The sequence below is a fragment of the Melopsittacus undulatus genome, unplaced genomic scaffold (genome assembly GCF_012275295.1).
Source record: "Melopsittacus undulatus isolate bMelUnd1 unplaced genomic scaffold, bMelUnd1.mat.Z mat_scaffold_169_arrow_ctg1, whole genome shotgun sequence".
NCBI classification, from domain to species: domain Eukaryota; kingdom Metazoa; phylum Chordata; class Aves; order Psittaciformes; family Psittaculidae; genus Melopsittacus; species Melopsittacus undulatus.
Window position 1 is genome coordinate 36,400 of NW_022994131.1, and position 71,372 is coordinate 107,771.

The following is a 71,372-nucleotide window of genomic DNA, read 5'->3' on the forward strand; positions in this document are numbered from 1 at the left end:
AGAAAGAGTGCAGCCTAACCCCTGACGTGGGGAAAAGTGGGTACCCTGGCCCTCATGGGGGGGGAGAAATAAAGAAAGAAAGAGTGCAGCCTAACCCCTGACGTGGGGAAAAGTGGGTACCCTGGCCCTCATGGGGGGGGAGAAAGAAAGAAAGAAAGAGTGCAGCCTAACCCCTGACGTGGGGAAAAGTGGGTACCCTGGCCCTCATGGGGGGGAGAAAGAAAGAAAGAAAGAGTGCAGCCTAACCCCTGACGTGGGGAAAAGTGGGTACCCTGGCCCTCATGATGGGGGGAGAAAGAAAGAAAGAAAGAGTGCAGCCTAACCCCTGACGTGGGGAAAAGTGGGTACCCTGGCCCTCATGATGGGGGGAGAAAGAAAGAAAGAAAGAGTGCAGCCTAACCCCTGACGTGGGGAAAAGTGGGTACCCTGGCCCTCATGGGGGGGGAGAAAGAAAGAAAGAAAGAGAGCAGCCTAACCCCTGACGTGGGGAAAAGTGGGTACCCTGGCCCTCATGATGGGGGGAGAAAGAAAGAAAGAAAGAGTGCAGCCTAACCCCTGACGTGGGGAAAAGTGGGTACCCTGGCCCTCATGGGGGGGGAGAAAGAAAGAAAGAAAGAGTGCAGCCTAACCCCTGACGTGGGGAAAAGTGGGTACCCTGGCCCTCATGATGGGGGGAGAAAGAAAGAAAGAAAGAGTGCAGCCTAACCCCTGACGTGGGGAAAAGTGGGTACCCTGGCCCTCATGATGGGGGGAGAAAGAAAGAAAGAAAGAGTGCAGCCTAACCCCTGACGTGGGGAAAAGTGGGTACCCTGGCCCTCATGATGGGGGGAGAAAGAAAGAAAGAAAGAGTGCAGCCTAACCCCTGACGTGGGGAAAAGTGGGTACCCTGGCCCTCATGGGGGGGGAGAAAGAAAGAAAGAAAGAGTGCAGCCTAACCCCTGACGTGGGGAAAAGTGGGTACCCTGGCCCTCATGGGGGGGGAGAAAGAAAGAAAGAAAGAGTGCAGCCTAACCCCTGACGTGGGGAAAAGTGGGTACCCTGGCCCTCATGGGGGGGGAGAAAGAAAGAAAGAAAGAGTGCAGCCTAACCCCTGACGTGGGGAAAAGTGGGTACCCTGGCCCTCATGATGGGGAGAGAAAGAAAGAAAGAAAGAGTGCAGCCTAACCCCTGACGTGGGGAAAAGTGGGTACCCTGGCCCTCATGGGGGGGGAGAAAGAAAGAAAGAAAGAGTGCAGCCTAACCCCTGACGTGGGGAAAAGTGGGTACCCTGGCCCTCATGGGGGGGGAGAAAGAAAGAAAGAAAGAGTGCAGCCTAACCCCTGACGTGGGGAAAAGTGGGTACCCTGGCCCTCATGGGGGGGGAGAAAGAAAGAAAGAAAGAGTGCAGCCTAACCCCTGACGTGGGGAAAAGTGGGTACCCTGGCCCTCATGATGGGGGGAGAAAGAAAGAAAGAAAGAGTGCAGCCTAACCCCTGACGTGGGGAAAAGTGGGTACCCTGGCCCTCATGGGGGGTAAAAAAAGAGTGCAGCCTAACCCCTGACGTGGGGAAAAGTGGGTACCCTAGCCCTCATGGGGGTTCAAAAAAGAGTGCAGCCTAACCCCTGACGTGGGGAAAAGTGGGTACCCTAGCCCTCATGGGGAGGAAAAAGAGAGTGCACCCTAACCCCTGACGCTGGGAAAAGTGGGTACCCTAGCCCTCATGGGGGGGAAAAAGAGAGTGCAGCCTAACCCCTGACGTGGGGAAAAGTGGGTACCCTAGCCCTCATGGGGGGGAAAAAGAGAGTGCAGCCTAACCCCTGATGTGGGGAAAAGTGGGTACCCTAGCCCTCACGGGGGTTAAAAAGAGAGTGCAGCTTAACCCCTGACGTGGGGAAAAGTTGGTACCCTAGCCCTCACGGGGGTTAAAAAGAGAGTGCAGCCTAACCCCTGACGTGGGGAAAAGTGGGTACCCTAGCCCTCACGGGGGTTAAAAAGAGAGTGCAGCCTAACCCCTGACGTGGGGAAAAGTGGGTACCCTAGCCCTCACGGGGGTTAAAAAGAGAGTGCAGCCTAACCCCTGACGTGGGGAAAAGTGGGTACCCTAGCCCTCACGGGGGTTAAAAAGAGAGTGCAGCCTAACCCCTGACGTGGGGAAAAGTGGGTACCCTAGCCCTCACGGGGGTTAAAAAAAGAGTGCAGCCTAACCCCTGACGTGGGGAAAAGTGGGTACCCTGGCCCTCATGGGGGGGGAAAAAAAGAGTGCAGCCTAACCCCTGACGTGGGGAAAAGTGGGTACCCTGGCCCTCATGGGGGGGGAAAAAAAGAGTGCAGCCTAACCCCTGACGTGGGGAAAAGTGGGTACCCTGGCCCTCATGGGGGGGGAAAAAAAGAGTGCAGCCTAACCCGTGACCTGGGGAAATGTGGGTACCCTAGCCCTCATGGGGGGGGAAAAAAGAGTGCAGCCTAACCCCTGACGTGGGGAAAAGTGGGTACCCTAGCCCTCATGGGGGGGAAAAAAAGAGTGCAGCCTAACCCCTGACGTGGGGAAAAGTGGGTACCCTAGCCCTCATGGGGGGGAAAAAAAGAGTGCAGCCTAACCCTAATGTCAGGAAGAGTGCGGCCTAACCCGAATGTCAGGAAGAGTGCGGCCTAACCCGAATGTCAGGAAGAGTGCCGCATAATCCTAATGTCAGGAAGAGTGCGGCCTAACCCTAATGTCATGAAGAGTGCACCCTAACCCTAATGTCAGGAAGTCTGTACCCTAACACTAATTTCAGAAAGAGTGCACCATAACCCTAATGTCAGGAAGAGTGTACCCTAACCCTAATGTCAGGAAGAGTGCACCCAAACCCTAATGTCAGGAAGAGTGTACCCTAACCCTAATGTCAGGAAGAGTGTACCCTAACCCTAGTGACGACCCTAGCCCTAGCGGCGACCCGGGACGGATCTACCTAGCGCCTAATTTGCCTTGCCTTGCCGTCATCTATCATCTCTCATCTGCCATCTATCATCTGCCATGTATCATGTATACATCTGTCATCATCTATCATCTACCATCGATCATGTACTCATCTAACATCATCTATCATCTATCATCTAGCATTGACTTACCTGCAAAATTGACTTACCTGCAAAATTGACTTACCTGCCAAAACATCATAGGGGTACAGAAACAACCCATACAAGTACAAGATCAATAGCCCCTCCCATCCACCCCCACCCTCTGCTTTTTCAGTTAAGGCAACAATTACAACAAGTTACAGTCAGGGAGGAAAAAATCATAGGGGTACAGGAACAACCAATACAAGTACAAGATCAATACTCCATCCCATCCACCCTCACCCTCTCCTTTTTCAATTAACACAACAATTACAACAAGTTACAGTCAGGGAGGAAAACATCATAGGGGTACAGAAACAACCCATACAAGATCAATAGTCCATCCAATCCACCCCCACCCTCTCCTTTTTCAGTTAAGGCAACAATTATAACAAGTTACAGTCAGGGAGGAAAACATCATAGGGGTAGAGAAACAACCCATACAAGATCAATAGTCCATCCCATCCACCCTCACCCTCTCTTTTTTCAATTAACACAGCAATTACAACAAGTTACAGTCAGGGAGGAAAAAATCATAGGGGTACAGAAACAATCAATACAAGTACAAGATCAATAGTCCATCCCATCCACCCTCACCCTCTCCTTTTTCAATTAACACAACAATCATAACAAGTTACAGTCAGGGAGGAAAACATCATAGTGGTACAGAAACAATCCATACAAGATTAATAGCCCATCCCATCCACCCTCACCCTCTCCTTTTTCAATTAACACAACAATCATAACAAGTTACAGTCAGGGAGGAAAACATCATAGGGGTACAGAAACAACCCATACAAGTACAAGATCAATAGCCCCTCCCATCCACCCCCACCCTCTGCTTTTTCAGTTAAGGCAACAATTACAACAAGTTACAGTCAGGGAGGAAAAAATCATAGGGGTACAGGAACAACCCATACAAGATCAATAGTCCATCCCATCCACCCTCACCCTCTCCTTTTTCAATTAACACAACAATCATAACAAGTTACAGTCAGGGAGGGAAACATCTTATAGGTACAGAAACAACCCATACAAGTACAAGATCAATAGTCCCTCCCATCCACCCCCACCCTCTGCTTTTTCAGTTAAGGCAACAATTACAACAAGTTACAGTCAGGGAGGAAAAAATCATAGGGGTACAGGAACAACCAATACAAGTACAAGATCAATAGTCCCTCCCATCCACCCTCACCCTCTCCTTTTTCAATTAACACAACAATTATAACAAGTTATATTCAGGGAGAAAAACATCATAGTGGTACAGAAACAATCCATACAAGATTAATAGTCCATCCCATCCACCCTCACCCTCTTTTTCAATTAACACAACAATCATAACAAGTTACAGTCAGGGAGGAAAACATCATAGGGGTACAGAAACAACCCATACAAGATCAATAGTCCATCCCATCCACACTCACCCTCTCCCTTTTTAAGGCAACAATTATAACAAGTTATAATCAGGCAGGAAAAAATCATAGGGGTACAGAAACAACCCATACAAGTACAACATCAATGGCCAGTCCCATCCACCCTCAGCCTCTCCCTTTTCAGTTCAGACAGTAAGTACAACAAGTTAAAGTCTGGGAGAAAAACATTATAGTGGTACAGAAACAACTCATACAAGATCAATAGTCCCTCCCATCCACCCCCGCCCTCTTCGTTTTCAGTTAAGGCAACAATTATAACAAGTTATAGTCAGGGAGGGAAACATCATAGGGGTACAGAATCAACCCATACAAGATCAATAGTCCATCCCATCCACCCTCACCCTCTCCTTTTTCAATTAACACAACAATTACAACAAGTTACAGTCAGGGAGGAAAAAATCATAGGGGTACAGAAGCAACCAATACAAGTACAAGATCAATAGTCCCTCCCATCCACCCTCACCCTCTGCTTTTTCAATTAACACAACAATTATAACAAGTTATATTCAGGGAGAAAAACATCATAGTGGTACAGAAACAATCCATACAAGATTAATAGTCCATCCCATCCACCCTCACCCTCTTTTTCAATTAACACAACAATCATAACAAGTTACAGTCAGGGAGGAAAACATCATAGGGGTACAGAAACAACCCATACAAGATGAATAGTCCATCCCATCCACACTCACCCTCTCCCTTTTTAAGGCAACAATTATAACAAGTTATAATCAGGCAGGAAAACATCATAGGGGTACAGAAACAACCCATAAAAGTACAACATCGATGGCCAGTCCCATCCACCCTCACCCTCTCCTTTTTCAGTTCAGACAACAAGTACAACAAGTTACAGTCTGGGAGAAAAACATCATAGTGGTACAGAAACAACCCATACTGTTGGGGGTCGAGCATGGGCGCTTGAACAGGCCTACAGCAAGCTGTGAGAAAGTGAACTTATGACCCCAGGTTAAAAGAAGAAGAAGTGTCAAGATCAGCAAAACAGGAATCCAATAACAGGATGCCGGTAATTGCAGAAGCATGATGTAATGCTAAGCTGATGCGAAGGTGTGAAACCAATCAGGAGAGGTAAAGGGGAGCGTGTATCCCTCATGGGCAAAGTGAAGCAGCCAATCAAGTAATGCGTGATCGCGTGTAAGACAGTATATTAAGAGCAGCCTTGTAATCAATAAACGGAGCATTTTGTGAACCTATATCGTATCGGTGTTTTCTCCCCTCCACCTGGCCGCAGCATTCTGGTGACCCTACGTGATACCAGGAGAGAGAGAGACCGTGGACGAGAGAAGGTGGAGATCCCGGCTGCCCGAGAGAGGCAGGCTGCCCGAGAGAGGCAGGAAAAGAGCTCCAATTACGTGGCCACGGCTGACCGGTGAGTCAGGCAGACTGCGGTCTGGTTCGGGATGGGTTTCGCTGTATCAGCGATAGAAAAGGCTACGACAGAAGGAGTGCTATGCGTAGCGAAGAAAACAGGGTACTCAATACCCCGACAGGAACTTGTGGACTTTTTATTTTGGTGCTGACGAAGGGGGTTGTTAGAAAATACGGGACAGTTATTCTCCAAAGATCAATGGCGTAAGACAGGGGAAGAATTGTGGGAGTCGGTGAAGCTTTTAATCTCGAGACTTGGGAGAAAATTACTAAGGAAGAAGCCCCTGATTTATGGATGTTTTCAGTCCTTCCTAAGGTAAAGGGAGCAACCCTTAAAGAGACAGACCTAAAGTTAATGTTGAAATGGTCGAAGACACGTTACCCAGAGATTTATGAGTCTACCGGATTTGAGATATCCTTGTGGAATGGGGCAGGAGTTAAGCTGTGGAATGCAGCTACAAAAGGCAATGATGCTGTGAAAAGTTTGTCAGTCATTTGGAGAACTGTTTTAGAGATGTTAAAGTAAAAAAAAAAATGAGATCATGGAGATCAGCGTGCCCCCCCCCCCCCCCCAAACCTCCACTGGTTGCCGCTGCAGCAGCGAAGACTGAGGACGGGGATGAAGACGATCCTTTCGACCTGAGCCCTATTGACCCCGAGATGGAGCCTGTGCACGTTCATCAGTTTGCTGTTGCTGCTCCTGAGATTCTGATGCCTGATAATGCTGATGCTGACCTGGATGGTGCTTTTGACCTGGAGCCTATTCATCCGGAAAAGAAGCCTGATTTATATCCCCCATATCCTCATGATAAATGGGTAGCTGTAAAGGGAGAAGTGAGATGGGTGGGGGATGTGGATGTATTGCACAGTTTCCCATGGTGTGTGTGCTTCCCACCCGAGATGGGAAGGTCTCTTGTATGCTCTTATCAGGGGTATCGGGCAGAATGTGTAAGACCGTGGAGTTGGGACCCCGTATACTACTCCTTTGATACAGTCGCTCTGTGATACTCAAGTACTAGAAGTTGGTAAATATAAGTATGTCCATGTTTCTATCTGCCCTTGGAAACCTTTATAGATATTGCTGGCAACTTCCTCCAACATAGGCTGGCCACCTGTGTCGGAACGAGTGTGCATTTTGGTCAGTATAAAAGCCCAAGCCTCATGCGATGTAAGGGAGGCAGAGCCTCTGCGGGGACGCCCGCTAAGGTTGAGCCTGCCACCTTGCACTGCGATGATGCTTCTCGGAGCTGGTTTCCTGATAGTCTTTACAGGGTCCTTGTGCCACGTCCTGTATGTGGGACTGTGTAGTGGGAACAATGATTGTCTGGATTTTGTGTTTCAAATATTGTAGTTGTGTGGAGTGTGCTTGTGGGATCCCATATGTGTGTGTGTGTGTGTCTGTGTGTGTGTGTGATGAGGGCAGACAGTGTTCTGTATATTTTTTGTTGTCAGGTTCATGTAAAAGTTTTAACAGGTAGCAGTTTAACCTTTCGGGCAAGAAAAGGTTAATGCAAAAGCGCAGTTGCCGATAGGCCGGTGGTTTTAGCTGTGCAAAGCAGGGTGAGCAACTTTGAAAAAAAAAAAACAACAACAACAAAAAAAAAAACAAAAAAAAAAATCACTTTAGGGCAACTGAAAATTAACAGCTTGAATATGCATGCTTGTAAAGTAGCTATTATTAGAGGTTGTGATTTTGTGTATAAAACCACCTGTATTTACTAGCCAGTTGCTAATAAGAAACTATACATTGTATTGTATGGATTTGTCACTTGTAAAAGAGATGTTAAAGAAAGCAAATTTGCAGTAGCTGCTAGAAAATACTAAGGCAAAAGCTAGAAAGATTCTAAGATGATGGTACTGTTATAAAGCAAGTAATGGAACAAATTAAGAGGGTGGGAGAACTCCACTGGTAAGAAGTTTCTTTGGTTAGTCCCTCGCTGCCATTAGCATCTTCAACATGCTGATGCACTCTGTGATAGTTACTCTGCTAATGTAAATCTGTGTGTGCTTTGCTGTAGTAGTGACTTGTTACTGGGTTAAGCAGGTGAAACTCTGCATTGACAACAAGGTGCAAGGACAGAGATTGACCAAATGCCTGCTACCACAGTCAAGGGCAAGACTGGGTTGGCCTCTGTGTTTGCCACCAAGAAGAACCTTTAGCTTCGCTGCTGGCTGCAACCCAGCAGGCGTAGAGCAGTGGAGACACATGTCATGCCAGACCTTGATGTGAGGGATGGCCTCCGCTGTTATCAGAGAGCCATCCAGGAGAAAAAGGGTAGGCCCAGCTGTGTACAGCTATCAACAGGACCATACTGGCTGCCAGCAAAACATACCAAGCCGCAGAACTCAACCACATAAAGAAACAGCAATGGTAGAAATCTTTGTAAAATCTTTGTAATATCTGTGCTATTATGTGTGACCATGGGTAATGGAAAAGTATACTGAGCATATCTGTTAAATCCCAACTATTCCAACCTGTTACATGGTGTGTAGGATTCACTGATATGCCACATGTTATAAAGGTTCAAGTGACTTCAAATCAGACTAATCTTACTGAAATAATGCTACCTAGAGTAGTGGGTTGTTATATTACACAAGTCAAGCAGTGATAGAGCAGACACAATAAATTGTCAAAAACTTTTCGTAAAACTAAAAAGGGGGAGATGTGGAGACAGTTCTCACAGGAAAATGAATATTTGGTACATGAGCTCTGAATAACTCTGAGGGATACAGCAAGGCCATGGGAGGCCCGAGGAAGCCTAAGCAAGCAAGATAAGAAGAAGCTGTAATTCACTGAGTTATGAGAACTGTGGACTGTTGGCAAGCATTCGAGGTCAAGTTCTCACACCTGTGTTTAACCAATTATATGTTAGTCACTAAGGGTCTTCACGACAAGTATCCAATCATGATATGCCAAATTGCTGTAGGTGTGTGTAAGCAATAGTATATAAGGAGTTAAAGCTTTGCAATAAATGGCTTTTTGTCTGATCAAAAAAAAAAAAAAAAGGGGGGGGAGTGTAACTCCTTGACTGTTAACACTGTACAGTTTACTTCTGCAGCTGCTTCACATCCCCTTTGCATTAGAATGCTTCTGGGCATGTGTTGTATGAATCTTTCTGATCATTCTGAATCTATTCACAAGAATTTGTTTGAACTTAAAGAAAATATGAAAGAACTTACTGTAGAAACAAATCCTATAGACTCTTGGTTAAAATCGTTAGGAATAAGTAGTTGGTTAAGGAGTTTAATCATGATGTTTAGCGGACCAATAATGATTATGTTGTTAATTTTGTTTTTTGGACCTTGTCTGTTACAATGTATTATGCAACGCATGCAGCAGATGACAAACGCCTTATTTGAAAAAAGAGGGGGAGATGTTGGGGGTCGAGCATGGGCGCTTGAAGAGGCCTACAGCAAGCTGTGAGAAAGTGAACTTATGACCCCAGGTTAAAAGAAGAAGAAGTGTCAAGATCAGCAAAACAGGAATGCAATAACAGGATGCCAGTAATTGCAGAAGCATGATGTAACGCTAAGCTGAAGCGAAGGCGTGAAACCAATCAGGAGAGGTAAAGGGGAGCGTGTATCCCTCGTGGGCAAAGTGAAGCAGCCAATCAAGTAATGCGTGATCACGTGTAAGACAGTATATTAAGAGCAGCTTTGTAATCAATAAACGGAGCATTTTGTGAACCTACATCGTATCGGTGTTTTCTCCCCTCCACCTGGCCGCGGCACCATACAAGATCAATAGTCCCTCCCATCCAGCCTCACCCTCTCCTTTTTCAGTTAAGGCAACTATTCTAACAAGTTACAGTCAGGGAGGAAAACATCATAGGGGTACAGAAACAACCCATACAAGTACAAAATCAATAGTCCCTCTCATCCACCCTCACCCTCTCCATTTTTTTATTAACACAACAAAAAGCATTTCTACAAGTCCGCACTCGTGCAATTCTTGCAGAGCCAAGGCCACGCAGTGAGCGATCCCAATACCCTGAGCCTTGTTGCTGGACAAGAAGATTCTTGGCAGGCATAAGCAAGGTCAATTGTCTTGTTATGCTTCTGTAATTTCCCATGTTTTCGTGCAGAGAATGATCTCTGCCAAGGCTGTAGTTTCCCACGGTGTTTTTACAAATACAGTATTACAAAATACACAAATGCAATTTTACAAATACAAGAACAAACAAGTTATAAACATTAGCTTTGTAAACAGTAGTAACCTCTAGACTCACCAATTAGAGCTCCGTATCCAAGGTTGCTCAGCTTTCCCCTTGAGTCAGCTACATCCACCTGCTAAACATGCACAGAGTTACCCACATGAATTCAAGCTAAATAGATTAGCCTAAAGAGAAAGATGTTCAGTATCGCAGCAAAAACCTGGACATTTCTCAGCTTTGCAGAGCCTAACATTTACTCCCAACACAACCCTTTCTTCTACCCATTCCCCAAGAGCTATTCACACACCAAACCCGACGTTCATTTTCTCCTGCTCCACAGCTCCCTGCTGTGCTAAAAGACTTGCTAGTGTAGCTGAAAAAGGGACCTGTTCTTTCTGTGTGCTGACCGGCAGCACAACCAGACTATCGCAAGGAAATCGCAGAACAATTTACAGCTTAGCTGACTTTTAAAGATTCAAGAGCTTGGCCCAACAGGAGCTAAGCTTGTCTGACTGTTCCAAAGCAAACACCATTACATTTATAAGGAAGCAACCTATCCAAGGACCCTGTGCTACCAAAGAAAGGCAGTGCAAAAAAGCAGACAATGCTTCAGATGGAGCAAACCTCTGAAGAGTCAATGACTTCAAAAGAAGTGATTATGCTGCTGGACAAGGTAGTGCCTTTGCCCTGAGCTTTAAAAGCAGATCAGCAAGATACATGCTTGCCTCAGTGCTGAAGTTCCAGCTGAATGCACTGTTATTCTCTCTACTTCCACCTACTTACCAGAAGCAGCTTCCTCAGTATGCTCGTGCGCAGTGCCACATCTTCTTTTGCTGCGTCAAACACAAGGCCAGGAAGTGCATCCAGTAAGTAAACTCCCCAAGAGGTGAAGGACAGGAACTAATAAGAAAAAAAATAATTACTAAAATAGTTGCACTGAAGTAAAACAGAAAACTGATGTCAAAGCTGGAAACACAGTGCTCCAATCCCAAATCTGCTTCATGCCTTTAGCCCTTCCATTACCACTCTGCAGCCCCACGCAGTAGCTCACTCTAAACTGTACATGCATTCTCACTAGCTCCCGGTCAGTGGTACAGAGGGAAGGGACTGGGGCTTGACAAGGTCTGGTTTGTTCTCATTATGGTGACGGCGTATTGAAGCTCTCCTGCTTCCAGGCACAAAGGGGAAAATACTGTGACACGCCCTGACAACAGGGGGTCACGCTGCCAGGCCACCAGCAGCACAGGCAGCCATGCAGGCAGAGACCCAGATCCTGACTACAGGCAGGTCGCATTGCCTGCACCACGACTAAGTGGCTTGGCGCCGTCTTTGGAAAGAAGGGGCGAGTCCAGACCATCCCTCCGCTCGTGGACTTAGGGAAGACGCCCCTGTTACTGCACAGAGACCTGCTCTCCTTCCAGGGAGGCTTAAGCTAAGCTGCAGCAATTTTAACAGGTGCCTAAAGGACAAGCTCACTCACTCCCTCACATTGATAGACAAGGACAAGACAAACACAAACCAAAACGTCCCACCCGGCTCCCTGGCAAGAGGCCCCTCTGGTGCCGCAGCACAGGCTCACCCTCAGAGCCGTATCCTCCACACTGCCCACAAACCTTGCAGGGATCTCCACAGCCCTCAGGAAACAAGAGCAGACCAGGCCACCTCTGGGCTCCCACAGCAGGAGAAGAGACCTCTGCCAGCCTAGGCCCAATTTCAAGGTACCCAAGAAGAGAAGGTCCAGCAGCAGCCAAGTCCAGCCAGGAGTCTATCAGGCTTGTGAACAAGCAGCAATCCAGTCCACAAATCACCATCAGGTCCAGCAATTGCCAAGCTGCTCTATAATCATATAGAAGATCAAGCCGGGCAGTCAGTCTGAAGTCCAGACTAACAATCTTCACAGGCAGGGACAGAGCTGAAGAGCAGCATTCCTCCAACAGAGTTCTAAAGAAAACTGAGGTACAGAGCTCGGTTTAAATAGGGCTCCTGGGTGTGGTCTGGTGCACAGGTGAGGCTGTTTAGGGTCATTAAGGCTTACTAATGCCCTCAGTGCCTTAACGAGGCACCTGAGAGCAATGGAAAATTCTAGTTCTATCCACAGGGCCTACAGAGTGAGGTGTGATTGCAGTGTTGTGATGGGGTTTTGTTCCATCTGTTAGCTGGTTGGTCTTCTTCCTCACCTAGCCCCAGAGACATTCTATCAAATGAATGTTCTGTGCATGAGAAGACGCAACCACTTCATTTGTGTGTGATTCAGTAAATCCTCTTGGAGACTTTATGATTCTGTTCAGTTCTGGGAGACTTTGGAAGAGTGGGTACATAAACACAACCCTCAGGAAGGCACACACCATTCTGAATGGGCAGTTCCTAATAGCCCCTGTACTGTTTATTTCACATTAATTTCACCCTACAATGAAGTAAGGTGTTCACTTTCCATTCAGATCTGAATAGAAATTTAAGACAGAATTTTTATTCTACCCATTCCTTACTAGTTTTAAACTGTTTTTGGTTACCTCTTAGATATTTATGGTCTTTTCTGTCCTGTTTTAAGCTGCTCTTGCCTATTTCTAATCTGCTTCAGGCTACCCATTTCTAACCTGGTTTTGCCGTTTCCTAGCTTGGTTTAACTCCTGTATGGTCATTTTTATTTTACTCTTCTCCGTTTCTAAACCTTTTTTAGATTCTTTTGGCACATTGTAAACAATGGAGAGGCTTTTCCATCTTATTCTGCCCAATCCTTACTAGTTTTAAGCTGGTTTTGGCTCCTTCTTCAATATTTGTGGTCATTTCTGGCCTGTTTTAAGCTGCTCTTGCCTTTTTCTAATGTGCTTCAGGCTATTTCTAACCTCTTGATGCCCATTTCTAATTCTTCTGAAGCCATTCTGGCAGTTTCCAAACCATTTTGGTTCATTTCCTACCCATTTCTAGCCTGGTCTTGCCCTTTCCTAACTTGGTTTAACTCCTGTATGGTCATTTTTATCTTATTTGTGTTTGTGTTTGGAATGATTTGGTTTTGTCAGACCTGGTTCTCAGGCTCCTCAGGAGCCCGGTTGCTTTGCTCTTGGGTCTGTGCATGTGATCCGGGCAGATGTGCTGCTCCGTCTGGGAGGTACTGTGCCTGTGTAGGTTATTCTCTGTTTGTTGGTGTCACAGCATGTGTAGTGTTTTGTGTGTGTGTGTTTGCCTTGGAGCTGCTCTACTCATGGTGTGTATTTGGGCCAGGTGCAGCATCTGTAGTGCAAGTCTGTGTGTATTATGATCAGAGGCAGATCTTGAGCATTTCCTTGGGATGGAGGTTACAGGTTCTGGGCTCAGCAATGGTCTCTAGACATAAAAGCTGTGTGGGTATTAACATAGTAGTTGTTTAGCAACTCGGTGATAATTTGGCCAGTGTTTTTGTTCAGATCTCTGCTCTGAAGCAGTTGTCAACGTGATGAAAGCAGGCTTGAAGCAAGGCTCTGTGGCAGAGATGCAGAGCAGCCGGCAGACACTCTTGCAGCCCCGACAGTGATCCCATAAGGATGACATGACAATGATCGGCAGGGCTGGAAGGGGGGGGGGGGTGGCGGGCGTTTCGGCGGCGGGCGCCGCTCGCTGTTGCCATCTTGTGTCCAGGTTAGGTACTGCAGCCCTGCCTCCGCGCATGAGCCGTGGTGCTCCCTGTCCCCGGAAGTGGCTGGTGTCACGTGGTGCCCGCCGGTTTCCGGCGGGCTGTAGCAAGCGCGGCTCCATGCGGCCGCAGTCTGGTGGCCGCCCGCCGGCTCCGGTCCCTCCGCGCCGTTTCGGTGTGGCAGGCGCAGCCCCCGGGAGCAGCATGGCGGCGGGCAGGGTCCGGGTCCAGGTCCGGGTCCCGGCAGCAGCAGGTGAGAGCCGAGCCCACCGCGGGGCCGGGCTTACCGGGGAGGGGAGCGGGCCCGGCCGCCCGGCCGTGCCTTGGACGTGCGCAGAGGGGCCTCTCCTGCCTGCTGGCCGCTCGGCACGGGAAGCCTCTCGGTGCTCGGTACTGAGGGGAGTGAAGGCACGGGGGGGGGGGGGGGGGGGGTTACCTGGAGGTCCGTAATTCACACTGTACCTGCACTGGGAGGGAAAGGGGCCAGGGTTGAAATAGCTGTTTCTAAAGCAGCCAAGGCGTTCCCTGCTTGTTTTCTCTGATCTAATCTTGTGCTTAGTTGGGAAATTAGACTGTTGACTGTAGCTTTAAGGTGCTGAAGGATCTGGAGACTGGGATTCTCGGAGAAATGAGAAGGGGGAAGGGTGCATTGCCCTCCTTTTGTTCTGCACACAGACCTTGCTGGGCTGAGCCCTGGGGGAGGCCAGCTCATCCCAGCCTTTCTGTTAAGGACTTCAGTTGCTGCTGTTGCTCTCCTGCTTTCGCCCGTCTTTGGACAACTGCTTAGCTCCAGTAAAGCCATCAGGCTTCTTCATAAATGCTTCTTATTCCAGATGCAGAGGCAGCTCAAGCACAGGCCCTCGCTAATGGCTGCAGTGGCTGCGGCTGTTGGGTTTCATAGGTAAGAATTTTTGTAGGGGATTGTCTCTCCTGTGAAATGCTTGCATGGGATTTGTCCATAAAAAAATCCCTCACTGTTCTCTTTTCTCCACTGCTTGGCTGTGAGAGCAGGAAGCAGCAGAATCCGTGGCAGAGATAGATAAAGAAGAGCACGGGGAAGAAGCAAGCCCAGATGGTAGGGAGAAAGAGAACCAGCAGTATCCCGGTCAGGCAGAAACTGCCCCTCCCAGAGCAGAGTCCCAACAGCTGAGAAGCTGGAGCATCATGCCCAGGGAATGGATCTTGCATGTTGGCTGTCTGAGAAGCTGCACAGTGAGAAACGGTCGCTAGGTTCAGGTAAGCCTCAGTAAGACTAATTCTAAACAATTAACACGCATTTCCATTTTACTTCATCCCATTCCTGACTAGTTCTAAGCTATTTTTGGTTACTTAAGTATTTATGGTCATTTCTGGCCTGTTTTAAGCTGCTCTTGCCTATTTCTAATGTGCTTCAGGCTATTTCTAACCTCTTGATGCCCATTTCTAATTCTTCTGAAGCCATTCTGGCAGTTTCCAAACCATTTTGGTCCATTTCCTACCCATTTCTAGCCTGGTCTTCCTCTTCATAGCTTGGTTTAACTCCTGTATGGTCATTTTTATCTTACTCTTCTGCATTTCTAAACCTTTTTTAGATTCTTTTGGCACATTGTAAACAATGGAGAGGCTTTTCCATCTTATTCTGCCCAATCCTTACTAGATTTAAGCTGGTTTTGGCTACTTCTTTAGTATTTGTGGTCATTTCTGGCCTGTTTTAAGCTGCTCTTGCCTATTTCTAATGTGCTTCAGGCTATTTCTAACCTCTTGATGCCCATTTCTAATTCTTCTGAAGCCATTCTGGCAGTTTCCAAACCATTTTGGTCCATTTCCTACCCATTTCTAGCCTGGTTTTGCCGTTTCCTAGCTTGGTTTAACTCCTGTATGGTCATTTTTATCTTACTCTTCTCCGTTTCTAAACCTTTTTTAGATTCTTTTGGCACATTGTAAACAATGGAGAGGCTTTTCCATCTTATTCTGCCCAATCCTTACTAGTTTTAAGCTGGTTTTGGCTCCTTCTTCAATATTTGTGGTCATTTCTGGGCTGTTTTAAGCTGCTCTTGCCTTTTTCTAATGTGCTTCAGGCTATTTCTAACCTCTTGATGCCCATTTCTAATTCTTCTGAAGCCATTCTGGCAGTTTCCAAACCATTTTGGTTCATTTCCTACCCATTTCTAGCCTGGTTTTGCCGTTTCCTAGCTTGGTTTAACTCCTGTATGGTCATTTTTATCTTACTGTTCTGCATTTCTAAACCTTTTTTAGATTCTTTTGGCACATTGTAAACAATGGAGAGGCTTTTCCATCTTATTCTGCCCATTCCTTACTAGTTTTAAGCTGGTTTTGGCTACTTCTTTAGTATTTGTGGTCATTTTTGGCCTGTTTTAAGCTGCTCTTGCCTATTTCTAATGTGCTTCAGGCTATTTCTAACCTCTTGATGCCCATTTCTAATTCTTCTGAAGCCATTCTGGCAGTTTCCAAACCATTTTGGTCCATTTCCTACCCATTTCTAGCCTGGTCTTCCTCTTCATAGCTTGGTTTAACTCCTGTATGGTCATTTTTATCTTACTCTTCTGCATTTCTAAACCTTTTTTAGATTCTTTTGGCACATTGTAAACAATGGAGAGGCTTTTCCATCTTATTCTGCCCAATCCTTACTAGATTTAAGCTGGTTTTGGCTACTTCTTTAGTATTTGTGGTCATTTTTGGCCTGTTTTAAGCTGCTCTTGCCTATTTCTAATGTGCTTCAGGCTATTTCTAACCTCTTGATGCCCATTTCTAATTCTTCTGAAGCCATTCTGGCAGTTTCCAAACCATTTTGGTCCATTTCCTACCCATTTCTAGCCTGGTTTTGCCGTTTCCTAGCTTGGTTTAACTCCTGTATGGTCATTTTTATCTTACTGTTCTGCATTTCTAAACCTTTTTTAGATTCTTTTGGCACATTGTAAACAATGGAGAGGCTTTTCCATCTTATTCTGCCCAATCCTTACTAGATTTAAGCTGGTTTTGGCTACTTCTTTAGTATTTGTGGTCATTTTTGGCCTGTTTTAAGCTGCTCTTGCCTATTTCTAATGTGCTTCAGGCTATTTCTAACCTCTTGATGCCCATTTCTAATTCTTCTGAAGCCATTCTGGCAGTTTCCAAACCATTTTGGTCCATTTCCTACCCATTTCTAGCCTGGTCTTCCTCTTCATAGCTTGGTTTAACTCCTGTATGGTCATTTTTATCTTACTCTTCTGCATTTCTAAACCTTTTTTAGATTCTTTTGGCACATTGTAAACAATGGAGAGGCTTTTCCATCTTATTCTGCCCAATCCTTACTAGATTTAAGCTGGTTTTGGCTACTTCTTTAGTATTTGTGGTCATTTCTGGCCTGTTTTAAGCTGCTCTTGCCTATTTCTAATGTGCTTCAGGCTATTTCTAACCTCTTGATGCCCATTTCTAATTCTTCTGAAGCCATTCTGGCAGTTTCCAAACCATTTTGGTCCATTTCCTACCCATTTCTAGCCTGGTTTTGCCGTTTCCTAGCTTGGTTTAACTCCTGTATGGTCATTTTTATCTTACTCTTCTCCGTTTCTAAACCTTTTTTAGATTCTTTTGGCACATTGTAAACAATGGAGAGGCTTTTCCATCTTATTCTGCCCATTCCTTACTAGTTTTAAGCTGGTTTTGGCTACTTCTTTAGTATTTGTGGTCATTTTTGGCCTGTTTTAAGCTGCTCTTGCCTATTTCTAATGTGCTTCAGGCTATTTCTAACCTCTTGATGCCCATTTCTAATTCTTCTGAAGCCATTCTGGCAGTTTCCAAACCATTTTGGTCCATTTCCTACCCATTTCTAGCCTGGTTTTGCCGTTTCCTAGCTTGGTTTAACTCCTGTATGGTCATTTTTATCTTACTCTTCTCCGTTTCTAAACCTTTTTTAGATTCTTTTGGCACATTGTAAACAATGGAGAGGCTTTTCCATCTTATTCTGCCCAATCCTTACTAGTTTTAAGCTGGTTTTGGCTCCTTCTTCAATATTTGTGGTCATTTCTGGGCTGTTTTAAGCTGCTCTTGCCTTTTTCTAATGTGCTTCAGGCTATTTCTAACCTCTTGATGCCCATTTCTAATTCTTCTGAAGCCATTCTGGCAGTTTCCAAACCATTTTGGTTCATTTCCTACCCATTTCTAGCCTGGTCTTCCCCTTCCTAGCTTGGTTTAACTCCTGTATGGTCATTTTTATCTTACTGTTCTGCATTTCTAAACCTTTTTTAGATTCTTTTGGCACATTGTAAACAATGGAGAGGCTTTTCCATCTTATTCTGCCCATTCCTTACTAGTTTTAAGCTGGTTTTGGCTACTTCTTTAGTATTTGTGGTCATTTTTGGCCTGTTTTAAGCTGCTCTTGCCTATTTCTAATGTGCTTCAGGCTATTTCTAACCTCTTGATGCCCATTTCTAATTCTTCTGAAGCCATTCTGGCAGTTTCCAAACCATTTTGGTCCATTTCCTACCCATTTCTAGCCTGGTTTTGCCGTTTCCTAGCTTGGTTTAACTCCTGTATGGTCATTTTTATTTTACTCTTCTCCGTTTCTAAACCTTTTTTAGATTCTTTTGGCACATTGTAAACAATGGAGAGGCTTTTCCATCTTATTCTGCCCAATCCTTACTAGTTTTAAGCTGGTTTTGGCTCCTTCTTCAATATTTGTGGTCATTTCTGGGCTGTTTTAAGCTGCTCTTGCCTTTTTCTAATGTGCTTCAGGCTATTTCTAACCTCTTGATGCCCATTTCTAATTCTTCTGAAGCCATTCTGGCAGTTTCCAAACCATTTTGGTCCATTTCCTACCCATTTCTAGCCTGGTCTTCCTCTTCATAGCTTGGTTTAACTCCTGTATGGTCATTTTTATCTTACTCTTCTGCATTTCTAAACCTTTTTTAGATTCTTTTGGCACATTGTAAACAATGGAGAGGCTTTTCCATCTTATTCTGCCCAGTCCTTACTAGTTTTAAGCTGGTTTTGGCTACTTCTTTAGTATTTGTGGTCATTTCTGGCCTGTTTTAAGCTGCTCTTGCCTATTTCTAATGTGCTTCAGGCTATTTCTAACCTCTTGATGCCCATTTCTAATTCTTCTGAAGCCATTCTGGCAGTTTCCAAACCATTTTGGTCCATTTCCTACCAATTTCTAGCCTGGTTTTGCCGTTTCCTAGCTTGGTTTAACTCCTGTATGGTCATTTTTATCTTACTCTTCTCCGTTTCTAAACCTTTTTTAGATTCTTTTGGCACATTGTAAACAATGGAGAGGCTTTTCCATCTTATTCTGCCCAATCCTTACTAGATTTAAGCTGGTTTTGGCTCCTTCTTTAGTATTTGTGGTCATTTTTGGCCTGTTTTAAGCTGCTCTTGCCTATTTCTAATGTGCTTCAGGCTATTTCTAACCTCTTGATGCCCATTTCTAATTCTTCTGAAGCCATTCTGGCAGTTTCCAAACCATTTTGGTTCATTTCCTACCCATTTCTAGCCTGGTCTTCCCCTTCCTAGCTTGGTTTAACTCCTGTATGGTCATTTTTATCTTACTCTTCTGCATTTCTAAACCTTTTTTAGATTCTTTTGGCACATTGTAAACAATGGAGAGGCTTTTCCATCTTATTCTGCCCAATCCTTACTAGATTTAAGCTGGTTTTGGCTCCTTCTTTAGTATTTGTGGTCATTTTTGGCCTGTTTTAAGCTGCTCTTGCCTATTTCTAATGTGCTTCAGGCTATTTCTAACCTCTTGATGCCCATTTCTAATTCTTCTGAAGCCATTCTGGCAGTTTCCAAACCATTTTGGTCCATTTCCTACCCATTTCTAGCCTGGTTTTGCCGTTTCCTAGCTTGGTTTAACTCCTGTATGGTCATTTTTATCTTACTCTTCTCCGTTTCTAAACCTTTTTTAGATTCTTTTGGCACATTGTAAACAATGGAGAGGCTTTTCCATCTTATTCTGCCCAATCCTTACTAGTTTTAAGCTGGTTTTGGCTCCTTCTTCAATATTTGTGGTCATTTCTGGGCTGTTTTAAGCTGCTCTTGCCTTTTTCTAATGTGCTTCAGGCTATTTCTAACCTCTTGATGCCCATTTCTAATTCTTCTGAAGCCATTCTGGCAGTTTCCAAACCATTTTGGTCCATTTCCTACCCATTTCTAGCCTGGTCTTGCCGTTTCCTAGCTTGGTTTAACTCCTGTATGGTCATTTTTATCTTACTCTTCTCCATTTCTAAACCTTTTTTAGATTCTTTTGTCACATTGTAAACAATGGAGAGGCTTTTCCATCTTGTTCTGCCCATTCCTTACTAGTTTTAAACTGTTTCTTTGTTACTTCTATTTGTGGTAATTTCTGTCCTGTTTTAAGCTGCTCTTGGTTATTTGTAATCTTCTTTAGGCTATTTCTAACCTATTGATGCCCACTTGTTTCTCTTTTGAAGCCATTCTGGCTGTTTCCAAGCCCTTTTGGTCCATTTCTTGTCATGTGTTGTCCCCCCCAATACGGCATCTGCTTTTCCCCACCACGCCAATTTGTCTTCACCCCCGCCACTCCCCCCTGTTCTTCTATCCCGTATCCCACTCTTCACCCCTTTCTCATCATCTATCCCTTTTAACCGCCATTATTCCCACACCCCCACCCCCCTTCTCTACCATCTGTCCCCCCTAACAGCCATTCTCCCCCCCTTCCCCACTATCTCTCCCATTTAAACTCCTTTCCTTCGTCATCACAACAGTCTTCCCGCCCACCAAAGCCCGAACTAACCTTCGTCCAGCAAGTCTCGATCTTTACCGTGCCGAGCTAAACCCTGCTGAGCTCCGTAACCGTGCACGTACAGAAAACAAAGCTGCGTTCCAGCCCTCACTGCTGTCTGCTCCTTCCCGGGCACTGCCATCGCTCCCTCACACAAAAGGACACCGCTGATTGGCCACCGGTCTCTAGGCGGGAAAACGGTCCCTCAGCCGTGCGGCCCGGGATTGGACGGCGCTGACCCTCCGCCCCGCCCCCCCGGGTGGCTTCAGCTCTGCTCGGCTCACTTCGGGTTAGCATAGCCTGCGTTAGTTTACCACAGCTGTGTGGTTTGGCCTAGCCTGGGGAAGCATAGCATAGCCTCCATCCAGCGTGAGATTAAGATGAGTGAGATTAGACCTGGGTGAGATTGACTGGGGGGAGACTGACCCTAGTCAGATTTGTCCTGTGTCAGATTTGTCCCTGGTCAGATTACCCCAGGGGTCAGATTAGCTCGAGTCAGGTTAGTCCGGGTCAGATTAGTCCGGGTCAGATTAGCCCGGTCAGATTAGCCCAGGTCGGATTATCCCGGGTCAGATTAGCTTGGGTGACCCGGTTTGGATCATCCCGGGTCATTTAGCTCAGATAAGAGACAGGTTAGATTAGACGGGTGAGATTATCCTAGCCTCCTTAACTTAGTTTAGTCTGAGTTACCTTGAGTTAGTCTTGGTTAACCTGGATTAGCCTATCCTCAGTTAGCCTGGGTTAGATGAGCCTGGATTAGATGGGGTTAGCCTACCCTATCATAGGGCGGGGTATATGGGAGGACAATACTGGGGTTTTGGGGATATGGAGTCCCTACATGGGGGTCTGTGGGGGGATTTGGGGGTCTGGAGTCCCTGCATGGGGGTCTATGGGTGTATTTGGGGGTCTGGAGTCCCTACATGGGGGTCTGGGGGGATTTGGGGGTCTGAAGTCCCAGTATGGGGGTCTGTGGGGGGATTTGGAGTCCCTGTATGGGGGTCTATGGAGGGATTTGGGGGTCTGGAGTCTCTCCGTGGTGTTCTGTAGGGGTGTGGAGACCCCTTATGGGGTGTATGGGGGAATACGGGGGGATATGGGGTTCTGGAGTCCCTAGATGACGTGTGGGGCAATAGGGGGGGGATACGGGGTTCTGTGGGGCTTTATGAGGGGTATCTGGAGTTCTGCATTCCCATTATGGGGTTCTGTGGGGGCCCTGCGAGCCCCGAGAGGAGGGAACGGGACGGGAACGGAGCTTCCGGCCGCGCCGCGCTCGTCAGGGCCATCTTGGAACAAAAAATGGCGGCAGCGCAGGCGCGGTGCGGCCGTTACCACGGCAACGCGGACGCCATGAGGGGTGAGGTGCCGTACTCAGGCTAGCACCTCACCAAGATGGCCGCCCCGTAGTGCCGTACGTCAAAATGGCGTCTCACTAATTTGGCCTGTCCCGGCGCCCGTACTCAAGATGGCGCCTATCAAGTGGCATCAGTGCACCCCCCCCCCGTGCCCGCCCCTGTCTCCCCTCTCCCCATGGCGGCGCAGAGCCGCGCTCCCCCCCAGCCGCCTCCCTCCCCTCTCCTCACGGCTCCTGCTCCCGCACCTCTCTCTGCACCTCCTCCATGGCCGCCCTATGGCGGCGGGCGGGGCGGGGAGGGGCGGGAGGGGGCAGGAGGAGGAAGGGAACCGAGTGGTTCCGGGAGGAGCCGACACCTCCCATTGCCCCCCCCGCCGGGCACGGCTCAGCCCGGATCGGCACGGCACGGCTCGGCTCGGCCCAGGGTAGAACCGGGGCACCGAGGGGGTCTGGGGCAGGCCGGCAGCCGGAGGGGAGCAGTCGCGGGGGGGCGGCGCTGCTGTCCCGGCCTGCAGCGGGGACCGTGTCCCCCTTCCCATCCCTCCTGCCGGAGGCACTCGTGTTCCCCGCGGCCGCTCCGGGTCACGGTCTCCACGGCAACAGCTGCTGCCGCTGCTCCGGGTCACGGTCTCCACGGCAACAGCTGCTGCCGCCGCTCCGGGTCACGGTCTCCACGGCAACAGCTGCTGCCGCCGCTGCTGCACGGACTCGGCATCCACCTCCTGCACGGCGCCACCACCGTGGTCTTTGGGGTACGGACAAACGGGGGGGGGGGGGAGAGACACTGGGGGTGCTGCGACCCATGGAGAGCCGCAGAAACAGTTTGCCAGGGCTTCCCCAAGGTGCTCGATTGTTTTGTTCTGTGTGCAGGATGTTTCTCATCACACCCCAAAGCTTTTCCAGGAGTCAAACGCATCGGTTTCCCTCTCTTCCCCCAAGAAAGGGGAAGTTTGTGGCCGGTTGCAATGATAGCACCTGGAGTGGTGCTGCCCTGAAACAGGATGAAATGGCTGCATCCTTCCGGGAGGCTGCCTCCGAAAGCAGAATTGCCCTGTGAGCTGGAGAGGTGCCCCTGCAGTGAGGGCCCGTGCCCAGGGAGGCATGGGGAGCTGGGGACTTGGCACTTTCCTGCCTATCATAGAGGACTGTGATGTACGATGGTAATGAATGCATCTTTATTTATAGATATGATACTATGAAATAGCTTTATTATCCCTTGCTAAAAATGCTTCCTTTTTTGCTTTCTTAGCAGTCAGTGCAAAAATTCAAGTTAATATCATAATATCATGGTAAAAGCTGCAAGCTCTGAAGTGGTACAGGCTGGCAGGAAGCTCCCAGTGTATGGTTTGGTGTGAGCAGCACCGATGTATTAGGTTTGGCATAGTAGTACATGGGTTTTTTTTCTTGTTTTTAGTGGCCATCTATGCCATCTATGCATCTATGCTTAACTTGTTAACAATTTATGTTCATATGTACGAGGAGGAGGAACATAAAGATGATGTAAGGATAGACAGGTTTGTAAAACCAGCCATTTCTTCAAGGGACGGCTGCTGCAGCAATACCCTGCTTGCACGATGCCCTATATGAGTGTCTGTTTTGAGCGAGTTTTACACGTGACCTGCACCCTGATCATGCGTTCTTTTTAGGCTGCACACCCGCCTATCAGCCTCATCAGCGTTGATGCTGTGGACCCACATCAGTGGTTTCTTGAGCTTTGAGAAAAACCCAGTTCTTGTTCTTAGATAAATACAAGAACCCTTCTGTTTCAGAGCAGCGTGCAGCCATGTGCACACTGTGTGTGCCAGAACAGACCCTTTCAAGAGCTCCAGAAGACTTTTTTAGCCTCTTTCTTTCATCTGCAAGACCAAAAAGGAAAGAGAGGTTTCTGCAACTGGGAAGCAGGAGAAGAGAGCGGAGGTATGTCTGGTAATCGTAGCACATGCTTCTCTGACCTTGCCGAGAGAGGAAATCCATTTACTCTCTGCTTTCATCGATTGGTCTGTAATTTGCCTGTAGTTATCCTCCCCATTTCTACATTTTACAGAATCATGGAATGGTTCATGTTGGAAGGGACCTTAAAGCTCATCCAGCTCCAACCCCTGCCACAGGCAGGCAGGGACACCTCACACTAGAGCAGGTTGCTCCAAGCCCCTGTGTCCAACCTGGACTTGAACACTGCCAGGGATGGGGCAGCCACAGCTTCTCTGTGCACCCTGTGCCAGCGCCTCAGCACCCTCACGGGGAACAGCTTCTGCCTAAGAGCTCAGCTCAGTTTCCCCTCGGGCAGGTTCAAGCCATTCCCCTTGGCCTGTCCCTACAGGCCCTTGTCCCAAGCCCCTCTCCAGGTTTTTAATTTCAGCAGCAAAATGGAAACTTCCATCATTGTGATATTTCTGTAGGTACAATTGCAGCATGGCTGAGAGGAACAACAGTGAAGACACGAGGGTTGTCCTTGTTTCTCCCCAAATTCCATCACATATTTTCTTGTTTAATGTCTGACCTTCTTTTTTGGTGCATTTAAGAAATAAGTTTTATGACAGCAAGGAAAACGCATCATCTTTTCAGAGAGGTATGCCAGGCCCTGCACAATGTGGTTCGGCACTGTTTAAGAATGGGAAGTATTCCAATATACTGTGGTTCTCAGATGCCCAAGGGAAAGAGACTTTTATTATCATTGGTCACAGGGCTGCCAAATGTTATCTCATAAATTTGTGTCTTTCACAATGGATGAGGTGAGAAATAACCTTGTTTATTTATTCTGGTTGGTTTAGGTGGTAATGTCCACGGCAATGAGATATAGCTACATTGCTGTTGTGGTTATTTGAATACCTAAAAGAGTCTTACACTACAGAAGTTGTTCACTGAATACAAAATACAGTCCCCAAAGCTCTTCCATAAAAACACATTGTGGGAAAACACAACAACACAAGTAATACTTGTTTTCTCTCTCAAAAATTGCTCAAAAACACTTGGTTTTCAGATGTGCAATGCTGGGAAAGTAGTATGTAACTGATGGGGTGATAGCTTCAAAAAGGGAATGCTGCTTTTCAAGCAATTCCCTTTTAAGCGGGCATTACTTTGTGGATTGATCACTGGAGAAACAAAAGTGAGCTTGCACTTTTGAAATCTACTGCAAAACTGGCACAGGCTTAATAAGAAAGCAAGATGCAAGTCAGTGGGTTTGAGGTGAGGTTAATGTCCCATTTTTCTGTGTTGTGAACAGTGGGGTGGTTTCTTTTTCCATACAATAACTTACAGGATTGGGAAGATTCTGCAAAATCATGTTCATTTTGAGAAGAACTAAAGCAAATGCAAATGGGTCCCTGAGTTTTGAAGAGTACCATGTGCTGTGTACAGTGTAATAAATCAAAACCTTTCTGTTCCTGTCGCGATCTGCTTTTCTTCCTTCCAAAGGAAAAGGCTTCACTAAATCTGTCCCTGAACTTCAAAACCCTGAACTCAACCAGTAAATTTCAAGCTCCTCAGAGTCCATTTATTTGATTTTTTTTTCTGCAAGAGAGTATAACCTTGTGGCTGCTTTTTGTGCAATTAATAAACAGCTTTGCAAACTCCAGTGTAGAGTGCTACCTGCCATAACTCAGAACCCATCTGTGTCCTTGTCTTCAGGTGCAGAAGCGAAACCCACTCACCTTATTTACAGGCTCTGCAGGGCTGCCACCAGGTTCATTCCCAACCAGCCCAGCCAGTTTCAGTGTTTTCTTGCCAGTGAGACATATGAAGACTATTTTGTTTTCCTTCTTTTTTTAATGTAAGCAGACGTGACTCACTAGGTGAATTTGCACATAGCATCAGCTCCAGCATGGGATGAGCTGAAATTACTGTGCTCGCACCCTGTTGACTTGCTCCTGCATGGCAACTCCAATACCTGCTGGGTTTGTAGGGCATGTGGTGCATCTCCAGACTGAGTCACGCCTGCTCAGTCCATCCAATGTATGCAGCACCCCTTTCAGCTGCTGGGCAGGTGTAGCAGATCTTTGCATGCTAAGGATTGCCTTGCCAAAACAAGTTGCATTGCGGCAACTGGGTGATGTCCTGAACTCCCACTCCTGTAAACAACTGAGCTCCTGCAAGGCAGGAGGCTGAGAACGCTCAGCAGTGAATAACAAAACACGCTACCCTCCTTCAACCCATCCTGACACCTCAGATCTGCAATAACACCAGCACCATGACCACTGCTTGTCATGCTGGGCAAGTGTCTCCTGTCCTTGTGCTTTGTTGCCTCTTTCACATCTGCTGCCCTTTACATTGGATGATCTTTTTGGAAATGCTGCTGTTTTGCTTCATTTGCCAGCACAAGAAACAGCCTAACACAATGGTAATACAAATGCTAACAGTAGTATGAGGCATCTGATGTCACATCTAATTGGGCCCTGATGTCCATCATCCCTTCCCTATTCTGAGACACAGAGAGTCAGTAGGGCAACACAGAGGTTTCCAGGATCAGCCCTATATTTGTGGCCCTTTTTTGCTTTCAGAGGAGGGCTGTCATGAGCCAGAAAGCCCTTGCAAACTCATGAGCAGCACAGTAACCAACCCCCCTGTCACTGTTGCTGCCATCACAACTGTTGTCTTTGGCTGCCACCTTCAACATCATTCTATGAATATGCAAATGCACCAACATAAAACATACACCTCTTGGGCCCCTTTAAGTCTCACCATTTGCTGTTTATATAAAGGCTCTGCAGCAGTAAGAAAGAGCTATATTCATCAGTAAGTGCTTAGAAAATGCTGTAAAAGTTATGGACACAGGCTTCAATTGAACAATTGCTAAGGGGAAAATACAGCATCTCTTGTTTTGTAGTGTGTTTACTGTATCGTCCTGTTATACATCCATTACTTCAATTATCTAAAGAAAGGGGCTTTGATAGATTACAACCCAATGATGTGATCCTTGTGAGAGGCACACACATGCACTTATTGTTGAAGGTAGAAAATGGTTCCTTTGTGCAGTTACAGTTGTGTAGCAGGGAGTATAGATCAGTAGAAGCAGGAAGGCAGCCTCACCCTTTGACATGATCTCCTACCAGTAACCATTACTTCCTAGAGTGAGAAGAGATCCGGCCTTCATGGGAGCTTCCTTCATCCTTGTGAAAGACTTGCAGCTTGGGGAGCGCAGAAGAGTCCAAGAATGTTGCACTATTTGAAATGTTAATTTCAGATTAGAATGTTAAACTCTTTGAGGGTGCTGACTGACCGTGCTGGCTGAGCATGACCACCTTGTGCCTATGTACCCAAGAAACCACCAGCATCCTGGCCTGGCTCAGCACCAGTGCGGCAGCAGGGCCAGGCAGTGATTGTGCCCCTGCGCTGGGCACTGGTGAGGCCACACCTCAAATGCTGTGCTCACCTCTGGGCCCCTCACTACAACAGAGACATTGAGGTGCTGGAGGGGGCAGAGAAGAGCAAAGGAGCTGGTGCAGGGCCTGGAGCCCAAGTGTGATGGGAACGGCTGAGGAACCTGGGGGGTTCAGATGGAGAAGAGAAGGCTCAGGGGGGACCTGATGGCTCCCTCCAAGTGCCTGACAGGAGGATGGAGACAGGAGGGGCTGGGCTCTGCTCCCAAGGAACAAGGGATGGGACAAGAGGAAACGGCCTCAAGCTGCACCAGGGCAGGTTTAGATGGAGCTGAGGAACAATTCCTGCCCCACAGGCTGCTCAGGCATTGGAACAGGCTGCCCAGGGCAGGGCTGCAGGCACCGGCCCTGCAAGGGTTCACACAGCGTGGAGATGAGGCCTCAGTGCCATGGGTTAGGGGTGGCCATGGCAGTGCTGGGAATGGCTGGACTGGATGGGCTTAAAGGAATTTTCCAGCCTCACTCATTCTGTGATTCTATGAACAATACACTGCCTAATGGGTTATTTGTACAGCATTCCTGATGTGAGCTGGGGAGCTGAGATTGAAAGATATCCATCCTACAGCAGGGAGCTGAAGCCTTGAGCAAAAAGCTCCCTCTCACCCTTCCACTGCTCCATTCACAGGCAGCAACAGCCTGTCTCAATGACCAGGAGCAAGGTGATGGTGTGCAGCACGCATCCTGTCATTCCAGTTCTCCGTTGCTTATTTGTTAATGAGTAAACTCCAGTGGGGTTGGGCAGGTCCCAGTACATCCTCAGGAGGCTTTCTGTATGCCCAGAGGTGTAATCATTAATGCCCAGTGCTGCAGCCGAATGTGGCCTGATGAACCATTGTGTCTGAGCAGAGTCCGAGGGGCAGAAAGGGGCTGCTCAGAGCAAGGCCTTCAGAGAGTCAGCCTTGTTTACATTAGCTAGTACTTCCTGGCGTAGCATAAGGTACTGCCGTCATACTTTGCATATGGTATGGTTCATTTCCTACCCATTTCTAGCCTGGTCTTCCCCTTCCTAGCTTGGTTTAACTCCTGTATGGTCATTTTTATCTTACTGTTCTGCATTTCTAAACCTTTTTTAGATTCTTTTGGCACATTGTAAACAATGGAGAGGCTTTTCCATCTTATTCTGCCCATTCCTTACTAGTTTTAAGCTGGTTTTGGCTACTTCTTTAGTATTTGTGGTCATTTTTGGCCTGTTTTAAGCTGCTCTTGCCTATTTCTAATGTGCTTCAGGCTATTTCTAACCTCTTGATGCCCATTTCTAATTCTTCTGAAGCCATTCTGGCAGTTTCCAAACCATTTTGGTCCATTTCCTACCCATTTCTAGCCTGGTTTTGCCGTTTCCTAGCTTGGTTTAACTCCTGTATGGTCATTTTTATTTTACTCTTCTCCGTTTCTAAACCTTTTTTAGATTCTTTTGGCACATTGTAAACAATGGAGAGGCTTTTCCATCTTATTCTGCCCATTCCTTACTAGTTTTAAGCTGGTTTTGGCTACTTCTTTAGTATTTGTGGTCATTTTTGGCCTGTTTTAAGCTGCTCTTGCCTACTTCTAATGTGCTTCAGGCTATTTCTAACCTCTTGATGCCCATTTCTAATTCTTCTGAAGCCATTCTGGCAGTTTCCAAACCATTTTGGTCCATTTCCTACCCATTTCTAGCCTGGTTTTGCCCGTTCCTAGCTTGGTTTAACTCCTGTATGGTCATTTTTATTTTACTCTTCTCCGTTTCTAAACCTTTTTTAGATTCTTTTGGCACATTGTAAACAATGGAGAGGCTTTTCCATCTTATTCTGCCCAATCCTTACTAGTTTTAAGCTGGTTTTGGCTCCTTCTTCAATATTTGTGGTCATTTCTGGGCTGTTTTAAGCTGCTCTTGCCTTTTTCTAATGTGCTTCAGGCTATTTCTAACCTCTTGATGCCCATTTCTAATTCTTCTGAAGCCATTCTGGCAGTTTCCAAACCATTTTGGTTCATTTCCTACCCATTTCTAGCCTGGTCTTCCCCTTCCTAGCTTGGTTTAACTCCTGTATGGTCATTTTTATCTTACTCTTCTGCATTTCTAAACCTTTTTTAGATTCTTTTGGCACATTGTAAACAATGGAGAGGCTTTTCCATCTTATTCTGCCCATTCCTTACTAGTTTTAAGCTGGTTTTGGCTACTTCTTTAGTATTTGTGGTCATTTTTGGCCTGTTTTAAGCTGCTCTTGCCTATTTCTAATGTGCTTCAGGCTATTTCTAACCTCTTGATGCCCATTTCTAATTCTTCTGAAGCCATTCTGGCAGTTTCCAAACCATTTTGGTCCATTTCCTACCCATTTCTAGCCTGGTTTTGCCGTTTCCTAGCTTGGTTTAACTCCTGTATGGTCATTTTTATTTTACTCTTCTCCGTTTCTAAACCTTTTTTAGATTCTTTTGGCACATTGTAAACAATGGAGAGGCTTTTCCATCTTATTCTGCCCATTCCTTACTAGTTTTAAGCTGGTTTTGGCTACTTCTTTAGTATTTGTGGTCATTTTTGGCCTGTTTTAAGCTGCTCTTGCCTACTTCTAATGTGCTTCAGGCTATTTCTAACCTCTTGATGCCCATTTCTAATTCTTCTGAAGCCATTCTGGCAGTTTCCAAACCATTTTGGTCCATTTCCTACCCATTTCTAGCCTGGTCTTGCCCTTTCCTAACTTGGTTTAACTCCTGTATGGTCATTTTTATCTTATTTGTGTTTGTGTTTGGAATGATTTGGTTTTGTCAGACCTGGTTCTCAGGCTCCTCAGGAGCCCGGTTGCTTTGCTCTTGGGTCTGTGCATGTGATCCGGGCAGATGTGCTGCTCCGTCTGGGAGGTACTGTGCCTGTGTAGGTTATTCTCTGTTTGTTGGTGTCACAGCATGTGTAGTGTTTTGTGTGTGTGTGTTTGCCTTGGAGCTGCTCTACTCATGGTGTGTATTTGGGCCAGGTGCAGCATCTGTAGTGCAAGTCTGTGTGTATTATGATCAGAGGCAGATCTTGAGCATTTCCTTGGGATGGAGGTTACAGGTTCTGGGCTCAGCAATGGTCTCTAGACATAAAAGCTGTGTGGGTATTAACATAGTAGTTGTTTAGCAACTCGGTGATAATTTGGCCAGTGTTTTTGTTCAGATCTCTGCTCTGAAGCAGTTGTCAACGTGATGAAAGCAGGCTTGAAGCAAGGCTCTGTGGCAGAGATGCAGAGCAGCCGGCAGACACTCTTGCAGCCCCGACAGTGATCCCATAAGGATGACATGACAATGATCGGCAGGGCTGGAAGGGGGGGGGGGGTGGCGGGCGTTTCGGCGGCTGGCGCCGCTCGCTGTTGCCATCTTGTGTCCAGGTTAGGTACTGCAGCCCTGCCTCCGCGCATGAGCCGTGGTGCTCCCTGTCCCCGGAAGTGGCTGGTGTCACGTGGTGCCCGCCGGTTTCCGGCGGGCTGTAGCAAGCGCGGCTCCATGCGGCCGCAGTCTGGTGGCCGCCCGCCGGCTCCGGTCCCTCCGCGCCGTTTCGGTGTGGCAGGCGCAGCCCCCGGGAGCAGCATGGCGGCGGGCAGGGTCCGGGTCCAGGTCCGGGTCCCGGCAGCAGCAGGTGAGAGCCGAGCCCACCGCGGGGCCGGGCTTACCGGGGAGGGGAGCGGGCCCGGCCGCCCGGCCGTGCCTTGGACGTGCGCAGAGGGGCCTCTCCTGCCTGCTGGCCGCTCGGCACGGGAAGCCTCTCGGTGCTCGGTACTGAGGGGAGTGAAGGTACGGGGGGGGGGGGGGGGGGGGGTTACCTGGAGGTCCGTAATTCACACTGTACCTGCACTGGGAGGGAAAGGGGCCAGGGTTGAAATAGCTGTTTCTAAAGCAGCCAAGGCGTTCCCTGCTTGTTTTCTCTGATCTAATCTTGTGCTTAGTTGGGAAATTAGACTGTTGACTGTAGCTTTAAGGTGCTGAAGGATCTGGAGACTGGGATTCTCGGAGAAATGAGAAGGGGGAAGGGTGCATTGCCCTCCTTTTGTTCTGCACACAGACCTTGCTGGGCTGAGCCCTGGGGGAGGCCAGCTCATCCCAGCCTTTCTGTTAAGGACTTCAGTTGCTGCTGTTGCTCTCCTGCTTTCGCCCGTCTTTGGACAACTGCTTAGCTCCAGTAAAGCCATCAGGCTTCTTCATAAATGCTTCTTATTCCAGATGCAGAGGCAGCTCAAGCACAGGCCCTCGCTAATGGCTGCAGTGGCTGCGGCTGTTGGGTTTCATAGGTAAGAATTTTTGTAGGGGATTGTCTCTCCTGTGAAATGCTTGCATGGGATTTGTCCATAAAAAAATCCCTCACTGTTCTCTTTTCTCCACTGCTTGGCTGTGAGAGCAGGAAGCAGCAGAATCCGTGGCAGAGATAGATAAAGAAGAGCACGGGGAAGAAGCAAGCCCAGATGGCAGGGAGAAAGAGAACCAGCAGTATCCAGGTCAGGCAGAAACTGCCCCTCCCAGAGCAGAGTCCCAACAGCTGAGAAGCTGGAGCATCATGCCCAGGGAATGGATCTTGCATGTTGGCTGTCTGAGAAGCTGCACAGTGAGAAACGGTCGCTAGGTTCAGGTAAGCCTCAGTAAGACTAATTCTAAACAATTAACAGGCATTTCCATTTTACTTCATCCCATTCCTGACTAGTTCTAAGCTATTTTTGGTTACTTAAGTATTTATGGTCATTTCTGGCCTGTTTTAAGCTGCTCTTGCCTATTTCTAATGTGCTTCAGGCTATTTCTAACCTCTTGATGCCCATTTCTAATTCTTCTGAAGCCATTCTGGCAGTTTCCAAACCATTTTGGTCCATTTCCTACCCATTTCTAGCCTGGTCTTGCCCTTCCTAGCTTGGTTTAACTCCTGTATGGTCATTTTTATCTTACTCTTCTGCATTTCTAAACCTTTTTTAGATTCTTTTGGCACATTGTAAACAATGGAGAGGCTTTTCCATCTTATTCTGCCCAGTCCTTACTAGTTTTAAGCTGGTTTTGGCTACTTCTTTAGTATTTGTGGTCATTTCTGGCCTGTTTTAAGCTGCTCTTGCCTATTTCTAATGTGCTTCAGGCTATTTCTAACCTCTTGATGCCCATTTCTAATTCTTCTGAAGCCATTCTGGCAGTTTCCAAACCATTTTGGTTCCATTTCCTACCCATTTCTAGCCTGGTCTTGCCCGTTTCCTAGCTTGGTTTAACTCCTGTATGGTCATTTTTATCTTACTCTTCTCCGTTTCTAAACCTTTTTTAGATTCTTTTGGCACATTGTAAACAATGGAGAGGCTTTTCCATCTTATTCTGCCCAATCCTTACTAGTTTTAAGCTGGTTTTGGCTCCTTCTTTAGTATTTGTGGTCATTTTTGGCCTGTTTTAAGCTGCTCTTGCCTATTTCTAATGTGCTTCAGGCTATTTCTAACCTCTTGATGCCCATTTCTAATTCTTCTGAAGCCATTCTGGCAGTTTCCAAACCATTTTGGTCCATTTCCTACCCATTTCTAGCCTGGTTTTGCCGTTTCCTAGCTTGGTTTAACTCCTGTATGGTCATTTTTATTTTACTCTTCTCCGTTTCTAAACCTTTTTTAGATTCTTTTGGCACATTGTAAACAATGGAGAGGCTTTTCCATCTTATTCTGCCCATTACTTACTAGTTTTAAGCTGGTTTTGGCTCCTTCTTCAAGTATTTGTGGTCATTTTCTGGGCCTGTTTTAAGCTGCTCTTGCCTTTTTCTAATGTGCTTCAGGCTATTTCTAACCTCTTGATGCCCATTTCTAATTCTTCTGAAGCCATTCTGGCAGTTTCCAAACCATTTTGGTCATTTCCTACCCATTTCTAGCCTGGTCTTCCCCTTCCTAGCTTGGTTTAACTCCTGTATGGTCATTTTTATCTTACTCTTCTGCATTTCTAAACCTTTTTTAGATTCTTTTGGCACATTGTAAACAATGGAGAGGCTTTTCCATCTTATTCTGCCCATTCCTTACTAGTTTTAAGCTGGTTTTGGCTACTTCTTTAGTATTTGTGGTCATTTTTGGCCTGTTTTAAGCTGCTCTTGCCTATTTCTAATGTGCTTCAGGCTATTTATATTTATTTATAGATATGATACTATGAAATAGCTTTATTATCCCTTGCTAAAAATGCTTCCTTTTTTGCTTTCTTAGCAGTCAGTGCAAAAATTCAAGTTAATATCATAATATCATGGTAAAAGCTGCAAGCTCTGAAGTGGTACAGGCTGGCAGGAAGCTCCCAGTGTATGGTTTGGTGTGAGCAGCACCGATGTATTAGGTTTGGCATAGTAGTACATGGGTTTTTTTTCTTGTTTTTAGTGGCCATCTATGCCATCTATGCATCTATGCTTAACTTGTTAACAATTTATGTTCATATGTACGAGGAGGAGGAACATAAAGATGATGTAAGGATAGACAGGTTTGTAAAACCAGCCATTTCTTCAAGGGACGGCTGCTGCAGCAATACCCTGCTTGCACGATGCCCTATATGAGTGTCTGTTTTGAGCGAGTTTTACACGTGACCTGCACCCTGATCATGCGTTCTTTTTAGGCTGCACACCCGCCTATCAGCCTCATCAGCGTTGATGCTGTGGACCCACATCAGTGGTTTCTTGAGCTTTGAGAAAAACCCAGTTCTTGTTCTTAGATAAATACAAGAACCCTTCTGTTTCAGAGCAGCGTGCAGCCATGTGCACACTGTGTGTGCCAGAACAGACCCTTTCAAGAGCTCCAGAAGACTTTTTTAGCCTCTTTCTTTCATCTGCAAGACCAAAAAGGAAAGAGAGGTTTCTGCAACTGGGAAGCAGGAGAAGAGAGCGGAGGTATGTCTGGTAATCGTAGCACATGCTTCTCTGACCTTGCCGAGAGAGGAAATCCATTTACTCTCTGCTTTCATCGATTGGTCTGTAATTTGCCTGTAGTTATCCTCCCCATTTCTACATTTTACAGAATCATGGAATGGTTCATGTTGGAAGGGACCTTAAAGCTCATCCAGCTCCAACCCCTGCCACAGGCAGGCAGGGACACCTCACACTAGAGCAGGTTGCTCCAAGCCCCTGTGTCCAACCTGGACTTGAACACTGCCAGGGATGGGGCAGCCACAGCTTCTCTGTGCACCCTGTGCCAGCGCCTCAGCACCCTCACGGGGAACAGCTTCTGCCTAAGAGCTCAGCTCAGTTTCCCCTCGGGCAGGTTCAAGCCATTCCCCTTGGCCTGTCCCTACAGGCCCTTGTCCCAAGCCCCTCTCCAGGTTTCCTGCAGCCCCTTTAGGCACTGGAGCTGCTCTCAGGTCTCCCCTTCAGGAGCCTTCTCTTGTCCAGGCTGCCCCAGCCCAGCTCTCTCAGCCTGGCTCCAGAGCATAGCTGCTCCAGCCCTCGCAGCAGCTCCATGGTTTCCTCTGGCTCGCTTGAGCAGCTCCACGTCCCTCTTGAGCTGGGGCTGAAGATGTGGATGCAGGACTTTGTTTCCTCTTACATTGGCATAATGCAGAGTGACACTTTAACAGCTGGACAGATGTAGATTCTCCTACCTGGGGCCAGTAAATGAGAGCAAAACCACATCCTCTGCTTGAACAAGGAAGAAATTATTTTGTTCACCTTGTTTACGTGCTTAATTCAAGAAGTTTTTTCCCTTCCAGTCAATTACATTCACGTAATTGAAAACATTGTCCCAGGAAATCTCAGCTTGGTTTGCTTTCCTGCTCGGAGACCATTGCGCTGCTTTTTGCTTAAACAGCAATTGCTTTGCTTGCAGGCTGTTTTGCAGCAGCTCTATGGCTATGGGGAGTTACCAGTGTTTTTCTAATCATCCTGTTGGATGTTGTGACAATGCAGGTCCCCGGTTTCCTCTTGACATTTGGGTACTGCCAGCAGAGTTTGCAGCCCTTGGTGTTGTCTTTGTTGAATTAGGACCTGCACTGCTGAGGAGAAGGCAAGGCCTGGAGGGAGGGAGGGAGAACCAGGAACAGGTCAGCCCCAGTATTTTTCTGTAATGAGGGTGGTAAAGCACTGGCAGAGGTTGGCCAGAGAGGTGGTGGATGCCCCATCCCTGGGGACATTCAAGGCCAGGCTGGATGTGGTTCTGAGCACCCTGATGGAGTTGAAGATGTCCCTGCTCATGGCAGGGGAGGTTAGACCAGATGACCTTTAAAGGTTCCTTCCAACCAAAACCATCCTGTGCTCATATGATTAGAACCCCAGGGAATGCAGGCATTTCCCTACAGCTGCTGAGGGTCTCTTTAGAAGCCCAAGGCCACAGTTACCCTTCTTTCTTAGGGAAGGGCTTCCCGTCCTCACGCTCTTTGGTGTGTCTGGTGGCATTGTGCCCATGCCGAAGCTTGTCTTTGGCACCTTGAGCTAAAGTGCTTCACTGACATGAGGTTAAATTCATCTGGAGGAGCCTGTTTTAATGCAGCCAGGGAGGGGAAACTGGCTTATTATTTGCAGTACTGAGCTCTGTTCAGCAGGTGGGTCACGGTAAATGTTTGCTGCCACAAGTACCAGTACCAGTGCGAGTAACACCCAGCTCTGGGCAAATGCACCTTGATTTCAACCTATTTGAACTGGTCACTTACCAGCATAGCAAGTATCACATCCTGCAGGCAAAGCTGCTCAGGTGCAGCTGATGGATCCCTGAGCCCAGCAGGAGGCCTGAGGCTGCTTTTCCATTTACCTCTAAGAGCAATGACATTGGAACCACGGCAGGACGTAGAGCTTTCGTGTGCATAACCCCAAATGTATCTGCCTTTCCTAGCCTGCCAGGCAGGCAGCGTTAGTGCCGCTTTCTAGCTCACTAAAGGGTATTATCTGCTCAACATTTTCCAGTGACAAGACTTCACCTGTACCGTAGCTGATGGTGGGCTTACAGACCAGAACACACACAGCCTATTGCACAGATCGGCTTTCCTGGCAGCCCCGGGCAGCACTTGCAGGGACAGAGGTGTGTACTTAGCCCCTGATTCCAAGAAGATGCCGTAACATGGCTGTTTCTAACTCATTTATGCCCACTTCTAAACTGTTTTATTTGCTATTTCTAAATTCTTTCTGCCATTTCTAACCCGTGTTTGGTCACTTCTAACCCTTTTAAAGCCATTTCTTAAAATTTCCCTCTTTTTTTGGCCCTTTTCTCACTCTGTTTAAGCCACTTTTTTATTTCTCTAACCCATTTTTTCCCATTTGTCAGCAGCTTTAAGCCTTTTTTGACGATTTCTAACACAATTGTGGCCACTTCTAACTAGATTTAAACCCATTTTTAGCCATTTGCAACCCTTATATGTCCAATTCTAACCTGGTTTAAGCCATTTTGTCCATTTCTAAACTATTTTTTCTTCTAACCATTTTTTTTTGCCACTTCAAACACATTTTTGCCCATTTCTGAGCCTGGTTTAAGCCATTTTTCCCCATTTCTACCCTATTTTAAGCCATTTTAGTCTATTTCAAAACAATTCATGGCCATTTCTATCCCAGTTTTGCCCATTTCTTACCAGTTTTAAGCCGTTTTTGGCAATTTCTAACCCATCTTTCCCATTTCTAACCCCTTTAAAGCTTTTTTGGGGGCTATTTCTGACCTGTCTGTGGCTGTTTCTGTCCCATATTTATCCACATCTTCCGCATTGTAGGCCATTTTTGCCCACTTCTAACCCATTTTTACCCATTTCTTGATTGTTTTAATCCATTTTGGGCCACTTGTGTTCCACTTTGGACCATTTGTAAGGTGTTTTGAACCATTTTTTTCATTTTCTAACCCATGTTTGCCCATTTCTTATCTCATTTTAGGTATGGGACGCCTAAAAATAGTTACTGAAAGAGACTAAAAGACAAGGACAGCTGGAAAAAACATGAATGAAAAAGGAAATAAAATGTGTAAAGAAAATAAAAAGCAAAAGAGAAGAATGTGATTATAAATCCCCACAAAGCAAACACAAAGCAATAAAAGTCTGAAAGAATCTCGAATAGAAGTTCCTTAAGCAACTTTGCCCCAGCCCCAATATTGCAAACTGTCCCCACTCAGCAGCTGGGGTCCCCGGAGGCTGTCAACGGGGAGGGGAGCCGCCGTTGCTCTAAGGCCGTTGCTTCTGCAGCGTGTGCTGCCACCTCGTGTCCAAGCGTCGGTACTGCAGGTGCTGGAGGTGGGGGGGCACGGCGTAGCTCGGGGCACTGCTCGCTGCTGCCATCCTGTGTCCAAAGCTCGGTACTGCAGGTGCCGGAGATGCGGGAGGGGAAGCAAAGGGGTGGCTCAGAGCAAAGGGAGGTGCTGCCCTCCTGTGGCCAAAAGTACGAACTGCACCCCAAGAGGCCGGAGCCGCCCGAAGGGAACCGAGCGGAGCCGAAGCCGCCTGAGGGGGACGGAGCCGCCCGGAGGGACCGGAGTGGCTTCCATGGGGTCCCAGGGGAGCCGACAGCTGCCATTGCCCCCCCCGTTTGCCTCCGCCAAGTCCCGTTACCCCCATGATTCGCCTCGGCTCGGTACGGTACGGTCCGGACCCGGTTCGGCGGCACAAGCCGCACCCCGACTGGCTGAGACGCCTGTCAGTCACTCTTACTCCCGCCCCGCTTCCGTTCGGCTTCTACACTGGCCCCCCCACTCCTCTGATTGGCTGCGGCGCTTGTCAGTCACGCCTAGTCCCGCCCGGCTCCGGCGGCGCCGGATCACTGCTCTGATTGGTTGCGGCGGTTGTCAATCACGCTTAGTCCCGCCCGGCGCCGACGGCGCCCCCCCACTCCTCTGATTGGCTGCGGCGGTTGTCTATCACGCTTAGTCCCGCCCGGCGCCGACGGCGCCCCCCCACGCCTCTGATTGGCTGCGGCGGTTGTCAACCACGCTTAGCCCTCCCCCTCTCCGGCTCCGCCCCCCCCCCTCCTCTGATTGGCTGATGAGTACGTCACCCGCTCGTAGCCACGCCCCTCGCCGGCTCCGCCCCCTCACTCTTCTGATTGGCTGATGAGCACGTCACCTGCTCCTAGCCACGCCCCTCTCCGACACCGCCCCCCCACTCCTCTGATTGGCTCAGGCGAAGCCGAACCCTCCCGAAGCGGCGGAACCGGCCGAAGAGAACCGAGCGGAGCCGAAGCCGCCTGAGGGGGACGGAGCCGCCCGAAGGGAACCGAGCGGAGCCGACGCCGCCTGAGGGGGACGGAGCCGCCCGGAGGGACCGGAGTGGCTTCCATGGGGTCCCAGGGGAGCCGACAGCTGCCATTGCCCCCCCCGTTTGCCTCCGCCGAGTCCCGTTATCCCCATGATTCGCCTCGGCTCGGTACGGTACGGTCCGGGCCCGGTTCGGCGGCACAACCCGCACCCCGACTGGCTGAGACGCCTGTCAGTCACTGTTACTCCCGCCCCGCTTCCGTTCGGCTTCTACACTGGCCCCCCCACTCCTCTGATTGGCTGCGGCGCTTGTCAGTCACGCCTAGTCCCGCCCGGCTCCGGCGGCGCCGGATCACTGCTCTGATTGGCTGCGGCGGTTGTCAATCACACTTAGTCCCGCCCGGCGCCGGCGGCGCCCCCCCACTCCTCTGATTGGCTGCGGCGGTTGTCAATCACACTTAGTCCCGCCCGGCGCCGACGGCGCCCCCCCACGCCTCTGATTGGCTGCGGCGCTTGTCAATCACGCTTAGTCCCGCCCGGCGCCGACGGCGCCCCCCCACGCCTCTGATTGGCTGCGGCGCTTGTCAATCACGCTTAGTCCCGCCCGGCGCCCAGGGCGCCCCCCCACGCCTCTGATTGGCTGCGGCGGTTGTCAATCACGCTTAGTCCCGCCCGGCGCCGGCTCCGCCCCCCACTCCTCTGATTGGCTGATGCGCACGTGACCCGCTCCTAGCCACGCCCCTCTCCGGCTCCGCCCCCCCTCCTCTGATTGGCTGATGAGTACGTCACCCGCTCGTAGCCACGCCCCTCGCCGGCTCCGCCCCCCCACTCTTCTGATTGGCTGATGAGCACGTCACCCGCTCCTAGCCACGCCCCTCTCCGACACCGCCCCCCCACTCCTCTGATTGGCTGAGGCGAAGACGAACCCTCCCGAAGCGGCGGAACCGGCCGAAGAGAACCGAGCGGAGCCGAAGCCGCCTGAGGGGGACGGAGCCGCCCGAAGGGAACCGAGCGGAGCCGAAGCCGCCTGAGGGGGACGGAGCCGCCCGGAGGGACCGGAGTGGCTTCCATGGGGTCCCAGGGGAGCCGACAGCTGCCATTGCCCCCCCCGTTTGCCTCCGCCGAGTCCCGTTACCCCCATGATTCGCCTCGGTTCGGTACGGTACGGTCCGGGCCCGGTTCGGCGGCACAACCCGCACCCCGACTGGCTGAGACGCCTGTCAGTCACTCTTACTCCCGCCCCGCTTCCGTTCGGCTTCTACACTGGCCCCCCCACTCCTCTGATTGGCTGCGGCGCTTGTCAGTCACGCCTAGTCCCGCCCGGCTCCGGCGGCGCCGGATCACTGCTCTGATTGGCTGCGGCGGTTGTCAATCACGCTTAGTCCCGCCCGGCGCCGGCGGCGCCCCCCCACTCCTCTGATTGGCTGCGGCGGTTGTCTATCACGCTTAGTCCCGCCCGGCGCCGGCGGCGCCCCCCCACGCCTCTGATTGGCTGCGGCGGTTGTCAATCACACTTAGTCCCGCCCGGCGCCGACGGCGCCCCCCCACGCCTCTGATTGGCTGCGGCGGTTGTCAATCACGCTTAGTCCCGCCCGGCGCCCACGGCGCCCCCCCACGCCTCTGATTGGCTGCGGCGGTTGTCAATCACGCTTAGTCCCGCCCGGCGCCCAGGGCGCCCCCGCACGCCTCTGATTGGCTGCGGCGGTTGTCAATCACGCTTAGTCCCGCCCGGCGCCGGCTCCGCCCCCCACTCCTCTGATTGGCTGATGCGCACGTGACCCGCTCCTAGCCACGCCCCTCTCCGGCTCCGCCCCCCCTCTCCTCTGATTGGCTGATGCGCACGTGACCCGCTCCTAGCCACGCCCCTCGCCGGCTCCGCCCCCCCTTCCTCTGATTGGTGATGAGTACGTCACCCGCTCGTAGCCACGCCCCTCGCCGGCTCCGCCCCCCCACTCTTCTGATTGGCTGATGAGCACGTCACCCGCTCCTACCCACGCCCCTCTCCGACACCGCCCCCCCACTCCTCTGATTGGCTGAGGCGAAGCCGAACCCTCCCGAAGCGGCGGAACCGGCCGAAGAGAACCGAGCGGAGCCGAAGCCGCCTGAGGGGGACGGAGCCGCCCGAAGGGAACCGAGCGGAGCCGAAGCCGCCTGAGGGGGACGGAGCCGCCCGGAGGGACCGGAGTGGCTTCCATGGGGTCCCAGGGGAGCCGACAGCTGCCATTGCCCCCCCCGTTTGCCTCCGCCGAGTCCCGTTACCCTCATGATTCGCCTCGGCTCGGTACGGTACGGTCCGGGCCCGGTTCGGCGGCACAACCCGCACCCCGACTGGCTGAGACGCCTGTCAGTCACTCTTACTCCCGCCCCGCTTCCGTTCGGCTTCTACACTGGCCCCCCCACTCCTCTGATTGGCTGCGGCGCTTGTCAGTCACGCCTAGTCCCGCCCGGCTCCGGCGGAGCCGGATCACTGCTCTGATTGGCTGCGGCGGTTGTCAATCACGCTTAGTCCCGCCCGGCGCCGGCGGCGCCCCCCCACGCCTCTGATTGGCTGCGGCGGTTGTCAATCACGCTTAGTCCCGCCCGGCGCCGGCGGTGCCCCCCCACTCCTGTGATTGGCTGCTGCGCACGTGACCCTTTCGTAGCCACGCCCCTCTCCGGCTCCGCCCCCCCTCCTCTGATTGGCTGATGCGCACGTCACCCGCTCGTAGTCACGCCCCTTTCGGTCATCGCCCCCCCACTCCTCTGATTGGCTGAGGCTCCACCCGCGCAGTCGCTTTTCTTCACCGTGTGCAGTACCGAACTTTGGCCACATGATGGCAGCACCAGTCGTCTCTCGGCGCTGCACCTCCGCTTTCCCGACCCGGTTTGCCGCTGATTGCCGCCCGAAGGACACACGGTAGTACCGGACAGCGGCCCCCAGCCGCTTTCTCCCCCGTCGCCCCCCATTTCAATGCTGAATTTTCGACAGAGCGGCCCCCCCCTCCCGTCTTCACCGACACATGACGGCAGCAGCGAGCGGCTTCCGGAGCCGCTCCGCCCCCCCCCACCTCCACCACCTGCAGTACCGCCGTTCGGACGCACGGTGGCAGCACACGCTCCCTTTTTCGGTGCCGCAGGGGAAACGGGCTCCGGAGCTGCTGCTCCGCGCCCGGCTTCAGTCCTCCGTGGAATGCTCCTCGGAGCGGTGCTTTTGGTTTTGCAAACGCCGCAGGCATCACCTGCACACACAGAGCTCCTGCCCTCGCTTGGCCACCTGAAATTCAGAGGGAGCTCTGCACACGGCCTCTCCGGTGCCCGATCTCTGGATCTCTCTCTAAGAGATGGGGCTGTTCTTTGGATAAAGCACGCCGGGGTTTGCTCTGTTGAAGAGCCCTTTTCTCCCTGGATCTCCTCCTGGGCTGCAGCCATCAGCCAAAACGGAAAGCACTGCTCATCCTACCTCTTTTACCCCAGGTGCTGCTTTGCCCCCAGATCATTGAGGGAGGAGTTGTGGCTGCTGCCTGGGGTATAAAGGCGCAGTGTTGCCGGGAGAGGCTCATTCAGCTCTCGGGCTTCAGCGGGTTGAGTTCTCTGTGCTGTGCTTTGTGTTTTGTAGCTTTGGAGTCTTGCGGCGTTTTGTGCTGTTGTGCTGGGATGTTTGCCGTAATGGAATCAGCTGAGTGCGGAGCATCAGGACCTCTCAAGGCTTCCCAGTGAGTGCATTAACAAGTGTCTCTGTACGGCTTTCTTTTCAGGGCTGTTATATTTATATTGTTATAATTTTATTATACTTGTCAGTCACAGCACACGGAGCGCGAGCGTCCAGCCCGGCTCCCACAGTTGGGGAGCCGCTACCGAAAGCTGGTGCTGGGCATCCCCTACACACGGAGGCACCCGGAGCGGTGCCACCAGTATGCCGAGCAAGCCTGGGTAGGGGATGGCCAGCGACAGCTTTTCCGGACAGATTTCAGCCGTCCATGCCTCAGTTTTCCTATCTATAAGCCAGGAACAACAGCAATTCTCCCCTGCTTCCCTGCGCTTCCCAGTTTGCCGGTTTTATTTATTCTCTTCTCTGTTCCTTTGAAAGGCAGCTCCCACCCGTAAGCACCAAAGAGTCCTCCTCAGCCTCGGGTCTGAGTCAGCTCCCCGGGCATGGGGCATTCTGTGCTGCAGGGAACAGAGCGTGCGGGCGACACGGGTCCTGCATGGACAGTAAGTAAAGGGCTCAAAGAAAAAGAGGGGGAAACAGAAAAGTCTAAAGCCATTTTTCAGGGTTCCAGCCCCTTCCCCAAATTGGTTGCTTCTTTTTGGCACTTCCCGCTGTTTCGAAGAGCTTTAATGATGCTGGGTTGTATGAGCCGATAGGCTCAGAGCCCCGCAGTCATGCTTTTGCTGGGCTGATGTTGTCAATTCTCCTTTGTTTTCCCTCAGCCTCGTTGCTGCTCTCGTCTGCGTGCGATCATCCAGGGTGAGACCAGGGGACATACTAGGAAGACTGCTTGGGATGCCTTCCGTCTTCTCCCTGCGTACCAGGAACTCTGTCATCTGACGGTGAGTAATACCAGTGTGCTTTTGTACACGGTATGCAGCCTGCCAAAGTGTTTTGCTTCCAAGTTACCATTGTGTATTACCCAAAAGCAACTGAGACATTTGGGGTTAGCTTTGTATATAGATACAGATGAGGCATCTGAAGCGTGTCTGTCTGTAAAAAATACCTACATTTAGATCAGACTCAAATCTCTCTGGAGAAGATGTTGTTCCTTATGGTCCTGCTGAAGTCTGTTTGGAAGAGATACCAAGCAATAGTGGCTCTGTCTAAATAACAAGTATTATTAGTTTGGGCCTGTTTTATTGGCTGGAAAGGCTTCTGAAGAAGCACACCAGCGTACTGGGAATATAATGGGAGGTGTAAAGGGCTTTGTTAACCTTTACTGGGACTTGAACGCTTGTGGTGGAAGGAAAATTTGGCAGGCATAGGTGTTAGTTTGTATAAGGGAAGCCTTAGGTTGGGTGGTGTCAGTGTCGGTTTGGGTCTTACAGGGGTCAGGTTGGATACTGCTGGTGGCCCTTTGGGAGCCATTGGTGTTAGGATGGATAGTACAGAGTGGGTGAGGTTGGAAGGGATTTCCTGCTGTTTACTCCAAGCCCTTGCTCAGCCTCTGGTGCCTTGTCCTCTCTGAACATCTCCAAGATCTCTACAAGTTCTTTGGGCAACGTGTTCTGGTGATTGGTTTGTTTGAGAGTAAACCTTTTCTCTTAATGTTTAAATGAACTTTCCTGCCCTGTGTTTCGTTTCCTGCCCATTGCCTCTGTCTGTGGTTTTGGTTGTGTTGTGACACGGGGAACAGCTCCATGGGGTGCTACAAAATGTCATCAGACAGCCTGGGTGACCTTTGAAGGTACCACCTTTTCCATTGGCAGTGAGATAAGAACCTGGTTTGGGTTTTTGCCTTCCCCTACATGTGTTTGCCTTCCCCCTGATGTGTTTGGAAAATAAAGCTAGGACTGCTGGCTTTTGTGTTGCAAGGAGGGGAACAGGTAGGCAGAGGTATTTGTAGAATATAATGCATCCCATTTTTATTTTATGTAGATGAGGTGCCAACCAGCAATTAATAATGTGGGAAGTTAACCAGATTTGAAGAAACATGAAAGAGGGTTTATGAGTGAATCAGAACTGAGCAGATGACCTGCTTTGATTGAGCTCTATGCACTTGCTGGAATGTTTTTCTTTTTTTGGGGTTTTTTTTTTTGGTCAGTTGAGGGAGTCAGTGCTGACATGCTGTAGAGAAGTAAATTGGTGAATCTGGGTGAAACTGGCTCAGTTTAATTTGTATACACAGCCCCACAAACATAGGAATTTGTAATCCCTGTGATGGATTTGAAATGAAAATCTACTGCTGTGACATGTGAGGGTGAGCGGACATTGCAATTGCCAGACAGAACACCAGACTTTAACAGTAAAATTCGCTCATCTCATGCAGAAGTGGAGCAGCAGACTGGGTATTATGGTGCAGTTCAGGGCTCAAACTCAGAGAAGCTGTGCTTCAGCTCCTGTTTTCCTAGCATTTAACCATACGAAGAACCTATGGAGAAGCTTGGTTGCAACTTGTGGTCTGCTAGGGTAGTGAAGGAAGTAGGCTGTGAGGGAGATCAGGTCTTTTAAGTTTTAGGTTGCTACTTCTTTGGGCACTTGGAGGACTAGTTTCAGTCTGTTACTGTTCTCTGCTGGTAACAAGGAGTAGCTGATGACTAAGACAGTCAAGGTAACCAGATGGTCCATTGGGCCGTTCCACCTTTCACTTGTACGTGACAGGACTGAGTGGCACAAGCAAGCAACCTATCCTGTCCTGTAAACTCCATTACTATTTATTCCCTTTTTTTCTCAACTTAAACCACATAAAAGCAGCTACTTTTCTTTCCGGGCATAGAAACAATGTTCTCCCTGTAATGAGCTGCTCCATGGTGTGTTCCTACCCATGGATATCATTAAAATAATAAACTCCAGATCATTAATTTGCTGCACACTGCTTGCTGTGTTAATGGCTGCTGCCTTTCCTTCCCGTCATCCTTGATGATACTGAGGGCAGGTGGCTGTTTCTGGGAGGAGCAGTCTGGTTTCCCATGGAGAAGCTGAATTGTTTCATCTCACTCTCCATCACTGGCAATGGCAAACAAGGCTCTTAGATAAATGCATATTGGTGCTTTTTTTCCTTCCTGTTGGAAAAGGTGGTACAGGCTATGTTTGTGTGTGTGTGTTCCAGTATCCAGGGGCTGGTTCATAGCCTGTTGAGCTGTGCTAGATAGTAAAATATGTTACCTCTTCTGAGAACTGATAAATATGCTTAAAAGTCTTCTGTGGAGGTATATGGATAAACTTGAAGTATCTCAGATATATGGTGCTAGATATGTTTGCTAAGGGTTTATATACACTTTGAATTGAGATATGAGTAGTGATCATCAGGGAAGAAATCTTTTCATTAACTTGATTAGGCCACAGATCCTTATACCCTGTCTTGACAGTTCTTGGACAACAACAGTCTTGCCTTAAATGGCATAGATCAAGGTCAGTCAGTAGAATATGAGATGTCTTATAAGTATCCTTACTCTATCCCCCAGTATCATGAATATTTAAAGAACTAATAACTATTTTCAGTGTATACGCAGGTAAGCTTTATCCAAGTAGACAGGTGCTCATTGTGAAGTACAGTTTTAGTCCCTTCTTTGTAATTCTTCTGTATATAGGTTGTGGTAATGGAGAGACAGAAGTGTTTGGCACTGCTGCCAGATTGTAACCAGACCTTACCTCTGCCTTTTTCTTCTCCTTGTAGCTCCTCCAGATGGACCTCCTTTCCAGCTGAACTCAATCACCACTGCACTGATTTCAGGCCTTGTCCACCTAGGAGTCACAAACGTTTTCTTTTTCGTATGTTCCTTAACTCTTCTGTGCAGAAAGTGGCATGACAGTTCAGTCTTGAGTGGCATCTGAAATGCAGGTTTCAGCTGAAACCGGTGATTTACTTGCACTTTTTCTGTGGGGCTGTCTTTCTTGTCCATGAAATATGATTCCATTAAAAAATGTTGACACAATGTTCCAGCTGTATCCAGCTTCTATACCAGCTGTTCTGTATTTTTATTTTGCTAGATTATGTTGTGTAGGTAAAGCAGCAGTGGTATTGGTAACATTCAGAAATGCTCATAAGTTCATACACACGTAGTAAGATAAGGATCTCGTCTATTTTGTCATGGCATTTTTCACATGTTTGCTTCTCAGAAGGACTTTGTTTTATTCTATCTTGGTTAAAAATAAAAACAAACCAAAACTTGCGACACGCTTAGAATAAGTGATTTTGTGTATTGTTCATTTGGAAGTGTTTTTAGATGTATCTTCCATTGGATTGTGATGATAACATGTGAAGGACATAATTTGGTTGCATGTCTTTAAGTCATATAGTTTAAGGCAAACTGCACTTGGTCCCAGGGAATGATGCTGCAGTTCTTGAGGTGGAAAAATCTTTTTCCAGCAAAATCGTTGTGTAAGAAGCAGTGAAAACTTTAACTAATGTTTACCATCAAGTTAATTATGCACAGATGCACAAGTGTCCCAGGCCAAGTGGAATTCTGACCTTTGGCCATCAGAATTGATGAATGGCTTTTGTGGCAAATGAGGAGTGCCAGCAGAAGGGATTCAGGGCCTTGTGTGACTCCTTGGGAGAAGGCTTGGTTTGGAAAAGAGGTCAGATGTGGACTTTGGGTTTCGTTTACCCACATCTATAATGGGGTCAAGAGTAGTTCCACATAGTTCAGTGTGTGGTTCATACTCTGTCCCATGAGGTGGGTCTTCTGTGGCCTAAGTCCAGTTTATTTAAGAACGTTTCATGTGCAGAGCAGTTCACAGCCTGAATTGGTTTAATCTGCAACATCTGGAAATAACTTTACCGAAGTCCCCTGACAGTGAAGACTAAGCCATTACAGAAGGTAAGTCCTTGTAGCCACTGAGAGCTGGCTAAACTTGCCCCTTGAGGTGGTAGAAAAACTGACAGTCCAGAAGGCATTTAGGCACAGGGGTAGAACAAATAAATTCTGTTTAAGGGCCTCTCACTCGGGCACAATCATATGATAAACCATTTAAACAGTTTCCAGTGTATGGTGCTGCGTGGCAGCCTTGGAGCCCAGACAAAGCCACCCTGAGCGCTCTGCAGTTGCTGAAGTAGGTGTGCTCTCCAGCTTCTTTGGAATTCCTGCTTCGGCTTTATAAATCCCTTGGTGATCCTTCTGAGAAAATGCCGGTGTCAGAGCAAATTATTATTACTACTGACATGATAATAAAAGGTGAAATCAGATGTTGCTTGGAAAATTGAATTCCTGCTATAAAATGATGCTGTCAGGGCTGTGCATTGCACAGTACCTGCATTTGCTCATTTAAAGTAGTATGTCATCTACTCTACAGCTGCTTTTCAGCTCCTCCCCTCTCCTCCCAGTAATTGGCAAATGATGGGATGTGGTTACATGGCCATTTACAGTACTTATTAGCATTTCATTTATAACATTATCATCCAAACCAGATTTAATTGCTGTCTGGGTGTAAACATTTCTATCTTGCAAATGGCAACTCCATTCACTTCTCTGCCACTGAGGAATACGGTATATTCTCAGAAGAGAAAACACAAATTTGTCACGGATGGCTGCATCCACTGTACCTGAAGAAGAAAGAACTTAAAAGACGCTGTGGCTCCTTGGGAGTATAGACAAGGATAACAGCATAAATTGCATTCAAATATTTGCAAATATGGTACAGTAATTTGGCATGGCTCCTTTGGTTTTTATCTCATAGGAGGGAAATGTTATAAATTTTCTGATTTAGTATCCTAAAGATCACAAAGTCTCACTCTTAAAAGTGTTTGTGAGAGCATCCGCAGCCTAGCCACTGTACGATTGTTCCCAAAAGAGCATCTGTCTGTGCTTTGCCAAACCTGTGTTTAAATATAAGTGTTGATAGCTTGGCATTCATTTCTGTTGGAGAGATGCTAAGCAGTGGTCAGGGAATTTTTCCTTGGTGTTTAGTCCCAAACTTCATTATATTTCTCCCCCTGTACTTACCTGGACGTATTTTTAGCTATCCACATTTAAATCCCCTTCAAGGGATGTATGAACCCCTTCAGGAGCTGCTGCTTTCCACAATATGGTGCTTTTTAAATTTTTTTTTTAAATGTTGATATGTTTGGGTTTTTTTCTTCAAAAGTATTAAAGCAGAATATTTATTAGCTTGATTTCTAGCCTGTGAAAATACAAGGAAATGAGTAGATGAAGTCTGTATGGAATATATGGAATCAGTCTGACAATGGATAAAAATAGGTACTGGAATCTCTCACAGAATGGATATTTTGGATTTCTTTTGTTTTAAGTGTTAATGCTTTGCATGTAGATGAGGTTTAATGCAAGCCATGTTCAAAGTATTACTCTTAAGTTTTAAGACCTAAGTCACTGAGAATCTTCCCATGCAGACTATGTCTATCACACTGCCTACGTCCTCAGAGAATAGCAGCAGAAGCTGTTAAATAAAAAACCTCCAAATAATAAAACAACCAAACCCAAACCACAAAGGGATCTGTCCTTAGTGTAATTCCTGAGAGAAAGCAGGAGCAGCTCGGGGTGTGTGATGCATGTAGGATGATCATTCATTTCTAATCTTGTGGAAGTGTGTAGTGACAGAAAACAATCCAGAAATGTGTATTTTTGTGCAGTTCATATTATTACAGTACACATACAAATACATGGGCAGCCCACTAGAGTTCATATAGTGTGATATATGAAACATCTGCTTTATGTATTAGGAAACCTGGACTTTGACAAACTCAACTGGAAGTATGGGATGGCAAGAGATGAAACAGGCCACTTGAGAAACTTATGATATAGATAGGTGTCTGCTTTTTCAGGAGTTGCTTGACAAGAAGGGAGCTGTAACTTGGCCTATTTTCTCATTGGCAAATAGGAGAATCCTCAGGAAGCCACAGCTGGCTGCTTTTCCTTCAGCAGGGCTGTGCAGATGAAGAAATAGGGCTCCAGCAAAGCCAGGGAGTAAAGTCAGGACTGGCACTATGGGTGAGAGCACGTGGGATTTTGCCAGGTGTTAAAAGGATAGACAGGCTCTGGGAATAAACACGTTGCCTTTGTGACTGCTCAGGAACCAGTGACGATCTCAAGTATCTGGTAACACTGCAGGAGTTCACGTGTTCAGACAAGGCTATTTCTTCAGCATTCGGTGGGGGGGTGCTGCTCCTGAGCAATGTCCTTGAACAGCAGGAAGGTGAGCTCCTGCTCCTTGCATTCTGAACTGAGGCTTGGCATCAGCCTGGGAGGATCTCTGTTGTGCACAACATAGTTATAGTGCACATGAAATAACAGACTGGTTCCAGGTATGCTTCTGTATTGGAGAGTTCATTCTGACTTCTGGATTTATCCTGCATATTTTGGTTTGTTTTTTTGTTGCTGATGATTTAATGCCACGGTGTTGCTGTGTGTGCTTCTTTGATCGTCTTGTACTCTGGAAATGAACAGTCTCATCAGTACCCTCAAATGATCTTTTGATAGTGGTCTGTAATATCTATTCTATAATATACAGTCTTATGTTCTAGACAAACTTTTTCTGAAACAGCTGAATTGCTTATTGGGGACATAATTACCCTGTGTTGTAGTTACTTCTGCTGTTTGCTGCTTTGTCATTAAAAAGTGATAAAATTAATACTTTTGATCACTGCTTGTCCCCACCTCCTCTACTGTCCAGCCTCTTGGTTGATAGAAGTTTATTTAGGCTGGAGATCCACAGGAACCTTGCTGGAGATTACTAAACTGCTATGGTGGATGTAAATCATTTGCTTAGAGAGAGGAAGAAGCTGCATAATCAATTATTGATCTCTCCTGCTCTGTGCTTCCTCCTCTGATTGAATCTTCCAAAATACTGATACAGACTTAGAGTGAGAAAAAAGTATGAGATGGGGATGAATGTGCCTGACCTTCCCGTGGGGTGGAGGCAGTTCAAGAGCTGTAAGACAGGCAGAGCGTGAGAGGTGAAGTCATCTGGCAGTATATGACATTGTATAGCTGCTGAGAGAGAAAGTTTCAGAGGGACTGGTACTAAACGTTCCCATTTTGGGTAAGAACCCCATTCAGAGCAGCACCAAGATACATGAACCAAGTCATTGCCAAACATGGGGCCAGAATTAAGGTTCTCTGTAGTGCATGACTGCTTTCCTGTCTGGTCAAAAAGACTGAATCCAGCAGCTGTCTGGGATATGCTGGGGAAAAAACATAGGTTGACAGTTTATTAAAAAGGCTGACTGTTCATGCCTCAGCTGCTTGAAAGGGTGAGAGTTTTTGAAGGCGCTTGCTACCTTTCTGTTGGAACGATTGTTTAATGAGATTTGACTGCTGTACTGAGGGTTATCTTGAGGATATATCTCAAGAGGTACATGGGATCCTTATAATGTTTCTTTGTGGACCCAGGGCCACAGTCTCTGGGATTTTGATGGTTAAATCGAGCCCTAGAGTTTTGTTAGGAGCATCTTTAACAGGTACAAAGGAAAGGCTTTTTAAACAGCCTTAACTCATTTGAAGTTGTCACCCTGTGGACAGGAAAAAATAAAGTGAAGCAAGCCCCACACATACCATGTGGCAGAGACCAATCCACCTCAAACCAAAATCAATTTTATGCTTCCTGTTATTGTGTTAGATAGAGGATTGAAAACTTGCTTTTTCAATTGATTTGTTTTCTACTGCAAAACTAATTATGTCCAGTGCATTTGTTCCTCTACCTGCCTCTGGAGGAGAAAATATATTGGCAACGGTGGCTCCTGTCCTTTGCTCAGGCAGCTGTGTCAATATCCCCATTGCTTCATTGTTTGTTGAAGGGTGAAAGATCCCAAATTTCAGCCAAGTCCTCCATGCATTCATTCTTTCAAAACGCCCTTTTCAGCCCTGGCAGCCCCCAGACACACGCTGTTGATTGCAGCCACCCACAGTGATGCCTTCAAAGGCAGAGTGAATACATGGATGCACATCAAGAGGAATCTGGCCCTAGGAGTGGTGGTTGCTAACGCATTTTGCCTTTACCAGGGATTTTCAGAGATGTCAAATCAAGGACCTGAATTTCTGAGGGTTTTGGAACTGCAATGTAGTGAGCTATAAGAGGACTTTTTCTGCTATTTTTGGTTGGGTTTTTTGATAGTTTGGAAAAGTGAGAGCCTGGGAGGAAACCCTCCCTTTGTTTTAGCAGTTTTTAAGCCTAAAATGTTGCTTTTCTGGAGATGCTTGGTAGACACGCAGGTAACCAGCTGTTCCTGGGGTTCCTGTCTGGATTACTGCTGTGCAACTCTTCTAATGCCAGTGGTGACTGCAGAGTGGATATCGTGGTCCATACCAGCCTCAGAGATATGGTGGCATAGTCCAATTTAAAGTTTAGTGAGCCACAGTCTTCACATGTAGCTCTTCCTCTTAAGGTGTGAAAGTTGCAGAGTGCCACATGTTTCACTGAAGATGGCAGCAAACTCCCATGCCCATACTGGATCCTCCTAAATCCTATAGACATACTGGATAATGCAGCAGATCTGCTGAGAAAGAGCTTTCCACAGGAACAAAGTTGGTTTCTAACTAAATGTAATGGCTCTGAGATGGACTTTTCAGAGTAATGGTTTCCCCAGATAGTAAGGGCTGCATTGGGCAGTAGAAGCTTCTGTTGACATTGCCTTGCTAAAGAGCAGGTCTCAAGGCACCAAAACAGCTAGTAAGCTTGTCCTCTGCAGCAGGGCCCTGGCTGCCACAGAGCTCTGGTGCAGTGTGTTGGGAATTCCACAGCAGATCCCCTATATATGAAAAAGCAGAAGGGTTTTAATAAATTAAACGTGAGCTTCTCCAATGCAGTCACTTCATTTGCTGCTCACTAATACGTATTTTGTTATTTTCTGTTTGTTTCACGCTGTCATCTGCTTTCAGTTTTCAAAATGCTAGGGATGTTTGTTTTGTTGGCAGGTAATAGTATCGTAGATGCCAATGGCGAATCCAGAAGCATTTGGATATGCCAGGATGCTGATCTGTGTGGTGCATGCTCCTTCTTAGCTGGGACAGCCTGTGTAGAATGGGAGGAATTGGCACATGAAGGAGGAAACAAATAAGCACAACACACTTCTTGTCCCTAGAAGCAGTAGAGCAACTGGGGATTTTCTGACAGGTGAAATATTGATGAGCTGGTCCTCTCTGAGGACTCAGGGGCTTTTGAAGCCCTGAACACTTCCTGTGAGAGGCTCAGTGCTTCAAAACCTTGAGCTTAGATGTAATTCAGCCTCAGATATGGGGGAATGATGTTTTCATGTTTTTTCATGCTTTGGGGTCCTTGGAGCAGAGGTGAACAATTCAAGTACTGATGGGCAGTGGAAGACTTCAATTTACCTGTCCTCCTTCAGCACCACTCCTTCTCCTGCCCCACTGCATGCAGCCGCCTGCTATGTGTCATCTGCTACCTGCAGTGCCCTGTTTTTCCACAATGTCCCTGGCTTTTGGCAGTGCTTTATTTTTGTTGGCTGCAATTGGCCTAGCTTACGTGTTTGCTGTGTCATCAGTTAATATATTAATGTCATACTTAAACAGTAATGTAATTAGCCATTTCTCTCACTTTATAACTTATGGATATAAGGCAAGCACTGTCTTTAATATAGCATTATGTGTGTTTAATATAGCATTTTCAGCCCTGGCAGCCCCCAGACACACGCTGTTGATTGCAGCCACCCACAGTGATGCCTTCAAAGGCAGAGTGAATACATGGATGCACATCAAGAGGAATCTGGCCCTAGGAGTGGTGGTTGCTAACACCACTGTGTTTAATATAGCATTATTTGTGTTTAATATAGCATTATTTGGAGTTACAGTTTTAGTCCAGAGGTTCAGTAATCATTAATCTCTTAGTTAGATGCTATATTGCATGCAGATGTCCCTTCCAACCTGAATGATGCTATGATAGTAATTAGTGCCCCAGCCATACTGTCTTTCTGTGACCATGGAACTTTCTCTAGAATTATGAGTTGTGAATTTGAAGAAACCACCCAGCTGTGAGTTGTGATACAGTATTACTTTTATGAGATTAGTGGCAGTTGTAAAGAAGATGTAATTTATCCTGTTGATCTCCAAAGAATCAGATTGATGGGGACACACATCTGTGCTTCTAGTAATTTTTACAGGATTGATTAGAGTGGGCAAAATTAATACTCTCAAGTTCCAAATGCATTAGTGGGTACCAAAAATCACAACGCTCTACACCTAGCTATCAAACCCAGTAACTTCTCCTTGATATCTTCAGTACAATTAAACACGTTCAGTACAAAAATCTTTGCTATACCAAAATTGGAACAAGTAGCATGAGCATAGAATAAAGTAGATTTAGTATAAAATAATTCAGGGATTTCATTCTTGATTGCATGTATAGGTTTGGTGCTTAAATCATTAAAACATCACTTGTAGAGAGCTGAAATTTTTAGGTAAGTTGAACTTCCTGCAAAACAACCACAAAACTGCAAGTTTAAAATACTTAAGTAATCTGGGGTTCTTCAGACTATAAAATAGTTTGGTGCAGGTCATGGATTACCATGTCCAGGTTAACATGCATGTCACCTATAAAGAAAAGTGACTATTGTGCATCTTTGTGCCAAAATAGTGCTATAGATGAGATGCTTCTCATTTTCAGTAACAAAGACAGTGTATGTGGATAAATCACAAAGTGTGCTTTCCTCTTTAAGTTAATGGGGGTCGTTTTTAGGGTGAAACAGATTACTTGAAAGGAAGAGCACCACCTTGTGACACCAAGAATAATGCTGCTGTGGTACTCAGGAAAGGAAAGGAGTAGATTTATTTGTGTTCATCATCTAACAGGATTTGTAGAGCTGGGTTTTCTCTTTCATTTGCCGTTTCTTTTAAGTTCTAACAAGGGAACTGATCTTTTCCAAGGGATGCAAATTCAGCAAAACAGCTTTATTTCATCAATATGAAAATCTCATTTTCCAATTTAATCTCAAATTTCACATTTTTAATAGATTCACTTCAGAGAAAAATTGCTATGAATTCTTAGCAGATTTTAAAGCTGTCAAATAAACTATCAGGCCTTGAAAACATAAATGTGGTTTTCTTTTACAGACTTCTTACCCATTCTTCTTTCAGAAACTGTAAGGAAAGAGGGGTTTTATAAGCTCTCTTAGTAGCATGCAGGGACCTTCCTATTTAGGCTTGTACAGCTAAAGTGTTTGTATGCTCACATCCAGTTTGTGGGGAGACTCTCAGGGAAGCAGCTCCATCCTAGCGCACAGGACCATCAGCCAGACCTGTCCGTTTTTCCTCTCCTCGGCTGTCAGATGGGATGTTCAGTCAGACTAAACCAGGTTCTCACTGCCTGGACAGAGCATGGATCAGGACAGGGTCAACACTACTGGCACAAATTCCTTCTGACAAAGTTTTGCATGAGCAGGGGCTTTGGCAAGGATCAGTTGTTCAGGTACAGTGTTCAATAATCCATGCAGGAGAGCATGAGCTCTGTCAGAGAACTGGGGGGAGGCTGGCTTTACTTTTATAGAAAACAGAGTCTTTGGCGAGTTTAGAATACGTTGACTGGAAAACCACAGGTTTAATGGATGCAGGAACATCAGCAATGAGCATAGGTGGGGGTTGGTTTTCTTCTTTTTTCTTCTTTTTTCTTTTTTTCCCCCTGAAGTGTAAACTTTTCCAGAATCCAGAGCAGACACGTTTGTTAGTGAGGGCATTTTATTACTATTGCCTGAGGCATTTATCTCCATACCAGATTAGCATTTACTGCTGAGTTCTGTTGTGCTGTTTACTAACTGTGACATAGCTGAGCCTGGAAAGCTGGATCTCACCTGCCTTTCCAATAAAATGTCATTTTGTGCTTTCTGACTTGTCTGCTTAAAAGCCTGTTGGTTTTTTTTCAAATGCATATTTATATTTTAATGATGAATCCAGCAGTTTGAAACCAAGCCTAAAGCGGGCTCAGAGGATAAAACCAGGAATTCTCTTCCTTAGTCATGACATGCTTTAGTTTAGTTTAGCCAAAGATCTGTCAATCTTGTTCAGTGTGAGTAAGATCACACCGGAGAGATTTGAACGACTGCAACATTCAGTAAGATTGTTCCGCTAGGACAGACTATGATCTGGCACTGTCAGGTACCAAACTAATCCTGCAGTGTTAACAGGATTGGAAATTTATTTGTACCAGGTTAAGACTGGCCGGTGCGGCTGAAGTCGAGAAGTGCACAGTGATTGAATGTAATCCTGGATACCACTATTGCACAGTGCCTAGTCCAGTTCCTGTAGTTTGAAAAGGCACTTCATGGATTATGTCTCTAGAAAGAAACAGGGACAGAAGTCAAAGATACTCCTGAAGCTGTTCACTAATGAAGGAGAAAGGACAGACCTAGAGCTGAGTAAAGGGAGAAAAAATATTGCTTGAATGAGTTTTACTCTGCTTTTGCCTGGGACGAATAAAAGATGCTGTGATTTACCATCATTCCTAATTTCCTTGGCAACGTTCTGCATGTTGGGAGGTGGCTGTTTGAAAGTCATATGAAAGGAAAAGCCCTTGGAAAACTACAGTCTGATACAGGACTTTTTTCTTTCTCTAGAACAAAGCAGTTATAAACATGTACATATGTTTAGTTTTGTTGGGGTTTTTGTTTTGAAAGAGACTATAGAAGGGCCCATTTATGTGTTGCAGGCTAATTCCATCTGCTGATAAAATACACATTAGAACTCTTTTAATCCAATAAGGGATGTCCTGCATCTTTTACTGATTGCTGGTATGAAGTGCACAAAATAGAATGGTAGCTATTAGCTTGCTTTAGGAGACTTACAGATAAATAACATGTTTTGGTCATTCTGTAACATTTGTTGAGAGCTGTTTTTCTTCTTCATGTACAATTCCTGTTCCATTTTCATAGAAAAAAGAGAGAACATGATCTGTTTGGGGACTTTAACAGTTGTACAAGGTTTTCAATTGTTTGACTGATTAAAACCCTTGTATCAGGTACACAAAGGTATTTTAAAACCCCACAAGCACCTTCTGTCAGCAACCAAATAGTTTGTGTTTTGAGGAAAGATGCTTGCACATCCTCTTCTGCCTTTGCGCATTGATCCAGTAAAACTTTTGAAGTCGTCTTTGTTAGAGGAGAAAAAATTGAAGCCTGAGTTTGAACAGAACTGTTAATAACCTGAATATTCCAGCAGATCAGGGAACATTTCAGTCTGTTTCCTTCTCCTCTTGGGAACCTTTTATTTCAGAGTGGGAAAGGGCAGGACTTTGAAAGAGGTGCTGGGCCATGATCTGACAGTGGCTGCTCCGCACTGTTAGAATGGCAATACCCAGCTCTATTGGCATGAGTTTTGAAAATGATGATTTATTTTGGTAAAACTGTGAGCACTGCAAGTACTGCAAAGGGAGGAATCAGCTGCCTAGGCTGAGAGCCCTCATTTCACCTGTGATCAAAGAAATCTGATCTGACCTTCAAGCAGCTTTCCCCCCCGTTACCTTTGGACTGGCAAATCTTGTCCTGAGGTCCTCATCTCCTTTCATCAGGTGAACAGGAAGCCTGGCCACCCAGCTCTAAGCTGCAAGTTCCCTGCTGTGGACGTGAGGGCTGCCAGTGTGGTGGTCCAGCCTCTGAGTCACTCATGGCTCATCACTGAGTATTTTTCCACGCAGGTGTTCTGCTAAGTCTGTATTTAGGAGACAAACTGAGAAAATTAATTTCAGGACAGAACCATCAAATCGATTTTCTCCTTTTCGCTGCTGAATTTTGTTTTTACCAAATGCAAACAAATTTTGCTGCCAAAACCTACATAATATCTGCAGAAGAGAATATGAAAGAAGTTATTTACCGTTTTTATAGAGTAATGTGTTGTTGTTTTTATAGAGTAATGTGTTGTTCTTTCCTGTGTTTTTTTGTTTGTAAGTTTTTCCTTCCCTTTTAAATAAACCATCAACAGAAAATATAATCTTGATTGCACTCCTCTGTTGGCACAACTCCATTTACTTAAAATTCCCATACAGTTGAAAATCTTCTTAATTTTAGCAAAAAAAATCAATGAAACAAAAAACATTAATCCCTGTGAGTTCTTTACATTTTCAGGACTAGAATAGAAGTCTCACAAGTTAGGGGTAGGGAGATTTTCACTCTATCTTTCTTTTTCATTTCCCACAGGCATATTAGGCAACAGAACTAGCAGGTGTGATTCATAGAAGCTGGGAAGACTGTAGCTTACTCGTGCCCCTTCCACTCACATGATACAAGACAATCAGTTCCTTTAAAAGAAATGTCTGCAAAAACCATCATAGCAAGATCCAAGCCTAAATTACTTTTTGCTGGGATAGTCAGGATCAGAACAGCACATGCTGGTCTCTCTGCCTAAAATGCCTTGTAAAGTGCATTTCAAGTTCATTTAGAGGCTGTCCTATCAACAATCCCATTAGAACTGGCCATCTTCTCCTTCCTGCCTGTGTTCACTGTTACACCCCTTCTTTTTAAGAACAGCAAAAACTGCTTATTTGGACAAGCATTACTGCTATGTGTTTCAATGGCATGGTGACTTCCTTTGTAGAAAGAAGTGAGTAGCTCTGTATTTGTTCTTCCATATAATTCCTGCAGTCATCACTCTATTTGATCTGTTTCCATGGTCTAGTCTATATTCAATTCTTTCTCCTGCACCTATGACTTGGTGAGCTTCCAAAAGTAGTCCAGCCTCAACTGTGTTTTCTTAATTTTGGTAAGGCTTCCCTTAGGAATGTGGGACCAGGGGTTCTGGTTACAGTGAAAAAATGCTTGAGTCACTCTCTTACATGATATGTTTGAGTACTGAGAGGAATTCATATCATACAGCACCTGAAACCCATATGCATTTTCTTTTCTATGCAGGGCATCCTCTCTTTCTTCCTATCCCTTTCTAAATCCCTTTAAAATCTGTTTTATGATACCATTTCTGATACTCTATCTTGTCTCTATGACTACAGTCGATTTTTGCTATTGTAACTACTTTCTCACAGATGACCCTGGCGTAAAGAAATATTGGATAGGTAGAAAACTTTGCTAGAGGAGTTCTGGGGGAATCATTACTCATAATGCAGTGGTCCCTCCTCACTAGCAGGCACTTCTCATTTTCTTACCATATTTTCAGGCATGATCTCTGAACTGAAACCTCATCTTCCTTTTCTTTGGGGAAGAGGAAGACAAGGAATTCACATCCCTATTTAGTTAGCCAGTTTTACTAAGGAAACAAAAATATCCAAAGACTTGGTGGTAATTTCAGAGGAACTCAGATGTCTGCAAAACTCTTTCCTTTTAAGAGCATTTTTTGTTGCAGTTACGATTATCTGGTTCTGTGGGATTTCCTTTTTTCCTTCCTAATGGTGTGCCTGAGACTATCTTTCCAGTCTTTTAGTTAGGCTGAGCTGCAGAATTTTAGCTCATGTATATAATGCCAAAATCTGAGACCAGAAGAGAGGTTTTATTGGACCAATGAAGGGACAGCAGAAAAATTCTCATTTGTGTGCTGCTGCTGCTCTAAAGGCCCCAGATGAGGAATTTTCTCCTCTGAGATTGGGCCCAAATTGAAGATTTTCAGTAATGAAGTCATGTAATCCTCATTTGTTTAATAGTAAACTGCCCAGTAAGTCATTTATGTAGCATGGCACCATGAAGTAATTAATCCATAAAAACTGACTCCATCCCCCGGGAATCTGGATGTTTGTTTTAGCATGAGTAAGCATTTTAAAGCTGAATAGTACCACTAACACATTGATTAATTCTGTCCTACAAATCTGTTCATTACATAATGCTCTCATTCTTGCAAACTTTCTAATCTGTTCCTAATGCCTTCTTCCAAAATATCCTGTCTCCTCCTTTACACTCCCCCTGTTGTCCTTTGCATAGTAAAACTAACCATGAACAAGAAATGGTTTGCTAAATGTAAAGCAGAGTCTTTGGAATATGAGATCTTTGATCTCTGTGGGTTTTGAACTTTTACATTCTAAGGTTTTCCAATTAAAGCATGAATCGCAGAACTTCATAGGAAAGCAAAAGGTAACTTTCTGTCATCTGGATTTCTCAATTTTCCCTATGTACCAGGGATTAATGTTGCACACAGTTCAGCACCAGTGGCCTTGCTGTGACATTAAATTGATTATAGCGGTGTCTGGGAATTAGGGGTGGTAAAATGTACACTGTTTTATGTGTGCATTACATGTGTTAGCTTTATCCATGTAGTAATTTACCAAATCTCATTTTGTTCTACAACTGCATGTATTGACAGCAGAAGTATTGATGGTGTTTTAATTTTGGTAAAAAGCAGGGGGAGCGGGGGAGAAGACAGCACTGGAATGAGAACATTCTCTTGGCATCCAGATTTATGGATGTGGTAAATAGAAACAGAAGAATTAATTTTGTAAATGCTTAATTCACAAAACAAGTTTATGTCTGCCAGGGTTAATTGCATTATTGAGTCTGAAATGTAAAGAAAGGCAACATACAAGATGACAAAATGAAAAATAGCTCAGTTTTCCTTATACTTGCCCTGTAAGGTTGGGTTTTCCTTTTTACAGAGTTTTAAAGGGCCTTGGAGAAAATGCATGTTGCCAAGATTAAGTCCAAATAATGCTTTGTTCTTCCATGGTGCTTTCTGTGGCTTCTTTGCCCTCTCGATGTGATAAGAGTTTTTATAACCTTGAAGCAGCCACAATTAGATACAAAGGATCTTGTTAGGGAAAATGTCTCTTTTCATCAGTTAAACTAAGGAAATGATGTTCCAGACTTGGCATCTGGTGTGTTGTGCCTTTGCTCCTTTATCCAGTTGGGTTTCTCTAATCTTCTAGCAGAGAGAATCTCCAGAACTCCTGAATGACAAGGTACAGGAAAGCTGAACAGAAATACATAGGTTTGCTACAGTTCCTGTGTGGGTTAGGAGAAGAGCAAGGAAAGTGCTTTAAAGTAACATAAAGTGGGTTTTGTGTATTATAAACATAGAAGGAATTATCTAATTTGCTTTTAATCCATAAAGTTCAGCTTCTGCTTGCTGCTAGAAATAGATTGAGTAGGGCTGTTCCTACAGTTTTGATGGATTCTGGTCTTCCCTCAGGGCTTTCAAGCCTACCACCAAGCCACAGCCTATGCTGTGTTTGGGGCTCACAGTGGGGTTTGGATTCCCCCTTGTCCTTCGTTTGAGTGGGATCTATATTCTGCTAAAAAAACCCAGAACTCCTGAGGACAGAGGACGACCTCTTCAGCTGGTTTCTAGTCCCCAGGAAGGTGTACTAAGCCTTACTTAAGTAAATAAAAATAGATAAGCTGTGCCTGTTTCACAGTCCAAGTTGGAATGCTTGTAGGTTAGGGAGAGCTGTAGCTTCCCAACCATCAGGAAGCTATTTAGAAACCTAATGCTTACAGCAAAGCTGAAAATGGGAGGAGGAGTAAGGGAAAAGCTATCACTTCTTTCTTCCAGGTTTAAGAGACAGGCTTGTCCAGTTCTTTGAAAGAGTTTGTGGAGATACATACCATGAAGGATGGGCTGCCCTGAATCCCAAGCCAGGAACATCACACCATGTGCCAGCCCGACTGAGGTGTTGCAAGGAAAGGAGGGTTGAGGGGGGGATGCCTACACTGATGAGGGTCACGCTGACCCAATATCAGCTCCCTTCCCATGCAGCATGTGGGTCTCTGAACAGCCTGACGCGCATCACTCTTCCCTTGTATTGTAGAGGGATATTGGTGAATTTGGGTTTGAATCCTGCTTTAGTGCCCATGTGCCTGAATCAGATATTGCTGTGATTCTCTGATTGCAGGGCCTAACCTTTCATCTACTCAAAGTCTTTTTTTATTCTCTATTGGTAGATCTTATCCATGGGTTCAGAAAGTTTCCAGCCATTCTAATTCTTACTTTATAATGAATCTTGTCATGCAAAGTGTGGTGACAAAGACAAAGAATTCTGTTTTTGCCAACTAAATTTACAAAGGTCACCCATGTGACATTAAAGGAGTTGCACAATTTAAGTGCCATTATAATATGCTGGTTTTATAATTAGAACTATCAAAGCTTATTCATATAAGCCAGCCTCCTAGTGCTCTAATTCACATTTGATCTGCAAGGCAGGAAATTTATATGCATTAAATGGCCACACATTACAAAAGGTGGCTAATCATTGGGAACAAAAAAAATCCTTTTGCATTTATTGTTCGTACAGAACTCAGTTGGTATTAATATGGCTATAATTTGCAAAGCTAAAAAAAAATCCATTGTAATTTAATAGATTCATGTCCAATTGTTGTTAAGTGCTGCTATACTTTTCTTGTAGCAGGAGGGATTGTTGCTGTTAAAGCTGATGAATCTCGCTTTGTGAAATGGTAGGTGAGGTGACATTTTAAGGTTGAAACCAGCAATTGTTATTTGGAATCAATACTTTATGTCCTAGCATAATGTAAGGTACTGTTCTGTCCTAATTGGCTGGAAGCTAAAACGCTAATGCCAACCCAGCAGATGTATCCCCAGCCTGTAGTTTCCCATGAAGATTTGGTTTGCAAATAGATGACTTTCTATTTATGGGTAAAGTAAAGCCTAATTGTGAGACTTCACAGTAGCAAGAGCTGCAATGACTGCGACTTTAAGGGAAGTGACTGGCTGATCACACTGATGCCAGAGCATACCAATGAGTTGCATCAATGTATCTTTTCCAATATGTGAAAATCTGTGATAATCAGCAGAATGTAGACAGTAAATATCCCATTGTTCTTCACAGTGAAGTGTTGCAAAATCAGAGAAATATGGCAAACTCTAATTGGATTGAATACAATTATTTCCTCTCAAATAGATTTCTGATTGCAAACTAATATAATCTAGTGATGTCCCAAATAATAACTGCAGTGCACAGATGATGCCAAATTGGAAGACTGAGCGAATGAAAGCATTGAAGTGGTAGATTAAAAACCTATCCTAAAAATACCTCTGTTTCAGTGTGTGTTTCCACGTTTCACCTCCTATCCAGACTACCAGAATTTGTCATCGGGTGGCATTTTATTTTCAGTCCAGCCAATGTTACACTTAAAGCTTTCTTTTTTGTTTGTTTTTGGGGGGGGTTGGGGAGAGGGCAAGGAGAAAGCACACCTTGTCTATAAGTAAATCCACGAAGTTATTGTTAGTATAATTGAAGCCTTGAGAGCTTGATCATTGTTAGTCCAGATTTAATTGACCCAGAACAAGAAAGAATAATAATGCATTTACAATTGCTATAGACACACACATTTAGTTTCTAGCCTTTTTCTGGCATTATGCTTGCCCTGCTGCTGTTAGTCTAGATCCTAGTCATTTGCGTGGTGACACATGTGTAGGGAGGGACAGAGTTGTCAGCATCTGGAGTCCTTTGCCAGGAGGAGTATGATGGTGAATATGTTGGCATTTTCTTCCTCTCTCTTGGATAGAATTGAGATAGTTTTTGTATCTTTGTATATTTATATTTTTCTTTTATATTTTTCTTTTCATTGGTCTACTGTCTCAGGTTGCATCTGAATTACTGTACATTTTATGTATATTAAATATTATTTCTTTGTTACCTCTAAAACCAGTTTTGTCCAGCTCAAGAACTGCATGTTCTTAACTGATGAAAACTGAGCTGTTTGGAGCTGTGGAGTCTCCACTGCCAAGCCTGGATCCCCTCTCTCGTCTTCCTGTGCCAGTACTCCTCTATGCTACATCCTGTATCTTCACTTCCCAAGGCTTCTCCTGTTGTATCAGCCTTGTGTTTCTCTACACTATGTTAGTGTGCTAGAGTCATAAATATTTCATTTTAAGGCATAACTTACTGCCTTTTGTATGCAACTGTGGTTGTACCACTCCAAGATAAACAAAATAAATTAGCAATAGACACCTGAACAGCAGGAGAAACTGCTGTCACACTAAACCAAGTAAAACAAAGATAAAGGCAGGTGAAGGGAAATCTGGACTAAGCAGACCTGACAAGCCTCAGTTCTGAGGCCTTGTAAACTCAGAACAAAACTTACAGCCCATCAGCAATGGCAATGACAGGGCTACATGGTTATAGTAATTATAGATGAACTGTGTTAAAGATACAGCTGTTTAATATTGCCTGTGGAGAGGGACTGTGTTGCTTCCACTGTGAAGATAAGTATTATTAGAAAGATTTCTCCCTTTTGATAGACCTTGAATGTATGCTGTTTGTTTAACTTGCAACACTCGACTAAGAGAAAAAATTGAATGTGGTCGATGTTGAGCATCTGAAAATGCATAAACCCACTTAAACTTACATCCTGTGATGCCTTACAAGCCATAGGTATGCTTCCAATGAGAACCATCTCAGCTATTTGTGTGTCTGTCACTAAATCACTTGCCCCATTCAGCAGAGGTCCTACATGATCTTTTTTCAGCCTTTTGCTGCTGAAGTGGCAATAGAAGCGCTTCTTGTCCTTGATGTCCTTAGCAAATGTCAGCTCCAATTTATCTTTGTGTTTTCTAACACCTCACTTACCTGCCTAGCAATGTTTGAAATTCCTCCTTCCAGCCTTGTTTAGCCAAGCCTGATACCTGGTATGCCTGTTTGTTTTCCTAAGTACCAGAAGGGACTGTTCTTCCCCTCTGAGGATACTGTCCTCAAAGAACTGCCAGCTTGCCTGAACTTACCTTTCTGAGCCACGTTTCACGGGACTCCATTGGTAGTTCTTTGAACAGGCTGAGGTCTGCTCACCAGAAGTCTGAGGTTTGCACTCTGGTGTTTCCTTCCTCGCTCCTATCAGGATTTTGAGCTCAGCTGTTTCATGGCCATTACGGCCAAGGCTGTCACTTCTTTCTTCATGACCAGCAGGTCCGGTTGTGTGTCACCCCTGAGCTGGCCATCCTGTACCTCTGTCAGAATGTAACCTCACCCTCCAGAAATCTTCTGGTTTTGTCCCTTCCAAGAGGTCAAGCAGATTTAGGTCTTCCCTAAGAACCAGGGTCTGTAATACAGAGACTCTCTGAAGTGGTTTTGAGAAGACCTCCCCATCTTTCTCACCCTGGTGGGGTGGTTTGTACTGAACTCCCCCACAGGGTTCCCCCTTCTGGTCTCTCCTCTTCAGCTGGGTGTAATATGTGTGAGGGGAGAATAGTGGGTTATCAGGAAATAACCTCAATCTGAGCCCTTGGTTCTTCACGAGACAAGAAGACTGAGACCTTGATGGGTATAAGAGCTGGCAACTGGAGGTCATACTAAACTGTGGGCTGGTAAAACATGTTCGTAAAGCCGGTTGCACATCTGCCAACAGAGATACAGGATTTCAAGTGTGAAGTGTGTTGATGAAAAAAGATGGTTTTCTCTCAAGAAACTGTTGAGTTTTCATTGAAACCCTTTGGTCTGAAGCAGAAACTTCCTAAGTTTGTGAGTCATCTATGCTTTCTGGAAGAAAGAACTTTGCTTTCCAAACAGCTTTGATATGCACTAGAGCACAGAATCCTGTTTGGTTTGAGTGTCAATAAACCCAGCTTATGTATAAAGGTATCAGGGAGTGTCCTCTGCTATTGTGTTTGCTGGACAGAAAATGCCAGTGGTTCATTATGCAGGTAAAAGCAATGCTGTTTGAAATTATACCGGTGATAAGTGTGCAAATAACAATGGCTTGAATAGAATGGAACTTACTCCTGTTTTTTTAAGGTCTTTTTAGTAAACCTTGATCAGTCATATGAAAAAAATGAGAGCTGAAAGTTTTCCCTCCTGTTTGACTTGGCCACAACCAAAATCTGAACCGTTTGAAATGTGCTTTTCTCTGTCAGGAAGGTGCTAAAGTTTAAAGTGTGCTTAATGTTTTACTAATTTTCTTTCATAAAATCTCTTCATTCAGACAGCTTTGTCAGCTCTCCCTTATCCAAACATCACTTTATGTAGTACTTGATAATATGGCTGTCAGTGCATTGAAAACATGAAACGCGAATCTCACTTTATGAAGCTAATGTTAATATGAATTCCTGTAAGCTAGCTGCAAAGTACTTTTCATGCAAAAGAAGAAAAAGAGACAGAGAGAAAAAAAGAAAAGCTTGTATCTTAGTGACATTTTTCACAGAAACAAACTCATTTTCAAGCTTGACTGAAAAGTGAAAGTGTGATAGTGGTTTTGCATTTCATCATGAACATTTCAAACACATCTGATTTCTGCACATGCTATGATTGCTAACGTGTGAAGTCACTTAATTAAGTATACATTTAACCCTTCTTTTCTCCAAGAGGTGCTCAGGAGAAATTGAGCTTTTAAACTAAAACAATCCCATATCCAGCATCTATAGTTACCCTAGTTGTGAAAAACTGGCAAAAATTACTGTAGAATTATTCATTTCTGCTGTTTGTCACAAATGAAAATAATTTTTTATGCAGTAACAACTATTGCATGTTCTTCAAGGGACAGTAGGTGTGAAGGTCAGCGATAAATTCTTCCTGCTGTGATGTGTTCTGGGCCCTGAAACCACATATAATGTTCATTTTCTTTGCGTTATTTTGTGGTGGTACTCAGTTGAGCTAAAGATTGATTCAAGATGATCTTTGTTGGGGCAGGGAGTTGAGAGGAATGGAATGGAATCTGTTTTTATAGCTTGTAGCTGAAGAGGCTTACAGATTTGGCCTCAGTTTCCTTTTTCTACTGAAAATCATTGTATTGTCGCATGTTTGAGGTGAAGGAGAGCGGATGGAGGCTTCTGGTAAGAGCAGGGTTTTTTTGTATTAGTCTCTGCTGCTTTCTCATTTGAAGCAGGAATTAACAGCATCCTAGAAACAGGTTCCTAGTGACTTCATAGGGCTTTAAACTGGGCAGAATGGTTGTTTTCTGAACTTGGTGCTTGTGAGTGATGAGGCGTTCCAAACCAGTGACTACAAACCCTATGCTGCCACCAAGCAGCTGTGCCATAACCTCGTGTGGCTCCATGACATGACAGATGCGAGTATTGCTCACCTGTGCCTCACTTGCCATTGCAAGTGACTTCCAGCTACGTCTTATCCCTGATACCAGCCATTGATAATTTGATTCCTAACAAAGCTAAGAGATGCTTAGCATATTGGTACCCTTTGAATAAGTGTGCTAATTCTAAAAATGCTTGCTTTGTATGCTATTTCTAACCTACCAAAAATGAGAGCAGTCCTCCTCCATCTTCCAAACTGTGGAATGATATTTTTCTTTGCCTTTGGCTTCACTGCTTTGTTTCATTCCTATATAACAAACAGATTTCTGAGCTTCTTTTCAGGACTTTTAAAAATACCAATTGATGTGCTTATTGTCCTCAATCCAACACAAGACCACACTCTTTCCTTTTAAGAAAGAATTTCTTCTCTTTCACTGCCTGGGCTTTTTATCTAATTGTTTCTCCCTTCTTGTTTGCTTAGTTCTTATACTCTTAGTATTTATTCATAAGAAATTTCTTAGCTTGTGCCTTTGTTACTTTCCTCCCATCCATAGTATTCCATTCCCTTCCTCTCTCTTTCTCCCCATCTCCCTTCTTTCCTCTTTCCCCTACTCCCACCCACTGTAAGTGACATGATGAATGTCAGTATTGCTGATTGGTTAAACCATACCAAATGTGAACCTGTAGTGACACAATCGTAGTAATTTTTGTGTCAACCATGTTCAGTCTTACCATTTCTGTGTTCCTTGGTGTTTATCTACTTAAAATCCTAATTAGCATACAAATGAGCATCTTTCATTCCCTGCTATCCACCATCAGATAAGAAGGTGTCTCAATATTACAAGAAAGACATGGAGTTTTAGGATAGATTACAAGGGTTGACAAGAGCAGGCAGTGAGCCTGTACTGTAGATAAGGATTGTATTTTGATCTGCAGAATAACAGGTTTTGTTTAGTATTCAAATCCGTTCTGCTCAACCCAAATGACCTAAGTGGACACTATGCTATGGAGTGGGGAAGATCATCAGCTCAAAGCAGATGAAGTATTGTGAAGACAGTAACAGCTATGATGGATAAGTTAGGAAAATTTAGCCACTCTTCTGGACCAGTTGCTTTAAAAACATACAATTCAAGTAAATATTGATGTATTCACAGGTGTTGGTTCTGTGGTGATCTTCTGTAATGTCTAGAAGACATTCAAGCCAATATATACTCTTAGTAACCACTGGGATATGAGCATACAATTATGCAAATGGATTAAAAACTGAAAAAATCTATATATTGTATCTGTTATTATGGGCACCCCTTAGATTTCAAAGCATTTCTGCTGCAGAGTGTATTTGATGAATAACAGCTCCCTTCAGAAATATCACTACAAGTGATTTTTTTCAGGCAATTTTGAGTGTAGTTTAGGGGCTCAGGTTAGATACTACTGCTAGAAAGCTGATCTGTTGTGTGCTGCAGTGTTCAGAGTGAAAAATGCAGGAAAACACCATACCTGAGAAATATCTTCTATCACATGCACCATTGCTGGTTACAACTGCCAGCATTCTGCTGGGAGAATCACATCAACTCCTGGAATAGCATGAGGTGTATTTCCACTCTTCATGTGTAAGTTATTCCTCTTGTAGTAGTAACATACAACAGCTCTGCCCACTTAGAAGTTTAGGTGTAAAATCACAGGTGATCCCAAACATTCCCTGAATTTGGTGATCTGAATTTGAACTATTTGTCATTGTGTGATGGGAGATGTCTGAGTTTAATTCTTGTCTGTGTTGAAGTCAGTCACGATCTTTGGTGGGTTTAGGACTTCTCACTGTATGGCCTTTTGTTTGATTTACCAAATCAAAGACCTTTTTCTGTGGGCTTTTGGCGTGGGGTTTTTTTTTGGGGTGTGCTTTCATCAAGAAGTTTAATAAAAGAATGAACTGGACCCCAAGCCTTTACTCTCTTTTGAGGTTCCACTAAGTCCCTTGAAATATTGCTTTTTAGTTCTTTTGATAGCACCAATATGAAACTCTGAAGCTTTGCTTGTTTTCAGCTGTAGAAAAACTTGCTTTTGATCCTCTACTTTCATTTTCTTGTTGTTGAACTTTTTGAAAATACAATATAGTAGAGTCTACATGAGAATTGAAATTGCTTAAATTGATATCTAGAAATACTGTGTTGCTGGGAAATAGTCTGTTTATCTTGGGATCAGGGCAGATATGATAAAGATATGAAACATAATCACCAAAATTCGATACCTCAGGCCAATTTCAGTTCAAGGCTAAGTATGAACAAATCCCACCAACTTTTCAGAGAATGACATTGCTTTTCACCAGACATGTTTTTATTCAGGTGCACTTTCTGGTAAGATATAGCATATGTTTCCTATAAAATGTTTCAGAAAAACTTTCTCTGCAGTATAGCTCACAGAAAATGAAGCCTTATGGATTCTATCTGTACAAACAGAGTTTATCATGGCGTTTGACAAGGCAAATATTTATCTATAATGCACATCTTTCTAACTCCGAATAACATTAGCACGCCTGTAACCAAAGTCTGACTTGAAATCTGCATCCCACCAGGTAATCTCAAGCTACGCTTGTGCTGGGGTTGTGTGTATGATTTACATATTTATCGTAAAAATATGATGCTGCTCCTATCTCTGTCCAAGGTATCTAAGGTTTATTACCTGCTGATAATTTTCAGACTCAGTTTCTGGAAGCTGCTGTTTCCTCAAGATATCACGTACTTCTCTACCCTGTTGCTTTATAGTGGGACGGGAGAAAGGGTTATTCATATTCCTGAAAAAGAAATAGTCAAAGTCTCTTAAGGGTGGCTATGTTCATTTAGCTCTCTTAATCTCACTGTACATGTGGATGTGCTTGAAGTTGTCTGTGGCACGGTATCTCTGTATGCTATCCCTGTACTATCCAAGCCTACAAATGAATGTTGGAGTGGAAGGATTCATGGAGAATACATTATAGGAGCCTAATTCTAAACAGAGATCTACAAACCCCCTAGATTATGCACGAGTCCCCACATCCCTGTGAAACATTACCTAATATTCATGTTCACATACACTGTGGCCTTGCCAAGTTCTTCGGCTTGCTGCCATCTTCTGCTTAAGATGAGCTGCATTTCAAGGATGCACCATTTTTAAAGAGTGTACAGTTTTGTACAGTATAGCCTGAGAAATGACTGGGAAATGTGGGATATCAGTGCCAAAGGGTTTAAGTGCGTCGTTCTCATTCCCATGAAAAGTATTCTAACTACGGGGCTGCAGATCTGGGATAGAGATAATATCCTTGCAAATTAAATTGAGCAAGAGATGAAAGATCAGTTTGGACCTAAGAGGCAATAATCCTGGGGGAGCTTGACTTGCAGCATGGTACTTGGAACAAAGAGATTCACTGCTGCCATGCTGCTGTGTTTTCCTTCTGGAAGGAATCCAACTGTGGCACACTGGGGTCTAGGTGGAACAAAATCTGCTGAGTCCCAGGTTTAGTTTCTCTAGGTTTGTTTTAGGCTGTTTGGGGCAGAGCTGCCAAGCTGTCAATATTCAAGTGCTAATGTTTTTGTGAGTTACATGGAAAACTTTTGTGGAGCAATCCTCTAGACTTGTGCAATGTGACTCAAAGGCTTGGCTTCTGCTTACTGCAGTTTTATTCTGTTGGAGCTCTGGAGTCTTTGTAGCAGTAACTTCTGATTTACAACAGCATGGGGAGTACCATAAATAAGACTTGATGTTCCCTGGTGGAAAAGCCTTATTGAGTTTAATAGCATATAATAAGATTTCCATTCTTTTCTTTATTTCTTTTTTTTTTTTTCTTTGTTTCTCCTTATTCCTTTTACTAATTGAATCCTATCTGAAGAGATGGTTAGAGAAAATTGCTATGATTTTTGTAGGGGTGACTAGTCTTTATCAAATATTCATAGACTCAAAGAGTGGCTTTTTTTGTCTGAATCCCTTGCAAATTGTGCAAGATTTCATTGAAGAAGTTTATGCTCAACACATACAGTTTCACCTGCAACACTGAGGCATTACAAAGCAATGGTCTGTGAGCCTGAATTCTGTTCATATTTAAAGTACTGTAAATATCTTCTGTGGCTCTCTCTCTTATTTACATCAGTAAATGAGATGTGATTCAGTCTTGCACCTTGTCTTGAGGAATTGTTGGGCACATGGATTTCCCTAAAATCATTGTCCAGATAAATCTCCCCAAACAAACAATTTATGAGCTCACTCAAGCAAAACGAATTATTCAAATAATTACATAGTAAGAGAGGAAGTTGGAGCAATGATACTTCTAATAATGAAGATGCCCACAGATACTGATGCTAAGGAAAATTAGGAGGGATTAAGACCAATTCCTTCTCTGCTCTGCCACAGTCCTGCTAAAAATGTGAAGAGCTGTGTGTGCCTTAAAGAAAAAGGGCAAATGTTGTGTTTTTTAGCAGACACAGTAAAGTTATGGCTGCAATTTAGAACAATTTAGCTCAGTGGAAAGCAAGCATGTAGGTTACACTTTTAAAGGTACAGGCTTAATTCACTGATGTAAATCCTTGCTAATTAGATCTGAGAAAGTCTGGAAACATTAAATGGAGGAGGGGGAGGATTAAAGTTCTTATTTTTTTTTTCTTTTAACCTTTTCTTTTAAGTTTATTTTATTTTAAGGTTCTACAAGCTTATAAGCCTAAAGGGAGCTTAAATATGTCTAAAAGCAGATCTCCAAAGCAATTAAGGCACTTTAACTTTGTACATTATTCCTTCTCCTCGGCTAGCCTGCTTTAGATTAAAGAAGTGTCCAAGTGTAAGTGTTTTAATGTTGGCAGTTCTCAAGTGTGTTTTTCCTCCATAGCCTAGCAACTAATTCATGCAATTCTTCGTGGTTTATTCCACCTCCTCTGGATTTCAAATTGCTGGTGAGCAAACAAGAAAAGGCTGGCTCTTGTCTTCATTCCTTTCAGTGAAGCTGAATGGGTGCAAAAGTAGTTGCTTATAAAATTGCAAATGTAATAGTAAATGAAACTAATCTGCAATGACTTGAAGAAAGTATTGTTTCTGCATGATGATAATGGGTGCTCTGAGTTGCAGTTCATAATTATGATGAGTCTAATACAAAAGCCATAAAGGGAAAGACTTTGAAATGGAGAGAGACAGAGCTCTGAGAACTTTTTCATTCGGTTGCTTACTAAATAATTAATTAACCAACCATTTAAAAACAAAACAAAAACCAAACCAAAAGCAGAAAACAAAACAACAGGAACAAAACCCCAAACCGACCAAACAAAAATGCCGAAAGCCTCAAAATCTCTACCCAAATTTGCTAGGGATGTCACACTTTTTACAAGACACTGAAATACCCAGTTAACCTTGTGAATGGGATGGCTTGTAACAGCAGGCAGCGTCTACATCTGCAAGTATACTTCTTTTGTAGTATCTCTTCTAAACAGGACTACAAGGTTAGCCTTTACTTCTCAGTACTGAATTCTGAATGCCAAGTTTAAGCCATGTTTTCAGTGGTTGTGATGGCCTCTGATGGGTGAATCTGAGACAACTGAAGTATCAAGGACATATGCTATCAAATACTGGTTTTGACCATGGGGTGCCCTGCAGGCTGGTAGGTGAAGTGTCAGAAATTTTCCCAGCAGTTCCCAGAAGAGACACTCTGGTGTGGCACAAAAAGTGACTGGGAGGTGTAGTTGAGGAAGCAGTGTGTAGGGAGAGCTGGTAAAAGGGAAGATGCTTCTTTCTGGAAGCAACAGGTATACTAACGA

General features: G+C 45.6%; 2 long non-coding RNA genes across 5 annotated transcripts; both read left to right on the forward strand.

Moving 5' to 3' along the window:
• The first annotated feature begins 33,180 nt into the window (after window positions 1-33,180).
• LOC117438358 (uncharacterized) lies at window positions 33,181-36,917 on the forward strand. The gene is made up of 3 exons (XR_004550709.1): window positions 33,181-33,911; window positions 35,913-36,027; window positions 36,864-36,917. It is a non-coding gene; the product is annotated as an uncharacterized lncRNA (long non-coding RNA).
• Window positions 36,918-37,521: 604 nt separating this feature from the next.
• On the forward strand, window positions 37,522-45,975 carry LOC117438359 (uncharacterized). 4 transcript variants are annotated; one of them, XR_004550713.1, is made up of 5 exons: window positions 37,522-37,553; window positions 41,768-41,864; window positions 42,239-42,363; window positions 42,583-42,702; window positions 45,480-45,975. It is a non-coding gene; the product is annotated as an uncharacterized lncRNA (long non-coding RNA). The 4 variants fall into 4 exon arrangements; XR_004550711.1 differs by lacking the exon at window positions 37,522-37,553 and adding an exon at window positions 40,932-41,068; XR_004550712.1 differs by lacking the exon at window positions 37,522-37,553 and adding an exon at window positions 41,505-41,625.
• Window positions 45,976-71,372: the final 25,397 nt, after the last annotated feature.